Source organism: Rhodamnia argentea, chromosome 6 (assembly GCF_020921035.1).
Source record: "Rhodamnia argentea isolate NSW1041297 chromosome 6, ASM2092103v1, whole genome shotgun sequence".
NCBI lineage: Eukaryota > Viridiplantae > Streptophyta > Magnoliopsida > Myrtales > Myrtaceae > Rhodamnia > Rhodamnia argentea.
In genome coordinates this window covers 14,241,340-14,294,259 of record NC_063155.1, presented here as the reverse complement: position 1 = coordinate 14,294,259, position 52,920 = coordinate 14,241,340, and the positions used below count along the sequence as shown (strand labels likewise).

General features: G+C 37.9%; 4 protein-coding genes and 1 long non-coding RNA gene across 6 annotated transcripts; 3 read left to right on the top strand and 2 right to left on the bottom strand.

The window, feature by feature from the left end:
* The first annotated feature begins 4,107 nt into the window (after window positions 1-4,107).
* Window positions 4,108-4,559, top strand: LOC125315636. The gene is made up of 3 exons (XR_007198901.1): window positions 4,108-4,120; window positions 4,244-4,293; window positions 4,392-4,559. It is a non-coding gene; the product is annotated as an uncharacterized LOC125315636 (long non-coding RNA).
* A 706-nt stretch (window positions 4,560-5,265) lies between these two features.
* LOC125315496 (protein FAR-RED IMPAIRED RESPONSE 1-like) lies at window positions 5,266-6,486 on the top strand. Its single transcript, XM_048280654.1, has one exon. It carries the CDS (start codon window positions 5,266-5,268, stop codon window positions 6,484-6,486), a length of 1,221 nt encoding a protein of 406 aa, XP_048136611.1.
* A 4,787-nt stretch (window positions 6,487-11,273) lies between these two features.
* LOC115754344 (calmodulin-like protein 11) lies at window positions 11,274-12,974 on the bottom strand. Its single transcript, XM_030693341.2, has 4 exons — window positions 12,875-12,974; window positions 12,262-12,419; window positions 12,064-12,141; window positions 11,274-11,570 (listed from the first exon to the last, which is right to left on the bottom strand). The coding sequence occupies exons 1-4, from the start codon at window positions 12,948-12,950 to the stop codon at window positions 11,436-11,438; spliced, it is 447 nt and encodes a 148-aa protein (XP_030549201.1). The 5' UTR covers window positions 12,951-12,974; the 3' UTR covers window positions 11,274-11,435.
* A 964-nt stretch (window positions 12,975-13,938) lies between these two features.
* LOC115754343 (2-methyl-6-phytyl-1,4-hydroquinone methyltransferase, chloroplastic) lies at window positions 13,939-18,423 on the bottom strand. 2 transcript variants are annotated; one of them, XM_030693340.2, is made up of 4 exons: window positions 18,260-18,422; window positions 17,480-18,160; window positions 16,366-16,672; window positions 13,939-14,259 (listed from the first exon to the last, which is right to left on the bottom strand). In XM_030693340.2, the coding sequence occupies exons 2-4, from the start codon at window positions 18,043-18,045 to the stop codon at window positions 14,104-14,106; spliced, it is 1,029 nt and encodes a 342-aa protein (XP_030549200.1). In that variant the 5' UTR covers window positions 18,046-18,160; window positions 18,260-18,422; the 3' UTR covers window positions 13,939-14,103. The 2 variants fall into 2 exon arrangements, with proteins under 2 accessions (XP_030549200.1, XP_048137174.1); XM_048281217.1 differs by lacking the exon at window positions 13,939-14,259 and adding an exon at window positions 14,372-14,503 and having other exon boundaries at window positions 18,260-18,423.
* Window positions 18,424-19,689: 1,266 nt separating this feature from the next.
* Window positions 19,690-26,539, top strand: LOC115754345 (guanine nucleotide-binding protein subunit gamma 2). Its single transcript, XM_030693342.2, has 4 exons — window positions 19,690-20,330; window positions 25,418-25,470; window positions 25,949-25,993; window positions 26,098-26,539. Exons 1-4 carry the CDS (start codon window positions 20,205-20,207, stop codon window positions 26,180-26,182), a joined length of 309 nt encoding a protein of 102 aa, XP_030549202.1. The 5' UTR covers window positions 19,690-20,204; the 3' UTR covers window positions 26,183-26,539.
* Window positions 26,540-52,920: the final 26,381 nt, after the last annotated feature.

The following is a 52,920-nucleotide window of genomic DNA, read 5'->3' as shown; positions in this document are numbered from 1 at the left end:
AACTTACCTTAGGCTCAAGTGCCTCCAATTCATACACCACTTCTTGCAATTCATCACCAATTAAAAACTTTCTTTCAACCTTACCAATGCTGTCCAGACTTATACTTTTGCATAGCGCAACCATCAACTTATCATCCTCACTTAACCCAAATGTCTTTTGGATTAATGGTTCAATAATGTCAATGCTGAAAACACAAGATACATCATCGGGTTATTTCATGGCATCATAAACATTAAATTTAATTACCTCACCATCAAATTCCATAGTTAATGTATCATCATGCACATCGATTTTTGTTCTAGCAGTACTAAGAAAAGGTCTTCCTAGCAGAATATCAAAAGAGTTTGAAGATTTATCATCCTCCACATCTAAAACAAAGAAGTCTGCAGGAAAAATCAGACCATTGACTCGAACTAACACATCCTCTAACACACCTCTGGGGTAAACAATTGACCTATCGGCAAGTTGAATTACTAACTTAGTTTCTTTTAATGGACCAGCATTTAAAGAAGAATAAATGGATTATGGCATCACATTAATTGAAGCTCCCGGATCACACATAGCCCTTTTTATTCCAACATTCCCAATAGTGCAAGACATAGCAAACATACCTTGGTCTTTGCATTTTGGGGGTAATAATTTTTTTTTTGAAGAACAGCAAATACAATTTTCCCCCACATTTACCTTCTCATACCCGGTCAACTTTTTCTTATTAGTGCACAACTCTTTAAGAAATTTTGTGTACCTGGGTATTTGCTTAATTACATCAAGCAAGGGTATATTTACTTCCACCTTTCGGAATGTTTCAAGAATTTCTTCCTTCTTCTTTTTCTTCTTTGATTTGGCTAATCTTTCCGGAAAAGGGGGTTTGGTCTCTAAAATTTTGGGTTCCTCGTGTACAAACTTCTCGGTCGGCTCTGTCTGTTTCTTAACTACCACCTCTGTTTCTTCCTCTAATGTCAAGCCGTGCCCACGTCTTTTTCCAGCAATATGTTCCAGCTCTTTTCCACTTCTCAAGGTAATTGCGCTCGCGTTTTCTTTTGGGTTGACTATTGTTTGGGAAGGCAATTTTCCTTGAGACTCTAGCTTGCTTAGGGATTTGCCAATTGGCTAACTTGATTCTCCAAATTTTGTTTGCTCGCCCTTGTCTCTTGTTGAAATTGTTGAGTGTTAGTTGCAAAAGACTTGACTATATGTTCAAGGGACATTCTTGGTTCTCAAGAATTTTGCTGTGGTGGGGCTGATGGTCTTTGTTGGAATTGTTGGAAATTTTGCGCTCTAGATCCATAACTAAAGTTATGGTGATCCATCCATCCCGGATTGTATATATCCGAGTATAGATCATACTTCCTTTGTGGTAGGCTAGGAAAATTCCCAACGTCATTTGCTTGTTCAGGAGTATCATCTTGCAAAGTGGGGCATATATCCGCAGGATGACCGGTATAAGCACAAATCCCACATACTTTGGCTTGTTGTGCATTCCCTATAACCAAATTTTGAGCCAAAGAGGTTAGTTGATTGATTTTGCTCTCAAGGGAAGATGCATTTAATTCATTAACCATTCTTGAGGGTTCTTGGCGAGACCCAAATTGCTGGGAATTGGCAGCCATGGTAGAAATTAAATCACGGGCAGCTTGGGGTGTCTTGTTGACAATGGCTCCTCCACTCGCGGCATCTATCCTCTTCCTCTCCATGGACAATAATCCTTCATAAAAATACTGAATAGGGGCCTGATCTGGATTTCCATGTTGGGGACAGCTTGCACACAATCTTTTAAATCTCTCCCGATAGTCATGGAGAGTCTCCGTACCCCGTTGCTTAATCCCACAAATTCCTCTTCTAATTCCAGCGGCTCGAGAGGCAGGAAAGAACTTGCTAAGAAAAATATTTACCATGCCTGTCCATGAAGTAATAGTCCCAAGAGGTAGATAAAATAGCCATTCCTTGGCTGCAACAACTAGAGAAAATGGAAAGGCCATCATCTTAATTTGCACTTCAGTTACTCCTTGTGGTTTCATGATGGAACAAACTACATGAAATTCTTTGAGATGTTTGTGAGGATCTTCATTCTCTAGTCCACGAAAAATGGGCAGCAAGTGGATTAAACCGGATTTCAACTCGTAGGGAGCCTCCAAATTTGGATAAGTGATGCACAAAGGTTGTTGATTGACTGGAGGGGCAACTAATTCTCAAAGTCCTATTTTCTTCAGCCATCTTTTCTTCTTGATTAGATTCGTTGGAAGAATAAGGCGGTTCAGGGGGTGATTCGTCTTTAGGCGCTAAAATTATAGATGAAGACGCTTGTTTTCTTAATTTTGCTTCTTATCTTAACCTCTTAGCTGTCTTCTCTATCTCAGTATCGTACTGGAGTTCACCCGTACGATTAGACCCGGTCATCAAAGAATAAAATCAATTAAAATCAGTCCCCGGCAACGGCGCCAAAATTTGGTGCTTGTCAAATCCACCAAATATAATTCCTACTTTCCAAATTGCAAATAAATTGTACTTAGGGTGAGCAAAGTCGAATCCACGTAGACCGACAAATTGTTAATTCTTTGAAGACTAAGTAGACAATAAAAGTGAAATTAAAAAGGGGGTTTTTGCATAATATACTTAACTAAAATAAGCAAACAGAAATAACTAACTAAAAATCAGATTATGCAACATCTAGCAAAGGTAATCTCATTCAAGTTCGGAAGTTGACCATTGAGTCAAATGAATAATGTCAAACACCGCAATAGACTGGTTATGGTTGTTGAAACGCTTCTAACAACCTAATCTTTCCTTAATATTAGCTCAACCGGACACGCGCCTATGATTAATCCCTTATTAATGAATAATCCCGACACGCGCCAAAGATTCAATTCGCTAATAGCATGAAAAACGAGAAAAACCCAACCCTAGCCAATAAATCATACGCGTAACCTATTCAAGCTAGACCATATATTCTCATAATACAACCTGAAAATCTGGTTTTAATCAAGTTATATTATCTGCCACTATCATTAAAACACCTAAACAATTACGGGTTTGGGTATTTCAAATGGCAACTATCACCTTGTCAATTGCACAACGAGCTCTTATTGTAACAACTAACAAAGCAATGGTAAACAATAAAACAGAGAATATATAAATACTGCAGAAATTAAGAAGGAGAAGTAAGTTTAGATCTCACAACTTGAATGAACTTGAACCTTGATAAACCTTTGCTAGATTAAAGAGGAGTTAGCCACGCATGGTAAAAGAGAAAAATTATGCATGGTAATGAACTTGAACCTTGACAAACCCCACCGTCCCCGAGCTCGGTCCCTTCGTTTGGGGGCCTCGATTCCTTTAAATGGCAATGGCCCTTTTGTTCGTTATCAAATGCACTATTATTTGTATTTGTTGCTTGGGAAAAATTTGATACGGTCTCTGTTGCAAGATTTTATAGGGCGTTTTCTTGAGAAAATTGAAAGTATGCGGTCATGGTATCCAATTAGCCAAATCTGCGTTTTTGTTTCCTACAATGGAACAAATTTGAAGTCTTTAGAGACCGGCATTTTTAGAATTCCACGGTGTGCATCATTAGTCCTTTGAAATGGGTCATTTTATCTGGATGGTTTGAACTATGGAGATTAGAATATAATCTATTGCCTACTTACATCTTGTAACTATTCTCTTGTAATTGTTTTCCTTCTCAAGGATCACTCTCTTCTGCTCATATGCGACAGGATCTTCTAGAGCAACCGGCTGCTTCTAGTTCGAGCACAACGGTGAAGGTGAGTAAAATTTTCCCTTTTAAAGGACATTCGATTCTTGTGCATTTGTTACAAATACTGGAAGGAGGAACCATTGCTAACTCTGAATTCATGTTTGGTCACTAGGCTACAAGAGGTAGATAAACTTTAAGCTTAAGCCGGTTTCTGTATAACATTGCTAACCATAATATGTTACGCTGAGCTATTCCCGTTAACTTTATTGTCAAAACAAATAACTTCAGTTTATTTTGTACTCTAAAATTGCGGGTTGCTTTAATTCGCCTTAGCTCAACCTTTTTTTTTTTTTTGCTTCAGTTTTTGAAAGGCAGCAACGTTAAGGTCCACATGTTCGCCCGGTTTAGAAGCGCGTGTTCACAAGGTGCGAATACCGTCTTACGTATATTGTTTTCACGAAATCCACTCTTGATCTATCATAACTGAAATAAATTATGGACAAACAAAAACTTCTACACTGACTTACATTTTTTCTATTATTCGGCAGATAATCTCTAGTCGTCGGTAGCTAATTCGACTTGTTCTCGAGAAAAATGGGTCCGACTTATCTATTTTCATTTTAAGTTTGTCTAGAGTTTATCTTTCTTCTTAAAATGATTATATTTAAAAAAAAAAAAAAACTTGTAGAGTCTCAGAGAGGATGATATCATCGTGCATAACGTTGATAAAGAATTTGAATTTAGAATTGGCATGACATTTGCTAACGAGGATGAAGCTTATAATGCATACAATGCGTTTGCAATTTGCAAGGGATTTGGAGTGCGAAAAGGACAAAAATCAAACAATAGCAAGGGAATATTACGAATATGCACTTTTTTGTGTAATTGTGAAGGATACTCTCCACCAATCTTACCTCATGAACAAAGAGATGTTTATAGGACCGTGAAAAGAACCAGATGTAAAGCTTGCATAAAATTCAAAATCGAAGATGGAGTTTGGGTAGTTACCAAGTTTGAGGAGGTTCATAATCATCCATTCATTGATGATAAACAAAAACATCTCATATAGTCATATCGGCATATAACAGATAGTGATAAGAGTACTTTGACTTCTTTGGCCGGGGCTGGTATAAGGGCTACGAAAGCGTATTCATACCTTAGTGTTGAAGCGGGGGGACAAGAGAATGTTGGCTTTACTTCTCGTGACTATCAAAATTTCTACCAATCAAAGAGAAGAGACCCGATTAGTGCGGGTGATTGTCAAAGGCTCATCAATCATTTTAATTGCTTACAAACGGATAGAAGCAATTTTTCTTATATTTTTCAATTAGATGAAGACCAATGATTGACCAATTTTTTTTTGTCCGATGGTGTATCCAAGTTGGATTATGAAGCTTTTGGAGATGTTGTGGTATTTGATACTACTTACCATACAAATAAATACAATATGATATGTGCACCTTTTGTTGGTTTGAATCATCATTGGAAAAATGTTCTATTTTGATGTGCATTTCTATTGGATGAAACTATTGCTTCTTTTGTGTAGGCATTTCAATCCTTTCTAAAGGCAATGGGTAATAAGGCACCCAAGACTATTTTCACCGATCAAGATCATGCAATGGCAAATGCCATTAACACTGTTCTTCCGAACACTAATCATCGTCTATGTATATGGCATATTGGGAAAAATACTACACATCATATAGCACATCTTCCGAGATCGTCGGGCTTTCGTGATAAGTATTGGCATAAGCTTCTATATCAATGTGAATCCGAACTTGAAATGGAGAACATTTGGAAGGCTATGTGTCACGAGTGGAACTTGGGGGACAACAAGTGGTTGGATAATTTGTATTGGTTACATCATAAATGGTGTCCTACTTTTGGCCGGGTTACTTTTTCTGCGGGTATTAGATCAACGCAAAGAAGTGAAAGCACTAATAGTGTCTTTCAAGATGTGGCATGTAAGACCATAACTTTGTCTGAATTTGTTAGTCATTATGAGAAGCAAGCAGAAAAAATGCGCAATGCTGAAGTTACTGATTATTTTGAGTGTGCTCGAGGAAGGCCACAAATTATGGTTGCAAATAGTGGAATATTGAAACATGCTGCACATGTTTACACTCATGTCATTTATAGAAAATTCCAGGCTGAGTTCTTGCATGCCATGTCTAAACATATTCCGAGATCAGATATTGATGGGCCATCGCACACTTACATCTTGGGAGCTGAAATTAGTGAAAGAAAGCATATTGTCCATTTTTTTCCAAGCGATTCTACCATTACATGTAGCTGCAAGTTATTTGAGATGCAAGGATGGTTATGCAGGCATGCTTTATGTATATTGACACACGTTGTAAATGTTACATGCATTCCATCACAATACATTTTGAAGAGATGGACAAAAGCTGCAAAAGACATTAGTCTTTGTGATGATGTTAGGGAAAATTTTCATGATGCGATGAAGTCAAAGACATTGCGCTTGAAGAGGTTGATGCAATTGTCTTTCAGTGTTATGAACATCGGTGCGAATCATGATATTACGGAGAAGATGGCAACATCAAACTTGTTACATCTCCGCTCCCATATTACGAACAAAATGCAATCTCTCACAGGTAAAGATGATGTTCATTTCTCGCGGGAAAATGATGAATCTGAATGTGCAGAAAATTGTGGGAATGAAATACTCGATCCCCTTCGGAGAAGGCCAAAAGGTGTACCAAATACTCGGTTGAAGGGCGCTAGTGAGAAGCGAAAGAGAAAAGAATCTTCATCAAGAGGAGGGACTTGACCCCATGCGCATGATGTGAGAAAAATTCTTTCTTGATGTGAGAAAAATCCTTTCTTTTTGTTTGTGGTTCATTGATGTGTAATTATTTGTTGTTGGATTCTGTTTTTCTTTTTATGATTAAACCGTCACTAGTTTTTCTTTTGCCTAGTATTGTTTGATGCTATTTACCATGAAAGTATATTCAAATTTGCCAGCTGCAACTTACTTTGAAAATGGTTCTGTTTTATTTAGCAACTAATTTCTTTTTTTCCCCTAGATTAAGACATGAGCAACTTACTTTGAAAATGGTTCTGTTAATGGGAGGACATCAACAAAAGGCAGGAAGAAACAATTTAGACGTAATGTTGTTTTTGTGATACGGAAGCAACAATTTATGCTGGTTCTTGCCGTAATCAAGATGAAGCACGGAAAATCCTTTCTTTCTGTTTGTGGTTCATTGATGTGTAATTATTTGTTGTTGGATTCTGTTTTTCTTTTTATGATTAAACCGTCACTAGTTTTTCTTTTGCCTAGTATTGTTTGATGCCATTTACCATGAAAGCGTATTCAAATTTGCCAGCTGCAATTTACTTTGAAAATGGTTCTATTTTGTTTAGCAATTAATTTCTTTTTTTTTTTCCCAAATTAAGACAAGAGCATGTGTTAATGGGAGGACATCAACAAAAGGCAGGAAGAAACAATTTAGACTTAATGTTGTTTTTGTGATACGGAAGCAACAATTTATGCTGGTTCTTGCTGTAATCAAGATGAAGCACGGATCACTCGGCATACGTTCAGCTCTTTGGCAGGAAGAAATGAGGAAAACATGCCTTCTTCATTTGTCAAGAAGAGGGATTTTTGGCTATAACTTTGTCTTGTCGTCTTACATTTTTCTAAAGTTGCAAAAACTTAGTTCCGCCTTGCTTTTGGGAGATGATAATGTTGGGGTAGAAAGAATTACGACATAGCCTATTGATGTCTATTTTGGAGTACAAAGATTTACATACGCAGACCCCATTGATGTCTACATAACACCGCATAGTTTGATGCATCAATGTGAAGTTACAAGGTTATCAATTCATGGCTGCTGATAAATTCGTTTAACAAGTGGTTGAAGTTAGCATTCGGTTTATAGTATATGTCTAATGATTGAAAGCAAGGCTTGATAGCGAAGGCCGAGGCGAAGTGGTAATCATTATTGGGAGCATTATTCAAGGGCTTGGTTTCAAGTCTGCTTACAAGCATTTCAAAGGACTAATGATGCACAAATTCTATGTGGAATTCTAAAAATGCCGGTCTCTAAAGACTTCAAATTTGTTCCACCGTGGGAAAAAAAAACGCAGATTTGGCTAATTGGATACCATGACCGCATACTTTCAATTTTCTCAAGAAAACGCCCTCTAAAACCTTGCAACAGAGACCGTATCAAATTTTTCCCAAGCAGCAAATATAAATAATAGTACATTTGATAATGAACAAAAGGGCCATTGCCATTTAAAGGAATCGAGGCCCCCAAACGAAGGTCAAGAGAACTACCAGAGGAAGAAGCGGGAAGGTCCTCTTCCGCAACCTCGCCGCGTCTCGGTCTCGCGCGAGTGCTTTGAAAGAGGAAGAAGGGACCGAGCTCGGGGACGGTGGGGTGAAAGGCGAGAGCTTGAAAAGAGGTAAGAAGAAGCAGGAGGGTCCTTTTCCACAACCTCGCCGCCTCTCGGTCTGCGTGAGTACTTTGAAAAAGGAAGAGACCGAGTTCGGGGACGGTGGGGTTGAAGGCCGGAGTCTCTGTTTCGGGAGAAAAAATGTCTCGAAGGAGAAAGGGATTTGAAAAGAAAAGAGAGAGATGGGGGGAGAGGAGGATGGCATTTAATATTTTGAGTGTTGCGGTGGATTTTGCGGAGCAGCAGAGGCGCTACAGAGGAGAGAGGTAAATGTGGGCAAGCTGAATTTTCCTTTTTCGATTCTCTCTCCTCGCTGCTCATGTCGCATTTTCAATGGTCCACGTTTGCTCTTTTGTTCCGCATGTGCAGTTGATGTGGAACTCAACAACTACTGAATATTTTCTCATCCATCCCTCTTCGTTCTCTGCCAAGAGCACCATTTTTGCCGAGGTACATTGTCGGACAATCGCAGATTTTGAGCACTCGGAGGTAAATCCAAGAGGGATTAATTTCTCTTCTCGTTTCTATTTTTGAAAACTTCTTGCAGGTGAACAAAGGCCAAGCCATACCGTCCTTCACGCCGAAGGATTAAGATGGCAATAATGTGAGCCCCTCTAAGTTCAAGGGCAAGCCCGTGTTTGTCTATTTCTACCCCATTGATGAGATGCCGGATCTAGCCGACAAGGGCCGCCCTCGGCTCACTTAGGCCCCCAGCTCGTCCGAGCGAGGCCCACGAGGGCAAAACTCGATGACCTCCACCCCGCCCAGTCGAGGCTAGGGCAAGGAGCTAGGGCAAAAAACAAAAAGGAAACAAGGAAAAAAATTATGAAAAAAAGGAAAAAAATGCCCTTAGTCGGGCCATTCTTTGAAATAATGATGGCACTTCATGCATTTATTTAAAACAATATCCACTCTACACCCTTATTTGAAAAGATGAAGGCATTTCGGACCCTTATTTGAAATTTTCTCATAATATTATGATTTCCTTCTTCTTTTTCTTTTAATCCATAAGGAATCTGCAGATTATATCGGTGAATTAATATGAATCTAAATCAATTTAGAATTCATGAGATGTACTGTTTATGATTCTTCTCACGGGAAGTATGAATGTTCATGGAATTTATGGGCAACATTGAAAAGGGCCTTCGTAATCACTCAGTAATATAAAGCCTAACCCCTTAAAAAGCTCTCAAATTTATGTCCAGTCTCAATTTTTCCTCAAGATTTTTTTTTTCTAAAAGGCAAAAACCTAAATTGTAGGTCCAATCCAAATCTGCCCGAAGGTTCGGTCTCAAATCTACCTGAACTTTTTTTTTTTCCTAAAAGAAAAATTAAAAACTTTGACTTTAATCTCAAATTTGCACGCATTAGCCATCTATCCAAAAATGATCATTTCTCATCCCTAATCTTCCTACTTTTCATATCAAAGAACTGTTTCATTTTGGTAATCATTTTCCACCTCACCTTGCTAATGTGGATTTATTTTAACCAACATGGAAATGCCACGTCAAACAATCAATGACAATTTTTGGGTGGAGGGTTAAACGGGCCATATTTGAGACTAGATTAGAAGGTGGTATTTTTTTTTTCTAACGAAAAAAGTTCGGGGCAAATTGGGACTAGAGTTAAAGTTTGGAGTTTTTTCTTTGGACAAGTTCGAGACAGAATTGAAATTGAACCTGAAATTAGAGTTTTTCTTTTTATTTTTTTGTTTGAAAAAACCATGAAATGAAGTGCTCATAATTCGTCAAAGAGGCAGTATGAATACTCACGGAATTTATAGGTTAAAGTTCAACATAGGGAAATCCTTCGAATCGCTTTTGTAACATAGAGAGAGATAAGTCAATAGATGAATATAATGAAGATTCTCCCCACTTCTTTCACCAAAGCCACTTTACAAAAGCAAACTAATAAATGGCAAGCCTTTCGAAAAAAAAAAGAACAACCAAAATTCATCGAACCTTCTCTTGGTTCGATGGTCGAAAAAACATGCTCGTCGGCCCCGAACGTGTTGGAAATTCCCTCTCTTCGTTTGAAAATTCAACCTTTTCATGCTCCAATGGGCCATCTAGTTTTCCTTCTCTTCTTGACGTTCACAAAATGAAGAAATTAATCTTGCATCAAAATGATACCCATTTCCAGAAGTGAAGGCCAAACTATTCTCCTCGTGTGATTCGTGAGCCCCATTCCAAGGTCAATGCTGCTGAAATGAAAATGGTTAGGCAAAGTTGACCCTTCCTCTTTTTGACTGTGGTGAATCAGCCAAATTGGAATTTCCATGGGGCTTTTTGGACTTGTGAGTCGTTTGTGTCTCGAGACTCCATAGTCAAACAGGCACCGAGTCATTTTTTTTCTTTTTTTCTGAAAGGTACTCAATTTATTCTTTTATGAATGCATTGTGACTTGGCAAAAACATTATTTCGGGGTTGAGTAATAGACCTTCGAGGTACAGGCCCCCCATCCCCGTCTCTACTAAACCCGTCAAACGGGTGCATCGGATCGGGGTAGAAAATAGTCGACTCGAGATAGACCCATTTAATCCATTTTCGACCCATTTCTATATAATACAAATCTAATTACCTATACCTGATCCGATTTTTACCCAACTAGTACCCGACCTAATCCATATTCCTAAAACGCTTCCATATTTATAACTCTATCTAGAAAAATCGATATCCAAAACCAAGAAGAGAGTATGGAGTGAGCAAGCATGAGATCAATTGAGGGCGAGAGAGAATCAAGAGAGAGGCATAGAGTTAGGGTGGGTTTAAGTAAGTTGTAAATCCATTTACGACTAACCCATTTAACACTCATATCATATTTAAACCCATTTTATCGAGCATATGTAACCCATATAACAACTCAACCCATCATATATAAGTTAAGAAATGGGTTTATGATCAATTTCGATGGGTCTAGTCTCGACTAGATCTATTCCAAGAAGTATCCTAAATGTGAAAGCTTCTCTCTCTAAAATATGGGTGCGTCCCCACGTGTGATGTCTTTTTCAATGTGATCGCATTGTTCATACTATTTTCTAGGTGTTAGGTCGTAAAGACAGGTAAAATGAACCTGTCTAAACTAATAGAGCAACAAGGAATTGAATGAAAGCAAGCATCAAAGAGGATCAAGTTGGCCCTCGTGAACATAAGTATTAGAATATCATTTCATTTATGGGCATGCCTGTATTCTTATAACAAGGATTATATTTTTCAAAGAAGTGGAATTTATTCATGATGAAAGTGATCGATCTACATAACTTGTCGATCCCATTTTTCTCTCAGCTATATCTTTCCAAGCGCAATCGGGTGAAGCCTAGAATATCATCATCATCCTCGTGAATTCCTCGTAGCTGACAAGACCGTCGCCGTCCCAATCGGCTTCTCTGATCATCTGCTCCGCCTCTTCGTTCGAGAGCCGTTCGCCCAGATTCATCATCACATTCCTCAGCTGAACACAAGAAAATAGACTGTCATTGAGTCGATCATACGCTTAAATCTAACTTCAACTTGAACCAAAGTGAGGAACGTTGAAAGAATATCCAGGGGGAAGAAAAACCAGAAGCAGTTCGATGTGAAAACATAGTTCTATGGTGTGATTAAAGGTTCTGTAATACTTTCTGTAGCTTTTTAAGCAGCATTTCCTGAAGCAGGGGGATCGAAGGTAATCGGAACGATTCTAACTGTCGAACGTTTTCCATTGACGGGCGGTTCGAAAATCACGGGGACACTCCAAGTACAGAATGACAAAGGAAATTTTTCGAAATTTTTTCCGCCGAGTGTAGTATAAACTAAAACCTGATTTCTCTCATTTCGCAAGTCTCGTGTTCTCGTAAAGTTTCCGCTTTTCTCATACTATTCGTCCGGTGCATTGATCGCTTGATCTCAGTTGAGCAACATCCGCATGTATAGATAGCCATGCCCGCAAATTAGTGATAATTTACCTCAATGGCAGATATATATCCATCTTGATCTCTGTCAAACACTTTGAATGCTTCTCTTAGCTCTTCGCCAACATTTTCCTGCAAAGTACAGTAGATGATCCTCTTACCATTTTCCCCTGTCTTTTCGCTTTCAAAAACTATAGGGAAAGTATAAGGATGACTCGTCGGAATCAACCCCGGAAGCCTTTGTCCACTCACCTTCATTTTCCTCCCCATGATGTTCAAGAACTCTGCAAAGTCTATCGTGCCGCTCCCGACCAGATCCACTTCGCTGATCATTTCTTGGACTTCTTCTTTCGTCGGGTGCTCGTCGAGTGACTGGATCACCATGGCGAGTTCCTCCATTGTGATCATGCCTATCAAGGGATGAAACATTTGTTACAACAGAGAGGGAGACAACACATTCAGAATCTCACCGAGCTGCCACTTTCGTCCTTAGCATCGCTCTGTCGTGACATCGTATGCAATCGTTTCGCAAGCTTGGCTCATGCGAACCCGTGTTTAGACAATCCAGTCCATCGAAACCCCGTGACGGGCAAGAACAGTTTTTCCATTTCCAACAACACAGGAAGGTTTTGACCAAATAAAGAAGCAACATAAGATGGTAGGAGGAACAATAGATTCAGATATTCTGCAGCTCAATGGCATCAGACACAACTACTACTGATTATCATGTTTTGTACCTGTCATGTAGGGACAAAAAAATGCTAATTCCACTGAACCAAAAGTTGCAAAACATCAATGGACTGAAAATCAGAACATGAATGCTCCAAAATATCTAGGAAAACAAGAACCGAAATGGAGTCAGTACCGTCGGAATCCTTGTCGATGAGACAGAAAGCTTCGCGAAAATCGGCCACTTGATCTTCTGTCAATGCTTCTGCCATTGTTGGGTCTGAAGACTCTCTGAACCTGGAGAAAGAACAGAGCGCGCTCGATGAGTATAACTTGCTTGAGGGTGTGTGCTGGTGTCGAAGCGAAGTCCTTCTTGTAGTATTACAAGGTGGAGAACATTATTAATCACGTGGGACCGAAATTTCAAAGAACCAACATCTAGAAAATAGTGGTTCACAAAATCAACGCACGTAAAAGAACAGAACGAGAAAATTGCAGATGCTGACCGTCGTCCAAGTGATGGTCTAAGGGATTAAAAGTCAGCAAAATTGATACTCTGACTTCCTCAATTGATGGATGGATCTTGAGGGGATGCAGCGCCACCACAGAGCAAAACTTGCCATGTCGCGCGGGGGCAGGGGAATCTTAACTTGGAAGCGTAACGGCAGGAGCAAATTATGCTTCGCGAATCTCACGGGTCAACACGCGAGCTCAGAAATAATCAACAGAGCAAGTAACTCGAATGGGTCGACGCCCTGAGTTCAGAACCAGAAGATATTCCACGTTACGATTGCTCCCTATGCACTAAACTTTTAGATTGGTTTCAATAGCAAATGAAGGTTGACAACTTTGCGTTATCTAATGAGATTGCCGTGAAAGTTTTTTGGGCAGAGTCAGGTTGGGATTGCGATTATCGCATGAAAATTTCCGTAGTGGTTCTCCTTGAAAGGGAATGATTACAACAAAACACAACACAACCCAAACAAGAGATGAGGCATTTCTATCAAGTGACTGGGGGTTGGAATTGTCCGTCATTGATATATAAAAGAGTGAAAGGTATGTGAATGAATGCAGAGAGCTAAACCAAGGTCAAGAAGAGAAGATAATGGCATCTCTTTTGCAAAAAACAAGGACCAGATGAATTGCTAAAAAGATCACAGGCTCATGGCGTATGAGCCTCTTTTTTTTTTTTTTTTTCCTCCAGAAGCAGATAACACTCCATCAACCTGTACAACCCATTTAACATTCTCAACAACAAGATTCCGGAAAGAAGGATACAGCGAGCTCAATTTTAAGTCACCAGACAACAGAAAAAGAAGGAAATGGATTCTTACACTGCAAACTCTTACAAAAGAAACATAGTAAGAAAGATGTTATGAGCAGCTCCTTCTCTGCTCAACATGAATCTCCCTCTCCTTTTCTCTCTCAGATGGGTCTACCTTTGGGGACAATCTGATCTTTCAGCCACATGTATATTGGGACTAGTACATAATAGGTAGCTGCCATTGCACCCAAAAGGAACCGCAGCAGGAACACGAACGGGTTCACAGGCTTCGAGACATCCTCTGCCTTCGGACCGAGCTGCAATCAAACGCCATTATCTCGCAAGTTTAATAAGGCAAAGAAAGGGAATGGCAGGTGCAATGATAACAGTAGTAAAGAACTCGAAACAAAAGCAGAGACACATCTTTATCAACAGAAGCACGATGCACATGGTTCCGGTTATCGGACCCAAGTCCCAACTCTAAGTCATTCTCTTACCACCCAATTTTGGCAGCTCTCCTATCAATTGGGTTTTTGTTCACCATTGGGCCTCGACTGTGTACTGGTTTTTTTTTTTGGTTGAAGTATACCGGTAATTACTTGATATTTAACTGGGGTGTTTTGAAACTACATGACATGCTTTGTGTAGCTGATGAAGTGACCCTGGTGTGCACTGTGATAGAAAACCAATAATGCAGTTCATATCCAAGCAAAATAAGCAATATCGCTACTACTGTAACAACAGGATATTCCTCTCGATCTCCTCAAGATGACAAAGCTAATCTACATCTCACATCAATGAAACTAAGGTAGTTTCTTCCAACAAAAATTAAGAGAGTTGAAACATTGAATATTGACGCTCTGACCAGACATCATCAGGTTTCTCACTAATTACAAGTCAAATGCGCAAAATATCAAGGAAGAAACAACCAAATAAAATGATCATGTGGCTTCAAATCGGAGTAAAATTACATTCAAGAAAATTATGCAACTTCGTAGAGCCAAGAGACAAAAGTCACTGCATCTTGAAAGAATCTCCAAGTTCTCCATCACTCCAAATGCAAGATCAGACTAGTTTGTGGATGACAATATTATTGAAAGATAAGAACCCAGAACGACAAACAAGCTACACCTTCAGAAAATAAGGTAACATCCAAAAACAAGCACTGTCTTTTGCATAACATAAATCCCAGAACCCTAACAATTATCATTCAACATAACTGTCTACATGACAACATGAGCTTTGCCATAATACAGCGAGCATTAGATGACCAGCCACACATTTCATCCCATCACTCCAAATGCAAGATCAGACTAGTTTGTGGATGACAATATTATTGAAAGATAAGAACCCAGAACGACAAACAAGCTACACCTTCAGAAAATAAGGTAACATCCAAAAACAAGCACTGTCTTTTGCATAACATAAATCCCAGAACCCTAACAATTATCATTCAACATAACTGTCTACATGACAACATGAGCTTTGCCATAATACAGCGAGCATTAGATGACCAGCCACACATTTCATCCCATCAGCTTGTAAAAGAATTTTCTTCAAGTTGAGTCAGACTATGACTCATTCTAACAATCCAAACTGTTCAGTAAAACTAACTGATTTGTCTTGCATTAATAAATTAGCTAGCCTGATAGAAAAGTACAGCTAATTCACCGAAGACACCAAACAAAATGTCTAGTTAAAGACAGGGAAACATGATCCTGCAGGGGTATGATTATGCAAGACAACAGAAGAAAAGCACTGATTGTCAAAGGACTTTATGTGCTATTGCCAGGTCTACAATGGCAAACGATCTGAAATTTCTTGTAACAAGGCTTCAGCTGCCAGCCAAATATTTTCAAATTGTCATTCGCCATGCAAGCCATACGCAATGTTGTAAGAGAATTTGAGAAAGGATTTCGCAATATAACAATATTCAATGATCATCTTATAATATGAGAAGCCTCATCTTCAGTTACATGATGAGCAGAAACACTATCTGGGCTGCATATTGGGCCCCACACTCAAAAAGGTACAAAACCAGGGATTGTATTTGGTCAGGTCCCTCGGGGTTCCAACCAGAACAAACCCAATCAGAGGCCTGGGTTGATTGAATTAAGAAGAGGAAACCAGAGGGTTTCAAGTTAGGTTCGGGTATATATTATGGCTACATAAAGCGACTCCCCGGAAATAATATAGCCTAAACACCCTCAGGTTTCCTCTCAACTACCTGTACTCTAATATATTCACTAATCAGAATAGAATTAGGGAAACATGTGTACGCTAGCATGTGCATTCGTGTAGTCACTTGGGAAGGATCAGACAATAATCACAACCTCATTTTATTTGAGTTGCATCATCATACAGAAACCCTATCTACTAGATAGAAGCAGAATCAATGCAACCAACAAGCAGCAGAAACAAACCTGCAAAGGAGAATCACCAGACGCAGGTTTAACACCTGTCACAGAACACCCCATGATTAACCCATGCCGGCGAACACCACGATACCATTTTGGGCCAATCCTTTTCAACTGGATGTCCTTGAACCCAGCCTTCTCAAACCACTCAATGTATTCTTCCTCCTTTGGAAAGAGCATCCACGCGTCAGCAAAGAAGCGAGACAGCCAGAATGTTGGGTACACCGGGCCTATGACGCATGCCTTTCCTCCCAGTTTCAGCACTCTGTAGGCTTCCTTAATGCCACGCTGGGGATCTGGCCAATACTCGATACTGAAAATGATACTATGTGAAACCATCAGAGACTATTCCAGAAATTACATCTCCCTTTCTTACAACAGAAACTACCTTGTAGCCATAACCCCACACCTAATACAAAGACATAGCTTCTCCAGCTTCTCCATCAAAATGCCTTCACCTATGTTTCGATTGATTCATTTGCCTCGCTACACTAGAAATTATGCAATTCAATTGATTATCCTCTATCAAGTCCAACTGCATGTCACACTTTCAGACACGACTCGCACCATATGCATAGAAAAGTCAACACCATTCCCCCTTATTTGTATATCATGCCAAGACACTACTTAGCTTTACCATCAACTGAAATCTCCTGCACCATGACATTATCCAGACGAATGGAGGCTTTTCAAAGAATGTTCAAATAGGTAAATGCACAAAGGTTTCAAGGCTGTAAATTATAGTCCAAAAGGCACAATATGGGATTTTATGTTCATTGTATCTAGATGCTCAACACCAACAGAGTTGATAATGAAATGTCAAAACTACTGTTATGACAATAAAATTATGCATGTATCATCAATTCATTGATATACGTGAAACACTCATCAGAAAAGACATTCGGCAGAACATACAGAATTACTTGGTAGAGACGCACATCATCACTAATTTAAAGACAGGTGCCTTTCCTATGAGTCATGTGAGCATTTGTTACATGATGAGGTATGTCATTTTGCAATTGACTCAAACATTACCTCATCTTCATAGCTACAAGCAGATATCGTTATTTAACTCAAGTTACCCACTATGAAGCACGGAAACCAAAGATAAAGCAATGACCTTCCTGCCGAAATGTATCGGTCTGCATAGTCAGTCTCAAACGGGAGATCCTCCGCGTCCCCCTCAATGATTTTGCACTCCTTCAGGGGCTCCTTCTGCCTGGCCTTGGCGAGCTGATGCGGTGACTGGTCAAGGATCGTGACATTCTTCGCATCCACGTGCTTAACAATACCTAGAGTGGTAAAACCAGTCCCACCACCAACATCCACCACTATCATGTTCCTATCACTGAGGTCGGCTGGCTCGAGCGCATCGTCCCGCATGTCCTCGGTCCAATGTCCAGGGTTTATAATGTGGTCATACACAATCGAGAGGAACCTGTAGAACCAAAAGGCCTCCTTCTTGTGCTGTATGAACCTAGGCTGCGAAGCAGGCCTAGAAGTTGATAAGCTGCAATTAGGCACTGCTCTCTTCACAGCCCCAATTCTAGCAGGAGACCCCAGGGTCAATTTGGGCAGGTTGAGGTTCTTCCCACCAAAATCCGACCCCACAAAGCCCAATCCTTTTGGGTGTACACTTCTCATCAATCCTAGGTATTCAGCTCCATTAAGCAGCGAAGAAGCCATGTGTTACCGAAGATTACCAGCGAATTCTTGAAAAAGTCACGACCTTTACTGTCCAGCAAGGAATACCCACATGCTATGACCCAGAAAATTGACGGGTTCTTGATCTCCTTGGGTCCTTTCAAGTGAGAAAGAACATGCTAAAAATCCGTAGTTCCCACCATGCACACCTCTAAAAAGCAGAGAAAGCATCAAGAAAACGGAGGTAAGAGCTTACCAGACAGGTGAGCGGTCGGGGCTTCGCGACGGATTTTCCTCGAGCAGCTACCACTGGTTCAGTGGTCTCCAAGCAGAGAGCAGAAACAAGCGACACTACAGCGATACTACGGTCCCCTGCCTGAACGGTTCATCTTTATTTTTATGTTTATTTTTTTTTAATTTTTTCCCTTCTTCGGTTTCTGGAACTTACTTTGACATCATGCGAGAGCGAATCGGAGCAAAGATGGGAAGTAGGTGTGGGACCGTGTGGTGAATTAGGGTTGATTATTGCTGTCCATACGGTATGACCATGACAGAGTGACGTCGACTCCTCCCTCAAATGGCGTGGACTAGTTTCTTATTTCTACATCATCTTCTCCTATCTATACTCTTTCCTTGACTAGTAGACTTCATTTTGTTGGACAAAATAAGGGTAATACATATGCACCCGCGCATCTACCGAGAATTTGTTTTCTTTTTTTCTTTTTTTTTCCTTCTTCTTCCCTCCTCTGGTTGGTTTACCACGTCGCTATCGGTGTCCACGTCGGCGTTGGTCGGCCAAAGTTAGTCGGATGGACTAAATTGGCACAAACACAAAAGGTTTAGGATTGAATTGGCACAATTACAATTGGTTTATGACATCTTTTATGATTTTTTCCAGAAAGAGTTAAATATAAACATTAACATGCTCCTAAAAGATTGGTGAATACGGTTAACTTGTAATGAAATAGCCATATATGACTTTCTACGGTAAAAGAGCTCCTATTAATTTTAGAAAAAAAAGTGTGGTAAAATCAATGGAAAAAAAGGCAAAAAAAAAAAATGAAATGAAGGGAAGAGACATCAGGGAAAATTATAATATCATTTTTTTTGGACGAATATCGCAGAGAAATAATGTAGAGAAAAATCGAGCTAATTAATCGTGTACAATCTCGTTATATCTTTTTAACTTTCTCACTCTTTATTGAGAGCATTTTCGAAATTGGGAGATTATCTCAATTTCCCTCCATTTCTCTCTAAATTTGGGAAGTTCTTTTCATAAGCCCCGAGAAAATAATTTCTCTCACTTCCCCCGGTATCTTTTCTCTTCACTATGCCTAATCATAGTGTCCATTTATCGACATTATCTTAAATATTATATCTCAAGACATCGTTATATGCAAAAATAAAATAAAATAAAATTATAGACATAACATCTGTCGACAAAATGTTTCTTTATTCTAAGGGTAAATGTTAAACTTCAATTATAATCTAAAGATATGGAACTGTTTTATCCGTATTCCGATAAAAAAAAAACGATTATGGAGCAACACTATCACATTATGTTCGTATTAAACTTGTATTGTTCTTTTCATCTGTAATACGTATTATGTTCATTCATGGAATATTAAAAATTCCGCAGAAATTGAACCGAAGCGGAAGGGATACCAATCTGAGCACCTGTCGTGCTTTTCGGTTAATGCAGCACTCAACCGTAGACGTTTAGCACTGACAAAGTTCAACGCAGAGAGCACCCAGTTGCTCTGGAGCATCAGTAGAAAGTGAAAAACTACAGTAGCTTTTCTTCAATCCATTCCCGTACCTCGCTCGGAGGAGGGGACGACAGAGAGTTGAAGACCTTTCTTCCATTCTTTTCCCGTAAAGTTTGGCGCTTTCTGTGATTTTTTTCCCACTTACTCGCTTCAAGAAAAACCCCGAGATCTCTTCGCTCCTCTGCTCTTCAACGGCGACCTCGTCGTCGGAACGCGGGGATGTCTTTGGGGGTTCCTCGGTTGCGGCCGAGCGATGTTTTGCAAAAGTGGGTTTTGTGTAATGTAGCTTGAGTTCCGATCTGAAGGATCCAATGGGTGCTCCAGCACGGAGTTGAAAAGCCGCTTCTTTGAGCCGTTCAGATAGTGGGTGCGAGAGAGAGGAGAGAGAGGGAGGTTTTCGTCCTTATCGTAACCATCGTTGCTCTTGTGAGAATGGACTCTAACAAGAGTGCGTCGACGGGAAATGAACATGCGAATAGCTCGGCATCGGATAAGAGAGGGAAGTATCGTATCATGGCGGAAATCAAGAGTCTCGAGCAAGATTCCAAGTTCTTGAAGGTAACCTTTTCCTTCTGTTCTCTTCTGTTTTTTTGCTTCTTTGTTTGTTCTGTGCGTGGTCTGGTTAGTGGAGTGAGATTATGAAGCATGGCTTTTGTTGCTTGAAGTAGCGATGCGCGAAGTGGACAGTTCTTGAAATGATTTAAGCGTGATATGTAGGATGTGTTGTTAGAGGTTTGTGACTGGGAATGTGTGGATTCTCTTGGTCTGTCTGATTGCAAAGTTAAGTTCTTTCTTTCAGTCATACCTTTATCCTTTTGGTGCTGAATGATGGCGTGGGAAGCAGCTGCTATATGTTGACATACTGTCGCACACTGAAAGGCGGTGCTGCTGCTTCCTCTGTATAAAGTAGCTTTAAAGGCTATAGAATACTGTTAAAAACAGAGGTGTAAAGAATTCAATTTGCCGGTCTTAAGTGAGATTTCTAGCTTTGAAGCCTCAAGGGCCCTTCTGTCCTCTCATTCCAAACCAAAAGTAGAAGAGGGAAAGCTTCCTTTTCTCTGTCTCTGCACTAGTTCGAGCAGTTCACAATGTTCCTGAGCCACAATTCCAGCAGTCACCCTGGGCAATTCCACCATTTCCATGGCGACGTTCCACAAAACTCGGTGTTGAAATATATAAATATTAAACCATGCCTTCTTCGATCAGCTTAAGCTTTTAGTACAGTTAGCTATGATCTCATAAAATCTTTCACTCGGGTCCTGCTCGAAATGATTCATTGAATTTGCTGAAACATCTGCTAAATAAAATGTACCCTTTGCCTGAAAGATGAACCAATTGGTATTAGAGCTTGCGCTAGTGCTTCAGCTTTTAGGAAGCAGTTTCAAGAATCATGCATTTGGGTCATGTTCTGCAAACTCTGTGAAAAAGAATTCTGGAGATTTTGCAAATTTCTGGGTGAAGTAGATCTGTTCTTGTTGAGCCATCAGCAGGTCTATTGAACGGCGACAACCGGAGCTTGACTGACTTGAAAACGAGAATCTTCTGGCTTATATTCTGCTGGTGTCACTCGTGATGCATTTAAGGTGAATGGTTGAATTGAGAAATATATTAAATTGATCAGGTAAGACAAAGTAAGATGGAGAAAGTGACATTACTCAATAGTATTCTTTTGGTAATAAGAATCTGAATCCATAAACCAAGCTTATTTTTAGTTATCTTCTTTACTTGCACTGGGAAACGGTCCCTGGAAGCTTTTGTTAACATAGAATGACATGCAAAAACCATGTTTGGTGAAGTATGATATAACTCATGTCAATGTTTACAATAAACAACTTGTTATCTAACTGACCATATGTTTTTTCTTGACCGAACGTAGAGTCTAAGCACCTTCCTTCTTCTTCCTGGATTTGTATGAGCAAAGGATGAACACAACTAAATTTAAATCAGAATATCAACAAGACAAGGCTGGTGTGGCACTATTTCCCCTCACTGGCATTAACTAGTTATTGATGGGTCAACATTAAACCTCTCATGCAACTATTCTTTGTCTTTACCTATAACTAATAGAAGTTATTAGAATTACCAGTGCATTCAGCTTGCTTATCATGCAGGTGCAGTTGGTTGTTATGTTTATGATAAAGAAATTTTGATGAACTCAATGCCAAACTTAGCTCTAGCTCAGATATGGCTGAGATCCTTTTCAACCTCATCTTAGTCCTGGAGACGACATATCTATCTGATACATAAACTACTTGAAAAAGATGTCTAGCCATGATTCAGTTTACCTTGTTCGATCTTGCTTAAGATAATACCACAGGATGCCCTTAAAAAGTTTACCATGCCGTTGTTGGTTTTCCTCTGCTATAGGACATAGATGTAGTTTATCACGTGAGAGGACAATTTTTCAAACAATGGCAGTATGAATGGATTGATATCTGCAATTACTTAATGGCAGCATTCCACATATTTTATCTCTATCACTTTTGAATGTTGGACATTCTTTCAGATCCATCAAATGCATGGCGACCAGTTGGAATCCATACAAATCTGAAACTTTCCGTAGTCAATCTGTCAACTTGGCCAGCAAACTCTTAATGCTTAGTACTTAGCAGCATGAAATAGTTTCATTAATATGCTCGTTTATGTTACATTCCATGTAAACGCTTTACTTGCCTCTTCTGATAAAATACGACGTAATTTAATCAAATGATTTAGCTAGTTAATAAGTTGTTTTTTCCTTGCACTGAATTAATCTCTTTAATTTCAATGCATCTTTCAACTTATCTTACAAAGGGGACAGTGTGACCGGTTCTCTGCCTGGCAGATGCTGGCCGGGCATTTTCTTTTTGCCAACCCATCTGGAGACTGTTATCCTGGGAAATTGTCATATAAAACAAAATCAAAATGGATTGTTACCGCAAGTACTAGGATGAGTATCATTTGAATAGTGGAAGGAATATCTTCCTGTTAATGAGAATGTGCTGCGTACAAATTTTTTTTTGCTTGTCTAGTTGATCTGATGGCACAGATGAGCTACCTTGTCCAGATGTAATATCGGTATAAGGCAAGGTTTTAAAAGCTGGACTGGTGAGGGAACCACTCAAGTGACTTTGTCTACAGGATTTCCAGTCAACCATTAATAAATCCGGATTAATATATAAAGCAAAAGGAACCTCCTACATGTAAGGGATCTTAATTTTATTTCGTTTTCCCTTCTCCTAATATCCCCAATTACTTATCTTACAAATACTTTTCTAGGACAAACGGATGAAATAGTAATTGTATTTTATTTTTCATGCATTTCATCATTAAAATCTGATAGTTTCTATCCAACAACTTCCACAGAAAAATTTTCAAATCTTAGAACATCTTTCTTTTTTCACATACATTTATAAAATTTCATTACATTTGTATTTGTCAACAATTCTCTCGATTAAATGTAATGCGGTGGTTTTGCTTAATATTTCAAATTTCAATTTTGTGCATACGAGGTTCACTTGTGCACATTTGCCAGTATGAGTTGAATATATCTATTTCCAGATTCAAACTTACAATGATGCACAATTGAGGGGTTCAAGTCCGTGTGTCGGTGTTTTTAGAAGTCCCAGGTTCCAAATCAATTAATTTATTCTTTCACACCAGTTGTATGCACAGTTGTATGTTCTTATCATGCAGTCAGTTGTATGTGTGGACTGCCTCATTAATGAGGTGCTCAGTTGGAAAATAGCTGACATATTTTTTTTCCAACCTCTTTTCTGCCAGACTCGATCATTTTATACTTCTCTAAGATTTGAGATTTCCATCCACTTGCTATCTGGTATTTAAACAATGTATCTTTTGACTTAGCTTACAAAGGGGACAGTGTGACTGGTCCTCTTCCTGGCAGATACTTCCTGGTCATTTTCTTTTTGTGAATCCATCTGGAGATGGATATTCTGATAAACCTCCAATTTCCATATAAAACAAAAGAAAAACAGACCGTTACAGCAAGAATTGGGTCGAGTCTTATTTGATTAGTGGAAGGAACATCTTCCTGTTAATGAGAATGTGCTTCACACGAATTCTTTTTTAGCCTTATCTCGTTAATCTGATGGCACAGAAGTAGCTACCTTGTCCTGATGTACTATCGGTATAAGGCCAGGTTTATCTCTGGCACATTTTAATATTAGAATGTTAAATTCTCTATCCAACAACTTTCAAAAAGCAAAGTTCATATTTTAATATATCTTTATCTTTCCACATATATTTATGTAATATGTTTATCAACAATTTCTTTCCATCAAATATTTCAAATGAGGTGGTTTTGCTTAATTTTTCAAATGTCAATTTTGTGCATCCGCAACTTGTGCACATTCGCCAGTACGAATGGAATAATCTATTTCCAAATTCAAACTTACACTGAGGCACGGCTAAGTATTTCAAGTCATGTGCTGGTGTTTTTAGGAGTTGCGGGTTCAGAATTCGAATCAGTTAGTTTATTATTTCACACCAACTCTTTGTTCTTATGTTACAGTTTTGACTAGCATGTGGTGAGTGGTATGTGTGTGACTGCCTCATCAATGAGGTGCTCGGTTTGGAAAATAACCAACCACAGTTTTTTTGAATGTCTTCTCTACCAGACTGGGTTGTTTTCAGTTCACGATCTGGTTGAACCTCCTGATTTGGCTGAGTTCAACCAAATTAACACTGGTTTGATCCAGGTTTTTTTTACCTCCAGCTCTTTGGTCAGCTAAACTGGACGGAACTTAGGAACAGATTCCTGGTTTAACTGGTTAAACCGACCAATCTGTTCCCATTGTCAAAACACTGCTATCTGGTATTTAAACTTCTCTAAAATCAAGATTGCCATCTACTTGCTATATGTTTTTCATTGATTAAATGATTTAATTTAATCATAATTGATTGTGATGTATGGCTCCAAGAATTGTTGCCTTCGTAGATCAGATAGATCAGATGCTTTACTTCCTCAGTCTTAACTTCACTATACTGGGTATCGTCATGTTTTGGCATGATCATTGCTTGTGCTCATATCTTTGGCAATTCTCTCTTCTAATTACTATATTTTCCTTTTCTAAAAGAAATCAATAAAAGATGATTGGACCTATGCAAAGTTCTCACCCTGTTTAGTTTGCATTTAGCATCAAGAGGATCTAAAACAGGAGGCATGCAATTGGGCAGTTGAGATTATTTTCTTGTTTCTGATAGTTGGAAAGGGAAAGCTTGGGTAGCTGCTATGCAAAGATTGAGTTATTGAGTTGTATGGTTATACCTACTTTGACTTGGAAAATCTTAAATACCGACTGCTTAAAAATCAAATATTGATGTTTCATGGAATCTGATTTCCTGGTCAAGTTCATAGAAGTGTAAGTCGTAGAAGGTTCTTGTCTCTTGCTTCCTTTTCCTTGATATAAGTGTGAAACCAATCCATATATTTCTGTTAGGACCCCGCCATTTGGTTCAGCTGCCTACACAGGGAGTGCTGAAGTTCGAAACGGCTCAGTTAAAGAAAACTAAAAGCCTCTAAAGAGTTATCATGTGTAGTTTCTTTTTAAGCTATTGAGTGCTGTGGACGTGTTATCTTGTGACAACCAGAGTCCCAAAGCATTTGTGTGCTGATACAATATATTCTCCTTGATTTTCTACAGGAGGAGTTGGAAGAACTCGAAAGATTAGAAGATGCCTCATCGATTTGCAAGGAGTAAGTATATGAGAGCTACTTAGCTTCTCCAACTTTGCTGTGGCTTTGAATTATGACTCTTGATATTAATTTACTCTTCAAAAGGAGTCTGAGTCAAAAGTTAAAAGCCTGAGTAGTCTCGACATTTTGGCTTCAGCTTTTGGTCTTTTGAGTAAATATTGAAGATGTCATAATTATATCTTTGAGCATTCTGCGACAATGTTTCCCTTGAAGAAAGTCACTGTGAAGGGTACTCCACTGCTCAGGCAAAATGCTGCCGTGGAGTGCTGGACCTCTGAAAGAGCCTCTTGCAGTGATTATCTTTCTAAATTGATCATGACTTTGAAGAACAATTGTCAAAATACCTTAGATCTTTAGTTTTTCTTTACAGGCTAGAGAGCTTTTAGTTACTATATCCATCTGTTCCTTGAACATTGGTTATCTAACTGGTTCGCGGTGAAGGACTAAAATTTACCAGTCAGTTCTAAATGTCCTACAGATTGCTGCTCTACGTAGAGACGAAGCCGGATGCTTTGCTTCCAGTGTAATCCCTCGAACCTATGTGCTTTCGTGTTAAATGTAGAGTGCCATTCGCTTCTGCCAGTGAGCCCTGTTCACTTGTTGATGTATTCGTTCCCCTAATTACAGGACTAATGGCCCAGCAAACCCGTTGTGGAATAGATGGTTTGAGGGGTTTCAAGATTCAGAGGGCTGCAGATGCCGGATAATGTGATGGATCTAGTCGTGCCACATATCGAATTTCCCATTTCCTAGAGGAAGTATAAGATTGTGATGAAATAGGGCTCACAATAGCATACGCTACGAAGCAAGTGATAAAGATGTTACTGTTGATTGTAGCCAACGCGCAAGCAGGCTTCTTTGTGCCGCGGAGACTTAACGAGATTCTTACCTCAACTCAAAAGCGTGCCAGCCAAGGCGGCCGCGCTGAGGAGTGGACTAAGATGAATGGTGGACGGTCCAGGCCATCTTGGCAACTTTTAGATGTGTTTCTAGGCAAATTTGTATTGCATATTGTGCCAGTTTTATGTGCAGTGTAAATTTCAGTGAATGCAGTTGTGGAGTTGATGTGTCCTGCTATTCTTTTCTTCATCACTGGAATCTGAAATGCCTTTGCCAAGGCTACTTTTCTCAATGTCAAAGTTCACCAACTCTTTGCTTGTATTCTGGTTTTGAGCTCATTTTACATTGTGCCTGGCTTCATGTAGTAAGTGATCTATCTACGTTCGGATTGATGCTGTGTTAAAATGTCAGGCATTATATCTCTGCATTATTGGCATCAGCTCGACACGAAATTTATCCAAAAAAAATAATTCTTCTTTCGATGGAATAATCAGGATTAGTCATACATTAATGTGCTTTGTCTCATGTTAATAGCCTTACTTCAGTCGGGTAGAAAAGACGGGTGGATTTAGTCAAGTGCGTGAGGGCGCTAATTAAAGATTGCTTGATGGAAAGAAAAGAGAGTAAATTAATATTAGGAAGATGTAGACTCGTCAAACGGATGGATTGAGTTGGATCGAGCTGGATCGTAAATAGTATGACCCCAATAGATCCAATTTTAATTAGTCATTTATTGTAATGTAAATCTAGTGATCCATATCCAATCCGATCTATATTCTTTGAACACTTTCATATTTAATCCAATCTATGAAAATTCATATCAAAACTAAGGTGAGAGTGCAGGGTAAGTGAGAATGAAACGAGTGAGAACGGGCGAGAGAGAATGAAGAGAGAGTCAAAGAGATCTTTTGACTAATTAAATTTTAAATCCACTAATGACCCATTTAATATCAATATATGGCTTTAAAAATGAGGTTATGACCCATTTTGACAGGTCTTAGAAGACGCGAGCCGCGTACTTGAGCAAAGTTGTCATCTAACCTAGATTAACCATATGTAATAGCACTTTGGCGGCTTTAAGTCTAATTAATTCCAAAATACTTATGTGTTCCTAACTTCTGCATTGGTAGTTTTAAGGCCGGGGTGAATTTGGGCTGACCCAACTTGCTGGCGACCGGGCAAATATTGGGCCAAGAGGGTAAGTAATCAAAGCAAGGACCAGCAAGACATTGGGCCATCTTCTTCTGCTTTAGCAGAGCACAATTGAACAAAAACGCCAATCGCAACGACGAGCTCTTCGATTTTGCTCATGGCTTACAATGGTACTTACATTCTCAAGAATTCCAACTCCATATGGTGTCGATTGCTTCGGGTGCGAAAGTGATCGTGCTTAAGTCCCGACGTGAATGCCATAGCTTCTTACTGAAACTTTTGATGTTGTAATTGTGTTCTCTTTTTCGTTGTCGCTGTGGATTGTACCTCGGAAGATGTTCGTTCACATGTGTCAAGAGCTTTATAACAATATCGGAAAATTTTTCCATAAAGTCCCAAACCTATTGATTATGGCTAATTCAGTCATAAACATTGTAATTGTAACAATTGAGTCCTTAACCTTTTGATAATTTGTCAATTCGGTCTTTCTAATTAATTTTGATTGAAAATTGCTTATACATGACACTGATCAACGCTAACTGAAAAACTTTTGAATTTTACGATTTTTCATTATTTTTTCCTTTTTTTATTTCCCTATTTTATTTCATTGTTAAGGGCCGGCCTTTGGGCAAGGGCCGTGGCCCTTGCCTAGGCGTGAGTGAGGGTCGCGAGCCTCACTAGTTGCCGATGGGGGCTTCGCAGCCCTCGCTCGCAACCGACAAGGGTTGCCAAGCCTTAACCAATGGCAAGCCAACTGGCCCTTAACAATAAAAGAGGAAAATAATTTAAAAACAAAAAAAAAAAAATTTTCACGTTAGCATTGATCGTGCTATGTAGGATGATTTATGTCCACGTTAGTAATATCTAGCTAAAATTAGTCATAATGACTAAATTGACAAATTGTCAAAATGTTCGAGACTCAATTGGCACAATTAAAAGGGGAGAATTACCAAAAAAGTCTTAAACCTATTGCAATCGTGCCAATTCAATCATAATATATATTTTTTTTGTCGATTCAATCTATAACATTTTGCAATTGTATCAATTCATTCCATTCGGCCAATTTTGGCTATCCGTCACCGACATGGACATAGGCCGACATCGGTCGTTCGATAACATAATATTTTGATTTTTTTTATTACTTTTTTCTCTTTCATCTCCTTCCTCCGGGCGATCACTAGAGGCGACCCCCGACCTAGCGAAGTTGGCCTCACCAAAGGCCGGCTAGGGCGACCTTGCCCACCCAAGATGGGGCTTGACCTCGCTAGATTTGGGGTGGCGAGGTGACGCCTCGCGCAACCACGACGGGGTTGGCCTCACCGACTCCTAGCGAGGCCGACCTCACCAAGCCAGGTGTCGACTCTAGCCGGTCGCAAGTGTCCGGTCAAAGGAAGGAGAAGAAAGAGAAAAACAAATAAATAAAATAAACTAAAAAAATATTAAATTATGTCACCATACGGTGTGCACTTCAGCGCTGATCCGCTAAAATTGAAGACCGAATGGCATAATTGTAAAAATTTTAGAACTGAATCGGCCAAAAAAAATTTAGGACTAAATTAATACAATTTGCAATAGGTTTAAGACTTCTTTGGTAATCTTTTTATTAAAAGATTTATAATTAAATTAATCGAAGTGCAATATGCATAGAACTTATTGGACAATTTTTTCAGGAGCTAATATCAAAATTGTAAAATCTCAAAAAGTTATAAGATGGAATGCACTTGTAAGATTCTACTGATGGCGTCAAATGGAGTTGAAACATCTCTCCATTTTCCTGCTTAACTATAGTGTTCGAAACTCTATATATAACCAAGAGTCGAGCATTCAAATGGAGTAAATTATCTCGTTCACATCAGATGCGGTGGTAATTAAAAACAAATAAATAGACGCAGTGGCGACGTTTGGTAAGGTCCTTGATTATTTTCTCTCCCCAACGCGGATGATTTTAAAATGTCCACAAAATTATAAAAATAACCCAAAATGCCAATTTCTATTCTCTCTTTCACCATATTATTAAATTCTTCTGACTACAAAACCCTAAGACATTACTAATCATTAAAAATACTAGGAATCTCATGAAACTCCCGCTTGCGTCATCATTTCATCATAAGATAATGTCGATGGATAATTATGCCTGCCGACATTACATATGAAGCCATATCATAGCATTAGTTTTCATCGAAAACCTCAATGATCACCTAATTTAATCCTCAACTTAGGCACTAAAAATAATTTTTTTAAAAAGGAGATGAAAAATATATATAATAATAATCTTTTTTTAACCAAACTCCGCCATGTGACCAAACTCCGCCATGTGAAGTGACCATCAAAACGATGCAAAAGCCCCCCACTACTTTCCCGCTTCCCCATGCAAGAAATTTGGCCTAGAACCCTAAAAGAGAACACCCAACCGACGTTATTATTGTTCAAATAAAACAAGAAATATATATATATTTTTTATGGGTCGAAAAGGAAATGATTAATTTAAAGAACCTTAAAATAAAATAGAAAAAAAATTAAATAATGGGATGAAAGGACCGTTAAAACAAATCTCTTTTCCACACTGTCACCGTCACTTTGTCCTCCTTGTCTCGTTACTCGAAAGCAAACCCTAGATTGCACCATAGGGGGAATGGTACTTCCGAGTCACATGCCATAACTATGCTAGCTAGTCACTATGTATAAAGTACTTTTATATTTATGGTCAGTCCATGTTGTCCCATTTTTATGTAAGTTTGAGCTTTTTCTGCATTTTTTTTAAAATTTTTAGATTCTTTTTCTTTTTTGGATTTGTTTGCATGTATATAGTATAAAAGGGAGGGAAGAGAATTAAGAGGGAAAAAGAGGGGAAGAGAAAATGCAAGATATTGGAAGAAGGCGAAATTTGCTAATGTTGGGTTGTTTTGGGAAGGGGAAAAGTTAGAGGGGAGGAAAAGTGAAAAGTAGGAGAGTTTGATTTACTCACGTGAAAAATTAAAGTCGCACTTCAATCAAGAGATTGGTGAGAATGACCCTAGGATGAAAACAGAAGCAGCATTCGTGTATCTTTTTGTTTCCTCTGCTACATCTTTTTCGCCTTACTTCATAACTAAGAACCCATTTGTTTTCAATTTAGTTTAAGCACTTTTTTTATATCTTACCATCGCGTTTGGAGTATTATCTAAAATTCAGTAAGATGTAAGTAAATAAGTTATGTACAAGTTCATGTGTACATGTCGCGAAAGTTTTGGGTATTTCGGGTTAAAAAAACCGAAGTGCTTATTCAGCGAGTTTTAGATTAGATAAAAAGCTAATTCTGAAGATTTTTTCACTAGCTTATAATGGTACTTCATTTATATGGTCACTCCATGTTATTCCATTTTTATGTAAGCTCGATTTTTTTTTTTTTTGCATTTTACTTTTTAATTTTTTATGAGTAACTTTTGTACAATTTGTTTGCATACTAGAAAAGGAAGGAAAGAGATTTAGGAGGAAAAAGAAGGGAAGGGATGAGGGATAAGAGGGAAGAAGAAGATAATCTTTCGACTGTCGGTTGTTTTGGGAAGGGTAAAGGTGAGAGGGAAGTGAAAATTAGGGAAATTCCATCTACTTATGAGGAAAATCAACTTGCACTTCAATGAAGAAAGTGATGAGAATGAACCAAGGAAGAAAAAGGAAGCAGCATTGATGATTCTTTGGCTACATTTTTTTTACCCTCAGTGCGTAATAATTAAGGCCCCATTTGTTGTTAATGAAGTTTAAAGAAAAAGCAGTATTTTATTTTCTCGTCGAAATTTTTAAAATTTATGAATCCGGCTAAAAAATCACAATGCTCATGGCACAAATTTTAAATTAAGCAAACAATAAAAATCAGTCCGCGAGACTTACCCAAAAAAAAAAAAAAATTCAGTCCGCGAGAAAGTTATTTTTTCACTAGCTTATTACATTGTTATCCTTTCTTGAAGAGAGTGTATATGCAAATTCTGCCGAATTTATAGATTTGAGTCACGCAATAATAAATGAGATGCCAATTTCAGAAGTTCAAATGGAAACAACAAACAAAAAGTTATTTCAAACACGCACAAGCTTTTTTTACATGCTTGAATTTTTTTCACCCTTTTTTTTCCGTCGCGGCTTTCTTTTCGCTTCATTACTTTGCAGATTTCCGCCTTTCCCATGGATCATAAAATTACATTCTATCTTGTATTTTAGGGAGAACTTCAAATAAGGACCGGAAGTCTCTTCATTTTCTCAAATAAGGGCTTGGAATAGACTTTGTTCCAAGTAAGGGCCCGAAGTGTCCTTTTTGTTTTAAAGAAGGATATAACCAATGGTATTTTAGTCATCCACATTTTATGAATTTTTTTCCTTTTTTTTTTTTCTTTTTTTGCCTTCAAGGAAGGAAATTTTAATGTGTCTCACAACCCAAAAGAATTCATGAAGGAATCAGCGGTCCAACCAATTGTAAAAATATTCGACTAGCTAAAGATGAATGGTAAAGATCGTTGACTTAAAAAGAAGAAGATGATAGACATACATATGTGTGTTGTGTGAGTGTGTATATATATATGCATAAAATTACTCAAAATGACATTGTTTTGATTGGATTTGTCCACCGGTGGTGTGTCACATGGGACGCCAAGCGATGAATGGACCACAACGTCGGCACCTTTAGGTGCAATTAACCTGAAGAATTATATTGAAATTTTCCAAAAAAGTTTATATGCAGCCAATACACATGCACATAGCTATCCACGTACTAATAAATGTCGCAAAGAATGATGATTTATAGACATGTTTTAATGATCTATTTTAATTCTGGTGTGGGAATTATGTAGCACATGAAATTCCTATTTTAGCATTATTTTAACCTTTACACTCAAATGCAAAGCTCTTTTCTACCTATCTTTTCGCAGCCTACTTGTACGAGGTAATCCACAATATCTTTTCGTGAAGTGACGTTAAATTAGAAAAATAAGATTAAAATAAAAGTGTACTTACAGATGCGTATAGTATCCATGGCAAAAAGATGGATTGTTCATGGTTTTTTTATTTTTTTCAATATTTCATAAAATCGGGCGCATGTGATAATATCTACTAAAGTTTATTTTTTTTTAATATCTACTAAAGTTGTCTTCACGTGAATGCGACACATGCATGTACATGTTTTCAGAGTTTGGACGGTGTTTTGGAGAATATCTATATGTTGACCTTTGTTTGAGGTTGACGCATATTCCATCAATCTTCAGTTTCCACTGACATTTTTTTTTTCTCTACTAATTCTTACCGTGCAGTTTGAATCCTTTAGAATTATAGGGGTCGTACTAAAAAGGGATAAACCCTAATTATTCTCCTGCAACATGACAAAGACTCCAATCAACTCCCCACATGTATATATGCTTAAAACATGCTTTTCTATGATCGTATTAAGAAAACTTTTTCAGGAGCATGTTTTGTGTTTTTAGGAATTGATTGGGTATTAGAATTTATTATGCCATGAGCAGGTCATATATCATATATTCTTTTACACATAACAAATAATGATTTAATCTCGAGAGGAAACACTAATTTATAGAATAAAAATTTTCAAATGAGGGTCCAAAATGCCCTCACTTCCTCAAATAAGGGTCTAAATTGATCCAAATTTCAAAAAAGGGTTAAAGTGACTATGGTTGTTTCAAATAAGGGCCTGACTTCACCGGTCGGTTTATCAAGGGCGTTTTCGTCAAAATACAATTTTAACCTAATTTTTAATTAAATTAAATTTAAAAAATAAGAGATAAAACAAAACAAAAAAAAGAAATACAAGGTTGGCCTCCCGCCCATGGGGTACCCACCTGTGTTTCTTTTTTTTTTTTTAGTTTTTTCAATGTTTAAAAATAGAAAAAAAAATAAAGAAAAAAATAAAAAGTAAATGAAGAAAATGCCCTTAACCAACCATTGAGTCATGCCCTTTTGTTAGATTAATATGGCCAGTTCAGACTCTTATTTGAAATAAGATCCACTTTAGAAACTTATTTGATAAAATGAAGACATTTTGAGCCTTTATTTGAAATTTTCTCCCTTTGTGACCCAAAGAACAACCTACATGTCCTCCGAGTTTCATGAAGATATTGCCTTTGGATCATTCGTACATAGCAATGAGTGTCAACTTGATATTAGGTACCGATAATTTTTTAACTATGTATTTGGTGCCTACATCGCCATTTTGTTTAAAGCCTGACAACTGAGAATGGCATAGGATATCATACCTACATTCAAGATTTTATGTGATTCACTACTCCTATTTACAGTATTAAGTATTGTGTGCATGCAAATTCATGTACGAGGACAAAGACACGACAAGAATAATAGTCAAATATATTAATTTTATTTGGATTCAACCCATTCGAATTTTCTGCACCCAAACGAAATTACCCACTTGAATTATCATTCTGTTGGGGGAGGATATAGTGATGCCCTGCCAAGTTCATTTTCACCTAAATTTTTAAACAAACAAAAGGAGTTTTTTTTTTTTTTTTTGGTTGGATTTCTTTCTCTGTCTTTCTTTTTTCTTGTGAATTATATTCTTGGGTGCAGTTGGTCCACATGGAGAGACACATGACAGTAGTCAGAAACATAGACTACCACTAAAATTCATTGAGTGTTATGGTGTAATAATGGGGCATTGGTCAAGTCCTCCAAGTGAAGTGATGAAGTGTGGAGCTCCTCTCTTTTGCACTCTGCACAACACTTATAATATCACAGAAGCCTCCATGTGGAAGATGATGGACTTTGCAGTCTTCCATGCGGTCCAAACCCTAACCCCCACAGTGGGAGAGAGAGAGGAATCAGAATCCACATCTCCCCTATCTCCATGATTGATTGAGAGGGTCCCCAAGATCCAATCACCCACCCACATTATTCTACTGTACTTGAATTTATAGCGGGTAGTCATTTTGATTAAAATAACATGAAGGGTACATCTTTTCTTTTCACTCTATTGGAATATTCATCTCCTCTACTGCCGACCTAGATGGGCATGGCATCACTTCAAATGCATATATGCTGAGGAAGAATAGTAAACTGCGCCAGAGGGATTTTCTAAAGGCACCGGTGATTGGAGACCTATTGATAAAAATGACTTCATAAATAGCATAAAGTATAATATACCTGGATTGACTCACTGAAGTATTGTCCGCTTTGATTCGTCTTATACAGAGCCTCAATTTTTTCCTTTGACGTACATGTGTACACCTTTTTAGGAAGTCACTCATTCCGAAAGTGCTCCCATATGAGCACGCTTAAATGTGGAGTCCTAAAGCTAAGCTTGTCATTACGTCAAAAGGCGCATCTTTGAGTTAATTACAGTTTTCACTTATATATCTCACATTCGTTCTCCACCAATGTGGTGCACATTCGACTCAATACTATCTCATTCGCTATCTTAGAAGCCTGTCAAGAGTCGCTCCTTATTTAGGCTCTCCGGCCCTTGCGACCACTCCCCGCCATCGTTGGACTGGGTCATTACATAAAGTGGCATGATAAGTCATGAACAGATGTTGAAAATAACTTATCAAATTTAAATATTCGATGAGAATCAATTATGTACTACTTTATAAATTCACTTTTAATATAAATACATACGTGCGTGCTTGCATGTACATATATATATTTATGTATGTGTGTGTTTCGTCTTTCTAACATTATTCCTTCTTCTTTAAGTACTAAGGGTTCCCTATCTTGGTAGGACCTTTCTGAAAGCAAGCCACGGCTCCAGCTGACAACGGTCCGTAGGGAACGATGTGATTCGGATTCAATAGACCTTTAAGTCGAACATTTCGCGATATCGTCCGCAGTCCTTATGATGTAACACCCCCGAAGAGACAGCCCGTTGTCGTTGTCCCTCTCATCCTTTTCCTCTAGCCAAAAAAAAAAGAACTCTGAATCCAATTACCCAACCAGCTACTTCCGTTATACTAGATTTAAGGGTCTCCAATTTTCAAATGTGAGAATGACAGCCTTACTTTCTTCCCCCTCTCCCCCCCCACCCCCCCCCATTGGAGTATTCATCCCATCCACCCATCCCTACTGAACTGGGGCACTTCTCAATTCCCAACTTCTTTATGCCCTAGAATAGAATGATAAAACAGTACATTGGGCTCTTGTTTATGATTTCTAGGGCCACCCTACAACAATACAATAGATTATCCTCCACAGTGGGGGACAGTTGGGGGGAGCTCTTTCTAAGAGAAGAACAAAAAGCTGGCAAGGTAACATGGCACCATGTGGCTTCTCAGATCACTGTTTCAATGCAGTGCTATGAATTCTTCCATGAATTCTCTTGAAGAGAGAGATAAGAGGGAAGAAAGGTAAATGCAGTTAAGCCCCTCTGTTGGCATACCAGGGAATGTGCCTAAAGAGTAGGTGGGGGGAAGGTGGGTGGGAGAGCACTGTAGGGGAATGTTGGAAACTGTGGAAAATCCAACCACGTTCGTCTAACCAGCACATGGGAACTTGAGGTGAGACTGGGGCTCATCGTACCAAATTCTATGGTCCACCCAGGAATAGCTCCTTGAGTCGCAGCGGGTCATAATTTCTTGCATTTTTTTTGCAATTTCTACGCAAAATGTTTTTTTTGTTTTGTTGGTAAGGTAAGTATATATTGATATGTCAAAAGTACTAATTACAAGGATGAAGCCGAACACAAAAACCTCGAACCCACTACGAAACTTGAGCGTGTCCTAGGGGGTACAAAGGTGTAGCGGCAATGCAAAATACAAGCTGTATGTGAAGCGCAAACAACAAAGGACATAACCGAAGTCCATACCAGAACTAAAAGAAAACCAGCCAAATAACGCCAACTAGTAGAGAGCAACAATAAACAGCAAGGAGAAAACAAAAGCAAAGCAGAAAACCGGGTACTTCTACACAAAATGTTATCGCACACAAGAGCAAAAAATTTTACTATCAACGGACAAGAAATGTATATGTACACAAACTCATTGTATTAGACATTCCTGAAAGGGTGTGGGATCCGTTTCCGAGGATCCTTACGAACACCCTACACCGAGTGGACTTGCTCGTTGGATGGCCCGGGTGAGCCTGCGTGAGCCGAACCTCTACAAGCCCTACTAGTACTCAAGCCCGCCTAGCCTTGTCGAAGTTGAAAAACATGGGTTCTATTTTTAAAATTTCAGCTAAAAAATGACTGGGACTATGAAACTAATGCAGAATAGTTTTAGATTTTTGTGTTATTTTGTTTTATCACTATATCTATGAGTTTCATAAGATTTTTTCTCTCCTATATTAGAATTTAAGCTCATCCACCCTATCAGTGTTTGGAAATCTAAAATATCAAGGTAGAATTATTAGGAGAATGTACTTTATAAATTTTTTTAATCGAATATATGTGCAGTAGGCCCTGGCCTAGCCTCAAGGCCCTTACCCAGGCTTGGCATGCCCAATGGTTGAGCGTAAATTTTTCTCTAGGCGTGCCCAGCAGTACGGGATATTCTAGTCAATCCCGCCTATTTTTTATCATGTTTAACACCAGTGGTGAAGGATTTTTCGGCGTTCGCATACTTTTTCTCCTCTTGCACTTTCAATTTGTTATTATCATCAAAACTATCATCTGATTCGCTTAGGAGTCGGATTGAGATCAAATGGACCAAATATATTCATGGCAGGGCCAGCTTGGGCAATAGATCTGAAATGCATGTGGGTTGAAATGAAAAGCTAAAACAAAGGTAGCAGTGGTCGATAATGAACTTTCTCTTTTGCTTATGAGAGGTTGGGCAACAGATCTGTGGAATAAAATGGAAAAGGTTAAATTAAGGTGCAAGGGGTTCATGATGAGCTTTTCTTTTCCTTATGAGTTGGGTGATGTCTTCTTTTTTCTTCTTCTCTCTCTTTGACCTTTAGTCTAAACGAGGTAATATTTCTTAATAAAAGCCAGAATGCTACACCATGTGCAAATTCCAATGGACCCATTTTATAAAGACTCCAAGGTTTTGAATTTTCAGTAATATTATGGACATTAAAACTGAACTTTATTATCTAATGCGACAGATTGCAACTGAATCTTTGAATAAGTGAACCAGCAGTGTTGAATGTCTTAAAAATTCTATCTCATCTATTAGGGAAGTGAAGGATATAAAGTCCTTAATTCTAATCAACAAACGTGCGGAAACATGTCCAAAACTAACTTGTATCATTGATAGTTAACCGTATATTACACGAGGAACATACCGTGATAGTCACATTAAGTGTCGCCATGCAAACTTGAGAGAATCCTTGCTTCGATCTAGAGTTGAAGTGGAGAGCAAAATGTTGATAGCCTCTTCACAGTTTCCTCCGTTTTGTCGATATCGAAAAAACTGACAAGAGAGGAGAGGAGAAAAACTGACCCCGTTTTCTTTTGTCTTCACGTTCAAACTGAAGGAGGATAACTGCCTCGCAGTTATCAACAATGGTGGGAGGGGTGAGGTTCCCTACATGGGTAGACGACCATAATCCCCCATGTACCCCAACAGGAAGAATTCAATAGATCGATTTTAATGTAATTAACATTATTCTTTTCTTTTTTCAGTTGAAAATTATTTAAGTACGGATGAAATACATGAACCTATTGTGTTGTGGCAGTGAAAATGGGAAAACCTAGAGGACCGTGGGTGACTATGTTGCCTTAAGGGAGAGAAACAAAATCATATGAAAAAAATATCAAAAAAAAAATTCTATGCATTGATACCAATTAGTCTTGAACCTTTCAATTTGATCAATTTAGTCCTAAAATTTTTTATATTGATACTAATTCAGTTTATCTAGCCAATTTAGGCCAGAATTTGCCGACGTGAATATCCCGTAGACATTTTTTATACTTTTTTTAATTTTTGTTTAAAATTTTTACCTTTGCCGTTTCTTTTTGTCGATGGTTGGTGGTCACCGGCGATTATCTAAAAGAAATATGCACGTCGGTGCCGGTCATTCTATCCACGCTAGCGAATTCCGGCCTAAATTAATCGGATTAACTGAATTGGTGTCAATGTGACAATATTTATGACTAAATTGGTACAATTAAAAAGTTTAGGACTGAATTAGTATTAATATAATAAGTTTATGATTTTTTTGGTACTTTTCCCATTTCGAGGACCTTCCTATCTTTAAGCGACTAACTTTTGGATATTTAGGCTATGTTTGTTTCATGAAAAATGTGATGTTTTTGGAAGAAGCAGTAGATAGGGGAAGGAGGAAGCAGGCGGAATAAGGAGGAAGTAGGAAAAAATAAACAAAAAATATTAAAAAATAAAACTTTGGTATTTTTAAGAAATAAATAAATAACTAAAACTACAATTATAAAAATTAGGAAGTGTGAAAGAAAGGAGGAAGGAAAGATGAGGAAAATATTTTCTCTTGGCAAAATGAGAAAAATATTTTCCCCACTTTTAAAGATTTTTTCTATGGATGGAAAATATTTTCATAGACTAGCTCATTTTTTGCGAATCAAAAGCCAAAAAAACCGAAAAATTACAAGCCGGTGGTTATGCGGTGCAACACATGCCACTCCTAACAATTGCTAGTGATTTTCTCACATTGTCAGCTTCGTGGATATGATAGTCGTGATGATCATAGTACCTAAAGATCAAATGCTCGATGCACCCAAGATAGGCAATACACAAGTCCATTTACCTCTTCCTATTACAAATTAGAATACAAATTAATATGAGATTTTTCTATTAACTTCATTAATACAATAACTATATTGAATTTGTCATCATCAACAACACATCTCTCTCTCTACAAACCTGATAAAGAGAATATTTTCAGGATTGATATCACGAAAAATCTCAAATTATTACATATGTCATAAATTTATCCAAAACTTATTTTTTGACCACAAAAAATTCTAAATTGGTACATTTGTGACAAATTTACTTCCAATTAATTTTTTTAGCAGTAAAAATTCCAAACCGATGCATTTGCGCTGGATTTACCCTCTATTAGTTTCCATAAAATTGGGTTTATATCATCAATAATTTCAAACTAGTACACATATAACAAATGGAGAGTAAAAATCTCAAATTAATATACCTATCAACTATCACAAGTCATCTAACTTAACAATTTAATGGTAAAATTTTACGAAAACTAGCATAACGTGGATTTATTACAGGTGTACCGGTTTGAGATTTTTTATGGTTAAAAAATTAATTTTTGATAAATTTATCACATATATATCAGTTTTAAATTTTTCATGGTATTATTAACCTTTCTTTTTCTATAGAGAGAACCTTAACAAAATCGGTTCTTTTGGGGATGATTTTTTTGGGGGATCTCATGTGCGTAAACATTGAACCCTCAAAGTGAGTGATCGAGATTGAAAGTACTCAACATTTAGGTCCCAAAATCTCCTAGTTGCGCTTCCCTAACAAAGAAGACATAGATAAGATAACCAATAATTATTTCCTTAGTGTTGTAAAATATTATGTTGCAAGTATGCAATAGAGAGAAAACGGAGAGAGTAGAGAAAGCCAATAAAGAGATATCTTATTCTGACACACATCCCGATGACAAAACTAAGCTTCTATTTATAGAAGAACAAGGATATACTTATCATTAATACATACGTTGGATAGGGAGATGAACATTCATTGGATATGGAGATGTACATAGAATGTAAGATACAAATGTACCATAATAGATACATGAATATAATGAATATTCATTCATGTATTTCATAACACTCCCCCTTGAATATTCATTGTAGTCATTATGTGCATTGAATAATACTGCCTCATTAAAAAACCTTAAGCCGGAAAAACCCAGTGGGACAAAAACCGGACAAAAGGGAAAAAGAGTACAGAGCACAAATCTTATGATCTCTCTCTTATATGGATGCATTAATTGCCTCGTTAAAAACCTTAAGTCGGAAAAACCCTATGGGAAAAAACCGGTCGAAAGGAAAAGAGAGTGCAATGCATAGTTCATAATGTCTCCCCCTCAATTGAGCCATATAGCCACTGCTGGGGCTATTCAATCTTGCATCTTGTGAACTCGTCGTATACCAATGCCATATGCTAATTCTCAAAAGTTGACGTTGGCAATGATTTGGTAAAAAGATATGCAAGATTATTTATGGATTGAATCTGTTTAACATCGATTTGTCAACTTTCTTGGAGTTCATAAGTATAGAAAAATTTCGGTGAGATATGCTTGGTCCTATCTCCTTTGATGTATCCTCCTCTAACTTGTGCAATACAAGCAGCATTATCTTCATAAATTATATTAGGAGAATTTGTAACCGGTGTTAAATAACAAGAATTGTGAATATGCGTTATAACGGATCTTAACCAAACACACTCTCTTCCAGCTTCATATAGAGCAATAATCTCAGAGTGGTTAGAAGATATAGCTACTAGCGATTGCTTTGTAGAACGTCAAGAAATGGCAGTGCCATTATAACAAAATAAATTACCGATTTGAGAGCAAGCCTTATGTGGATCGGATCTATATCCAGCATCAGCATATCCAACTAAACCGGAGGTCGTGGAATCCTTGGAATAAAATAATCCCAAATCTATGGTTCCTCGAAGATAACGAAAAATATGTTTAACTCCGTTCCAGTGTCTCCGAGTTGGCTCAGAACTAAAACGTGCCAATAAATTCACTGCAAAAGCGATATCTAGTCTCGCACATTGTGCCAAGTACATCAAAGCCTCAATAGCATTAAGATATGGTACTTCAGGACCAAGAATCTCTTCATCAGATTCTCTAGGACGAAACCGATTCTTTTGGGAATCTAGAGACCTTACAACCATAGGGGTGCTCATTGGGTGAGCCTTGTCCATGTTAAAGCGTTTAAGTAATCTTTCAACATATGATGATTGATGGACAATTATTCCATTTGCTTTATGCTCAAGCTCTAGACTAAGACAAAGTTTGGTTTTACCCAAGTATTTGACTTCAAACTCTCTTTTCAAATATTCAGCGGTTTTAGATAACTCTTCTAGAGTTCCAATTAAATTCATATCGTCAACATAAACTGCTACAATAGCAAATCCGGTTTCTGATTTTTTAATAAACACGCATGGGCAGATATGATCATTTTTGTACCCTTCCTTGAGTAAGTACTCACTTAGGCGTTGATACCACATGCGACCGGATTGTTTTAACCCATATAAAGATCTTTGCAACTTTATTGAGAATAAGTTGCGGGGAGTGCACGCATCGGGCATTTTGAATCCCTCGAGAATTTTCATATAAATATCAGAGTCTAATGAGCCATAGAGATATGCCGTCACAACGTCCATAAGACGTATTTCCAATCTTTCGGAGACTACTAGGCTAATTAGAAAACGAAATGTAATCATATCCATCACAGGTGAATATGTCTAATCATAATCAATCCCAAGTCTTTGGGAAAATCCTTGGGTAACGAGTCGGGCTTTATACCCGACAACCTCGTTTTTCTCATTTCGTTTCCGGAAAAATACCCATTTATATCCAACGGGTTTTACATTATCGAGAGTTCGAGTTACGGGTCCGAAAACCTCTCGTTTAGTTTGAGAAGCTAATTCAGCCTTAATTATTTCCTCCCACTTAGGCCAATCTTGCCTTTGATGGCATTCAATAATAGATTGCGGCTCACAATCATCATCCGCAATTTTATGAGCAACCGAGAATGTGAAAACATCATCAATGACGATTTCATTCCGATCCCAAATCTCATTACAATATGTAATGGAATTCTCGGTATTCCGAGGGTTGGTGATCTTTTCATGGGTTTATGCCTCTTCGGGGGCAATAAACTCCTTGGGAGCATGCACAACACTAGGCTCTTTTGGAGCAGATTCTCGATTCTTTCCCATTCGTTTTCGAGGAACAGTATCTTTTGATCCTATTGGTCTACCAGGCTTTAAGTGTGGTGGATTTTTATCCATTTTAGACTCGTCCTTCAGAACAGCTATTCTAGTTGGAGCATTTGCAGCTAGAATATGAAACTTCGTTACCTTAGCAGCATCATTAAAGGCGTCAAGAAGTCTATTGGCTATAGCTTGTAAATGAATTATGCGCCGCACCTCGTTTTCACACTCGGGAGTTCTTGGGTCTAATTGAAATAAATTCTTTTCATTCCAGGAGATAACCTTAACTAGTTTACGCTTTGCAGCCATGGAAATTGTAGGTATCCCAATTAATGGGAACATTGTTTCATCAAAATGACAATCTGCGAATTTGGCGAAAAAAGATCACCGAGTAGTTGGTTCAAAGAACCTAATAATGGATGGTGAATTAAACTCAACATAAATGCCTAAACGGCGTTGGGGACCCATTTTTGTTCTCTTTGGTGGTGCTACAGGCACTTGTACTACACAACCACAAGTGTGCAAATGTGAAATATCGGGTTCATAACCAAGAACCATTTGAAGGGGAGATTATAGGAGACTAGTAGTGGGGCGCAATCTGATTAATGCTGCCGCATGCAAACCTGCATGACCCCATGCTGTATCGTTGAGATTCGTTCTCAATAATAGAGTGCAAGCAATGATTTGGATACGTTTAATCAAAGATTCTGCTAATCTATTTTGAGTATGAACATATGCGACTGGGTGCTCAACCTTGATTCCGAGTGAAACACAATACGCATCAAAACTCTTTGATGTAAATTCACCAGCATTATCCATCCTTATGCTTTTAATTGGATAATCAGGGAATTGTGCTCGGAGTTTTATAATCTGCGCAAGTAAACGTGCAAATACGACATTGCGCGTGGATAATAGGCAAACATGGGACCATCTACGGGATGCGTCCACTAGTACCATAAAATATCGAAACGGTCCACTTGGTGGTTGTATTGGTCCACATATATCACCCTGAATTCTTTGCGGGAATAAAGGAGATTCAAGATTAATCTTCGTTATGGAAGCTTTGGTAACAAGTTTTCCTTGTGAACAAGCTTCACAATTATAATCTTTGGACAAAAATACTTTTGTATCCTTTAAAGGGTGTCCTTTTTTATTTTGAATTATTCTACGCATCATTGAAGCGCCAGGGTGACCAAGGCGATCATGCCACGATCCAAATTGATTAGGGTTTATCAATTTCCAGGACATGGTAGCGTAGGTTTCAACGGTATTAATCATGACACAATACAAACCTATAGGAGAAGCTTTTAGCTTCTCGTGGATGGTCTTCAGGCCCATCTTATAAGAGATAATGCCAATATATTCCTTATTTTGCTCATAAATAGTCTCAATATGGTACCCATTACGGCATACATCTTTGAAACCGAGCAGATTCCTTTTTGATCTACTGCTTAGAAAAGCATCCTCAATATGCGGGACGGTACCATTTGGCAAGATAATTGTGGCATTCTCGAAACCATCAATAATTTGAACAGGACCTGATATTGCATGAACATATGCCTTGCGCAATGTCATACTCGAGAAAAAGTGTCTGCTACGAAATATAGTGTGTGTTGATGCACTATCAAGCAAACAAACATCTTCCTTTTTCTCGGTATTTTCCATTTGTACTTATATTGACAACTTCAGGTGTCAAGTATCATAAAATTTGCATATTAGTAATAGGATAAAAAAAGTATATAAGCTTCATAAGAATTTCATTGCATAATCATATTAGAGAATAATAAAAGGTAATACATTTAAAGAAAAGCAATTAGAAAAACAAAATTATTAGAATCATAAAATTCGAAGGTTAAGTTCTCATCCACCAATCCGATGCCTCATTAAAGTGATTAGAAATCGTCAAAGAAATCAGAGACATCCAGGGATGCGATTGCTGCTTCAGGAGCAAGAGAAGTCCCACCAACAGAAATATTGTTGGCCTCAACAATGGTTATGGCGATAGGATTAATTTCAATGGCATGAGATTCACCATGCTTGCCCATATTTTTTAAAGATGCCTGGTATAGATCAACAAAATTTTTTGGCGTACGACAAGTACGTGACCAGTGCCCAATCATGCCACAACGATGTCAAATACTTTCATTAGTCACCTTCTTTGGCTTCTTTTCTTTGTCATGATTTGGCCCAAAGTTAGATTTCCTAGGGCAATTAAATTTCCTGCCACCCCTTCGAGGAACATGTTCTTACCTGTGCTTATAGCTTTTAAAATGGCCAGTATTTTTCTCAAAGTTAGCATGTGCTTCGGGCAATGCTTTTGAGCCAGCAGGTCTAAGATCATGATTTTTGAGCAGCAATTCATTAGTTTGCTCAGCAGTGAGAAGCACAGAAATTAGTTCGGAGTATGTGGCAAATTGACGCTGCCGATATTGTTGTTGCAATACAATATTCGAAGCATGGAAGGTGGAGAAAGTTTTCTCTAACAGTTACGCATCGTTAAGCCTGACACCCGCACAACTCAAGCTGAGAAACAATATCAAATAAAGCAGAGTTATAGTTAGACACTGATTTAAAATCTTGCAATCCGAGATTTTGCCGGTCATATTGTGCTTGAGGGAGGATAACAGTCTTGGTATGGTCATACCTATCCTTCAACCTCTTCCACATGGTCTGAGGGTCTCGAATGGATAAATATTGAGTTTACAGGCTCTCATGCAAATGACGACGGATAAAAATCAGTGCATTTGATTTATCTTTTGCATTTGAGGTTCCGTCTTCGATAATTGCATTAGCAAGACCTTGCCCTTGGAGGTGCATTTCCATGTCAAGGCACCATGATAGATAATTGCTTCCACTCACTTCCAGGATGCGGAATTTGGGCTTTTCAATATTTGCCATAATTACGTACCAGAATAAATCCTTAAATTAATTAGAAGAATTTTCCAAATATCCACCGCCACTTCAGGAGCAGAAGGATACTTTTAGATTTGAAATTGGCTTCAGGCCAAAAATGAAGAATTGATAGAAGATGATGAAGTATATGTCGATTAAAGAAAAACAAAAAGAACACTTACTCGAAAAAAAATACTTACCTTGCAAAAGTTATTCACTCAATCGGTAGATCTTCGTGCTGATAACGTGTTGTAAAATATTATGTTGCAAGTATGCAATAGAGAGAAAACGGAGAGAGTAGAGAAAGCCAATAGAGAAATTTCTTATTCTGACACACATCCTAATGACAAAACTAAACTCGTATTTATAGGAGAATAAGGATGTACTTATCATTAATACATATGTTGGATAGGGAGACGAACATTCATTGGATATGGAGATGTATATAGAATGTAAGATACAAATGTACCATAATAGATATATGAATATAATGAATATTCATTCATGTATTTCATAATACTTAGTGAGATATTTGTACGATTAATCGTGAATTGTGAACCCCAAGATGAAAGGTCGCACTGACCGCTCATGGAATGAAACCTACTTGCGTAAATTTCACTTCTAACCAACTTTGCTTGTTAAAATGAACTTTGGATTAAGAAAATTCGTGAAAACACGTATTATTATTATTATTATTGCCATTTATGTACAAACCTTAAGATTTTTTTCTTGCTTTGGAAGTGACGTTACTTTTGCCTTTTCAATTTATATATAAGTTTAGTGATTATAATATTTTTTGGGATAAAAACGGTCACTTCATTAATGAAGCTTGATGGGATTTGAATAGACCTCGACATTAATATCAGTTAAGTATTCATCAGACGGTCTAGTATCTAACGATCATGCCTCTTTCGATTAAACAAAGATTTCAACGTAAGATTTGTCGATGGCAATATAGGAGTCACGCGTCCATATTTTTTCATGCGTCATTCAAGGTCAAATGGCGTAAGCACGCCACTGACACTGCAAAAAAAAAATTTAATATCTCATGATGATGACGTTGTGGGAATGGGATTTTCCTCCAGATCTTCTGAGGTTTGACCGGATCAAAGGTACGATTTCCCAACTAGATGAGGTGGTACCAGAAAATTCAGAGTGAGAAACGCATCATATTCAGTGTTCACTGGACCTGGGAAGAAGCCACAAGGATAATCTTGTTCGTAATTGAGCCAAACTCAAGAAAATTTTTTTAAAAAAAAAAGGAAGAAGAAAAATAAACAAAAGAGGTGAGCCGAAGTGAGGATTGGATTGTTTCGAGAAACATAAATAATTTAAATTTTTTTCGTAAAAATCATCTCTCGTATCGATTGAAAAGATAGTCGGTGAAATATACTTTCATTATCCACAGTAATTTATTTCTTAATATTTTCATTGACGATAAAAATATTTTTGTTTATTCATTTTTTTGAGCGACACAGTCGATCAATTTTAGGAAAATATTTTCTTGATTATTTTATTTTTCAAGAAACAAAAGTACCCTAAAAAATAGAGAATTATCTAAGTAGGACCGATACCAACACGCGATATGACACAACATGACACTCCGACACTTCATTTCTAAAAAAATAGAGAATTTTGATACATTGGGACACGCTGTATATCATACATGATATATTATTATGTATAGATAAAAATATCAGCAGTGAATTTCTTATTCTTCTCATTCTTCTTCCGTTAGGGATTCACGATTATGTTTTTTGGGGTTAATTGGGTATATTAATTTTGAGGTGACTGAATATATCACTTAAGTATATATATTTTTGATATATTTATATTTTGACTTTTAATTTATTGAAAATACTTAAAATTGATCATGTGCTTATACAAATGGTGTGTCGCGAAACATGTCTAGAGCGCCGACCACATGTCGTTAGCATATCGAAGAGTGTCGAAGTGTCGAAGAGTGTCAAAAAGTGTTTAACACGACACGTATGCCCCCGAAAAATGTCTATGCTTCCTAGACAATGACCCACGCTTAACAATATGCTCTCATAATTGATCGATTTATATGAGAAAAGATCATATCTATAGTATTTTTCAAAGTTATATTTTGAATTTGATTCAAAATCATTTTATTTTTTTGAAATTAATTATTATTAATTGATCTTTTTCATCGAAATTTTTTTGTTAATCATTATTTTGCACTATACCTATTTTATTGAATCTATTTCGCCATTTGTGTGGTACAAACACCAAAGCCCTGTTGACCAATTCTACCGAGACCAATTGCTAGGCTAAATCAAATTCAAATGCACAACTCTTTTTTGTCCGAATTCACAACCTCTTCAACAACAATTAGAATAGCCTCATTAGTCATGACTAACCTTGATCGGATGGCGGAACACTACCGACACTGATCGCGGTGACAATGTCGATCCACTTAGTGATCAACAAGTAAGCTCGGTCATGACGACCGACTTCAATAGGTAAGCTGCCTCGTAGAGTCTCTTCTCGCCCTTGCCGCCACTTGGGACGACAATGCCGACCTTTCCCTACACCACCTCATCGATCAAGTCGAGCGCCGCTGGAGAGCAAGTTGGTCAGGAGGACACCGCGAGCCCCGATTCTGGTTGATGATGTCGTGATCATAGACAAGCTCGTCCTACTATTTGCCACAGTTGATGAAGTGACCCTTTTTGTTTCAAACTCCAACAGATCCGCGAAAGACCATAAGCAAAAACCAACTATGGAAATGGTCTCTGCGAATAAAAGGTGTACAATATATGTGTAAACAAGGAATATTGACACATAAGATTATCGAAAATCAAAAGAACGAAATGTTGGACTTAGCTTATTCATTGGAATTGGAATCCTCTAAACAATATAAGCGCATTCCCACGGTCAATCCATAGGAGAATCAAATTGGCCGCCTCAAACTCCATTCAGCAAGCCCTTAGAGTCACTAGTATGTCGTCGTTCACCCTCACCTCCACCTCACACAGATTGATGTTCAGGCTCATCGCATCACTTTGCAACTCACCAAATCTCGTCGAAGCTCACATGGTAATGCACAATAGAAAATATTTTTCTTAAGATTGTTGAAAAAATGTTAGATTATATGGAAAAATAACAATTTTTGGAAAGATAAGAAGATGAGAAAATGAGATCGAGAGTATATGAGACATGCAAGCACTGTTCTTAAGGATAATTTCGCAACTTAAAATACGTAGTTTGGTGTGTAAGGCTCTAGCAACTATGACACAACAGACTTCCCTTAGTATTCCAAACGAAATAACACAGGAAAAGCAAAACCCGGCTTCTTAAAGAGAAAGAAGATAATCGAAAATCTTGTGTTTTGGTATGATTTTATTGCAAAAGAAAAACTTTTTACAAGCAAATAAAGAAGGAAATTTAAAAAAAAATCAATCGAATCAAATGAATTACAAATTGATTGCGTTGACTAGGTCAAATTATCACTAAAATCGTTACTAATTGATTGCATCGGTAGTGTAAAAACCATTGAAAATGAGAGCTCAAGGTTCTTGCGATAACACCCTCTTGTCCCTAGCCTAGGAGTAAAGTATCTTTATCGAAGGAGACTCGGTCATATTCTACAAAGAATTATGTTAGTGAGCATGTTCGAGTATACATAAATTAAATTTCTGTGCTCGAAATCCCTTTTGTGAATGACATGGAACACATTTGATTTAAAAGAAAACTGGCACGAAAATAAGTGCAAGTCAATTTTACTTTTGGAGCTAATAGGGATACAATCCTGCTGGTAAAATGGATTGGAGCAGTGTGGATGCTAGTAATATAGGTACGGGTTCCACTCCCACGTTCTTAAAGAGGCGGAGTAAAAATTAAAGAGATGAAGGGTAATGCAGAGATCGAAGCTCTATTTGGCCCGGACCTCATGCGAGGCAACTCTTCACACCAGCCAATTGGTAGGTTGCACTAGGACGTCCTATGGGCTTGCATGAAAATTATTAAGGCTAAAGGAAAGTTTGCTTAAGGTGCAGTATTCATCTTATTCGGTAACAGATATATTTCACACAACATAAATGGTATGAATTTTCTCTTTCTATACGTGCGAAAAACAGCGCAATCTCCAATTTAGTTCGTTCTCAGAATGCCTTCAAAGTACTATTGAGGCATTCGTCATTATTAAGCATAGAATGTTTAATGTAATGGATAATTCAATTTTTAATTGGGGATAATGATACAAATAATCTCTGAATATTGGTTTCACATGCAATGTGATCCATGGACTTTTAATCTATTCAATGCAATCCTTAAATCATAGGTAAATGTTCAAAATAATTATTCCATTTGATCAAACGACAAATCAAACATTCTTTGTTAAGGTAGATCACTATACGCTGAGTTGCATTTTTAAAAACAATGAGCCAACATATCCATCTGATTTTGAAAATGAAAAAAACTATATAAGGATTTAACATGTTCATAATTATTTGATGACATGAGTTATTATATCGAGATATGAGATAAATATCCTGCTTTAATAATCCATGCGGTATTTTTCTTTTGTCCACTATTCAAACTTCTTGTGGAAGCCGCCTCAGGGAATTCCGTTAATTTGAAGTAAGAAAGCACAAATGTCGATTATATTCATATAATCTCAGAGATTAGATTAAATACTTACTAATAATTTAAGGATCGAATTGAACAAATTTAAAAATCCATAAACTACATTGCATATTGTCTCCGTACAAGTTCTCGAAAGAAGCTCCGGGGTTCTCGCTTGATAGCAGAGAGACAATTGATGTGAAAGGCGGCCTCTATCCTCTCGAGATCTGCATGAACATTACGATTCTATCGGGGAGCAGGCCCGACAAGGCGGCCGGCGACGAGAACCAGAAGCAGCGATTGTCGCCGAGTGTGATCGTTCGTCTCATGGGCTTGGAGAACTTGCCGCGTTCGAATCCGAAGCTGGGGAAGAAGGCAGAGCTCTGGAGATCCGCTTCAAAGTCTAGAGTCAAGAATGGGGCTGCGAGTGGTTTTCACGTTAAACAATCGCAGCAATTCAACTTGCAGAGCAAGGTCGCGAGCAATGCCATAAGAGAGAATGCCACAACGAGAGGGGACAACCGCCGACGGGCGTCACCTGCAATAAGCGACCGGCCAGATTTCGATGAAAAAAGGAAAAGAAAATAAATAATTGTAAAACATTAGAAAATTAAAAAATCATATAACTTATTTGTGACTCATAGTTAAGTAACCGAATTATGACTTATTTAAGACTCATTAAGTAAATCATTTATAACCCATTTATAACCCATTTAAGCTTATTTTTAAAATTAAGTGCAACCCATTTATTACTGCTATTATTATATATGGGTTAAATATGGTTCTTAGGCCCATTTTGCCACCTCTAAGGCTGTTTGGTAGTCTGGATTTAAGTCCGGAAAGAATAATAAAATATCCTATATCTGGTGTTTGGCGACCCCATCCAGACTGGATAAACTCAGATGGGGTGGGATAAGCCCAAATCCCCGAATTGGATAAAAAAATTCAAATAGTCTTTACAAAAAAGTTGTTATCTTCCAACATAGATTGTATTTTGCTTCGCCGACCACCGCGTGAGGACCACGACCACAAGAACCAATCGTCATCACTTCCGACCACCGCGCGAGTGTCGTCGCTCTGACCACCGTCTATCATGTTCCCATGGCTAAAGGTAAAAAAGAGTATGAAGACAATCACCATGGCCTCCCTGTGGCGGTTGTCTCAATAAATCATCTTTCCTTCTTTCTTGCAAATCTGTTGAAGCCTTTTTCTTTCTCCTCTTTTGTTCTTCTTTCTCCTATCGATTTTATCTATTGATACTCTAGGCTCTTCTTTTCCGGTGGCATGCTGCATTGTGACGAGGTCCATAATCGTTTCTCCTGTAACACGAGTCAAATGGCTAGGTGACGGTTAACAGAGTTATATGCTCATCTCATGGGATCTCTCAAACTTAAAAGGCCAGAGAGATAATCATCCGTGCTACGTACCTGACATTGTTGAGGAAAGGCGTGTGATTGTTACCTTTTCTTGAAATTCAGAGCTTATCGGACTATCCAATGGATGTGATTCACGTTCATGCACAACCTAAAGTTCAGGTTTCCAACCAAAAGGCAATCCGAAACGACCCCTTCCGTGACGTACGGCAACAGGAGGCAGCCGACCGATGGGACAACGGATGGGACAGTGCTCGGACTTTATGGGGAGTGTTGGAAGTGAACTCGGGCAATATGGGGAGTGCCGGAAGTTGGGGATGAAGGCCGAAGCAAATGGATACGGACAAGGTTTTAATCTGATCTTGATTCCATGGAATATCTAATAGGATTTTCTGTGATTCGAAGGATATTTAAAGAATTTTTAATGCCATCTTATCAAATCTTATCCTAATCCAAATGTGAAGCTGGCCTAATTGTATATGATGTTCGTTTACATGTATTAAGAGCTTTCTAACAATCTCCGAGATTAAAATCGTAAGATTTCAAAAAGTTACTAAACCAAATACACTTGAAAATTGGGAAAATTGTCCACAAAGTCTTAAATATTTAGCATTTTTAACAATTCAATCATAAACTATTTAATTTTATTAATTTAGTTATAAATCGTTTACATTTATGCCAATTCAATCCTAAACTTTTTTTGGCTAATTCAGTCTTAAATCTTTTGCCTTTGTGCCAATTCGATCTATCCGACCAACTTTGGCTAGTTGACGGTGATGTGAATGTCGGTTGGCACTAACATGAGTGTAGGTGCCGACGTGAATAATTTTTATTATTTTTCTAATATTTTTTCAAATTATATTTTTATTGTCATTTTTTTTCTTTTCTTATTTTTTCTTTTAATTTTCTCCTTTCCCCTTCTTCCACCACGACAGTGCTTTCCTAGACCGGACCCCCAACGATCGGGAGGAGGCTAGGTCAGGGAGATCTACCTCGCCGGTATCGAGCAAGGCCGGACATGGCAAGGCGCGACCTTGCCCAAATCTGGCCTAGGAGATCCGGGCGAGTGTTTAATATTCTATATATATATAGCGCACTCAAATGGAGTAAATTATAGCATTGAAATTAAACACAGTGGTAATTAAAAATGAATAAAATAGACGCTCTGGTAACGTTTGGTAAGGGCCTTGATGATTTTCTCTCCCCAATGCGGATTATTTCAAAATGTTTACAAAACTATAAAAATTAGCCCAAAATGCCAATTTCTAGTCTCTTTCATCATATTATTGAATTCTTCTGACTACAAAACCCTAAGATATAACTAATCTTTAAAAATTCCATGAATCTCATGAAACTTCCACTAGCGTCATCATCTAATTATAAACAACATCGATGGATAATTGTGCCTACCGGCATTACATATGAGCCTTATCATAGCATTAGTTTTCATCGAAAACCTCAAAGACCACATGATTTAATCCTCAACTTAGGTACTAAAATACTTAAAAACGAGATGACATGTCAATATTTTTTAAAAATATTTTAAGCTAACTCGGCCATGAGAAGTGACCATCAAAACGATGCAGAGCCCCACTACTTTCCCGTTTCCCCATGCAAGAAATTTGGCTAGAACCCTAAAAAAGAACGCCCAACCCACGTTACTATTGTGAGAATAATACAAGAAATAAATTAATATTTATCAAAAAAATATTAAAAATTAAATTTGAATCAAAACGAATCATTTTAGCCACGTAGGAAAAAAAAAAAGCTAACAGAATGACTCG

Coding starts and splice junctions, on each gene's coding strand:
- LOC125315496 (XM_048280654.1), top strand. CDS start 5,266: ATGGGTAATAAGGCACCCAAGACTATTTTCACCGATCAAGATCATGCA.
- LOC115754344 (XM_030693341.2), bottom strand. CDS start 12,950: ATGGCAGAAGCATTGACAGAAGATCAAGTGGCCGATTTTCGCGAAGCT. Junction 12,420..12,874: donor CATCGACAAGGATTCCGACG/GTACTGACTCCA, acceptor ATCCCTTGATAG/GCATGATCACAATGGAGGAA. Junction 11,571..12,063: donor GATATATATCTGCCATTGAG/GTAAATTATCAC, acceptor TCTTGTGTTCAG/CTGAGGAATGTGATGATGAA.
- LOC115754343 (XM_030693340.2), bottom strand. CDS start 18,045: ATGGCTTCTTCGCTGCTTAATGGAGCTGAATACCTAGGATTGATGAGA. Junction 16,673..17,479: donor CGATACATTTCGGCAGGAAG/GTCATTGCTTTA, acceptor TATCATTTTCAG/TATCGAGTATTGGCCAGATC. Junction 14,260..16,365: donor CTGGTGATTCTCCTTTGCAG/GTTTGTTTCTGC, acceptor GTTTGATTGCAG/CTCGGTCCGAAGGCAGAGGA.
- LOC115754345 (XM_030693342.2), top strand. CDS start 20,205: ATGGACTCTAACAAGAGTGCGTCGACGGGAAATGAACATGCGAATAGC. Junction 25,471..25,948: donor GCCTCATCGATTTGCAAGGA/GTAAGTATATGA, acceptor AATGTCCTACAG/ATTGCTGCTCTACGTAGAGA. Junction 25,994..26,097: donor CCGGATGCTTTGCTTCCAGT/GTAATCCCTCGA, acceptor CCCTAATTACAG/GACTAATGGCCCAGCAAACC.